At 41.2% G+C, this 72089-nt stretch overlaps 1 protein-coding gene across 1 annotated transcript; it reads right to left on the reverse strand.

The window, feature by feature from the left end:
• Positions 1 to 11619: 11619 nt before the first annotated feature.
• CXADR (CXADR Ig-like cell adhesion molecule) lies at positions 11620 to 36260 on the reverse strand. The gene is made up of 9 exons (XM_060098790.1): positions 36241 to 36260; positions 36042 to 36114; positions 34598 to 34703; positions 29186 to 29424; positions 23328 to 23532; positions 16427 to 16582; positions 15351 to 15473; positions 14396 to 14534; positions 11620 to 11884 (listed from the first exon to the last, which is right to left on the reverse strand). The coding sequence occupies exons 1-9, from the start codon at positions 36258 to 36260 to the stop codon at positions 11620 to 11622; spliced, it is 1326 nt and encodes a 441-aa protein (XP_059954773.1).
• Between the last annotated feature and the right edge of the window lie 35829 nt (positions 36261 to 72089).

The following is a 72089-nucleotide window of genomic DNA, read 5'->3' on the forward strand; positions in this document are numbered from 1 at the left end:
CACGCTTTCACTGAATACTTGATTTTAGTCAGCTATAGTACCAGATGCTAAACAGGCCAGGCATACAGTCATGATCCAAACCTCATCTGCCCTCTCAGGACCATTCAGGGTTCCTTTTCTGTGTGTGTTAGCCTCTTCTCTCTCCCATGCTTCACCCGAAATTTCCTACTTTCACCTCTTCCCTCAGTCCTCTTACTACCTAGCTACCTTCCCGCCATGCTCCTAGAGTATGACTTCACCTCTACTTCCTGGAGGAAAGTGAGATCATCTAATTATATCCCGTCCACACAACCACAAACCTATTAAATCTGCCCTCAACCTCACTGATTTTTCCCCCCAACCTCACTGACTTTCCCCCTCAACCTCTGGGGAAGATGTTCTCCTTGCCCTCTTCAAGTTAATCCCGCCCACATTACATTTTGGCTCCTTCCTCTTTCCAGGCCCCTTCTCCACAGCCTCAAGTCTCTCCCATCCTCACAAACAAGCTAACCTTTGCCCTACTCTAGTTGCTGTTTCCTCTGGCTTCCTCCTTCCCTTCATGGCCAAGAATATTGAAAGAATAGTCTAGTATAGTTTTCAAATTGCGTCTTGTGAATCAGACGTCTCAAGAGCTGGTGGGGATCTTATGGGGAGACAAACAATAGCCATTTCATCTTTTATATAATTTGGACTCTGTAGGATTTAATCTCAGTGAGGCATGTTTTGCATGCTAACTGTGTTTCTAGATCTCCCTTAGCTCTCATCCATGCTTCAATCCATGGAACTAAGGATTGGCACAACTGTTCCACCAGAACTGGTCTGTCATCATGAGTGACTTCATTCCCAGAATGGTTTCTTTCTCAGTCTTTTGTGGCCCAGGGGGCTGAATCCAGTCCTCTTCTCATTCTAAACACTCTTTCCTGAATAATCGCACCCTCTTTTGTAGATTTAACATATTAATACACATGCCTTTGGCTTAAAAAGGCCAGAACTTCACTTTTTCTCTTTACCAGTCTCCTCAAATTGTAGTTTAGAGATCACTGCATCCACAAAAAGTAGCTTGTGAAATGATCTGTGTGTAAGAAACAACTTCATAGTGCTTTCACTTAAATCCCACAACTTAATCTGCCCTAACAACCCACTGCTTTAATACCTGTGCTCTGAAATACCTCAAAAGAATGGGAGGGCCTCCCTGGTGGCGCAAGTGGTTGAGAGTCCGCCTGCCGATGCAGGGGATACGGGTTCGTGCCCCGGTCTGGGAGGATCCCATATGCCGCGGAGCGGCTGGGCCCGTGAGCCATGGCCGCTGAGCCTGCGCGTCCGGAGCCTGTGCGTCCGGAGCCTGTGCTCCGCAACGGGGGAGGCCACAACAGTGAGAGGCCCGTGTACCGCAAAAAAAAAAAAAAAAAAAAAAAAAAAATGATATATATAAATACTTCCAACAATAGCTAAGATACACATACAAGTATGATTCAACACCAAGTTGATAAAAGAAACTAACAGAGGACATTCAGTTTAAAAATAATATGTATACTTAAATATACTAGAAGAGAAACAAAAGAGAAAGATTTTTGGTACTGATGTCATTTGGGTGAAATATTTTACATTCTTCATGCCAAGTACTAGATCACTATGACTCTATAAACCCCAAAGGTAGGGTAACCACAGATCTTACTGTCCAGTCTGAGACACTCTAGAGCAAAAGGTCTATTGCTGTTGTAATTACAGTGAGATAACAGGCATAAGACAGAACTGTCTTGGGAAAACTGGGATATAGTGCCCTAATCCTATAAGATATGAGGCAAATGTTGCTATTATAACACAATAACAATGATGATGATGACAGCAACCAGTGCTTACAGAGCACTGACATGTGCCAGCCTAAGTGCTTGACATGTATTAATTTATCATTCCCAGAACCATTCCATGAGATAGATGCTATTATCCTCATTTTACTGTTATGGAGAAGGAGTATAGCAGTTAATATTTGAAACATTAAAAAAAAACATTCATTTCACAAATATTATATAAACAACTTGAAATACAGAACTTTAAAAACTCTGTTTCCCTGGAAAAATAGTTTCATCTTGTCAGCAAGATTCTTAAGAAGACAATCCATAATCATTTCATCAACTACTTTTTCACTTGACAAGCAGATGTGAGGTTAATAGTGTATTATGGTCACTGCATATTTGAAATAAAAATAGTACACTCCTGAGGGTAAGGATGGGGGAGACTGAGAACCATGAAATAACTATATTGGCATAGTTACTCAGGTGCTGCTATTTTAATTGTACCAACTAAGCAAAAAAAAAACTCTTTGGTAATGTATTCCATACCAACTTTTTCCATTTTATTTATTAGTCCTGCTTCAGTTTCCAATCATCTTTTCTGTTATGGATTGAATTGTGTGTCCCCAAATTCCTATGCTGCAGTTCTAATCTCCAGTACCTGAGAATGTAACCTTATTTGGAAATAGGGTTGTTGAAGATACAATTATTTAAAATGAGGTCATTAGGGTGGGTCCTCGTCCAATATGACTGGTGTCCTTATAAAAGGGGAAAATTAGGACACAGAGACAGACACACACAGAGGGAAGGTGACATGAAGTGACATAGAGAGAAGACAGCCATCTACAAACCAAGGAGAGAGAACTTCCTTCACAATGCTCAGAAGGAACCAACCCCCTCCACCAAAAAAACTACTAGAACTAATAAATAAATTCACTAAAGTTGCAGGATACAAGATTAATATCAGAAATCTGTTGTTTTTCTATACACTAACAATGAACTATCACAAAGAGAATTCAAGAAAACAATTCCATTTACAACTGCATCAAAAAGAATAAGATACCTGGAAATAAACCGAGGAGATGAAAGACCTATACTCTGAAAACTGTAAGACAATGATGAAGGAAATTGAAAACAATACAATTAAATGAAAAGAAATTCCATGTTCATGGATCGGAAAAATTAATATTATTAAAATGTCCATACTACCCAAGGCAATCTACCAGTTCAATGCAATACTTATCAAAATACCCATGATATGTTTTTACAGAACTAGAATAATCTGAAATTTTATATGGAACCACAAAAGATCCCCAATAGCCAAAGCAACCTTGAGGGAAAAGAACAAAGCTGCAGGAATCATGCTCACTGATTTCAGACTATACTACAAAGCTACAGTAATCAAAACAGTATGGCACTGGCATAAAAACAGATACATAGATCAATGAACAGGATAGAAAGCCCAGAAATAAACCCACACACCTATGGTCAGTTATTCTGTGACAAAGGAGGAAAGAATACACAATGGAGAAAAGACAGTCTCTTCCATAAGTGGTTCTGGAAAAACTGGACAGCTACATGTGAAAGAAGGAAATTAGAACATTTTCTCACACCATATACAAAACTAAACTAAAAATGGATTAGAGACCTAAATATAAGACCAGAAACCATTAAATTCCTAAACAAAAACATAGGCAGAACACTCTTTGACACAAATTGTAGCAGTATTTTGTTGGATCTATCTCCTAAAGCAAAGAAAGCAAAAATAAAAATAAACAAATGGGACCTAATTAAACTTAAAAGCTTTTGCACAGCAAAGAAAACCACTGACAAAACGAAAAGACATCCTACTAAATGGGAGAAACACTTGCAAACAGTAAGACGAATAGGGGTTAATATCCAAAATATATAAATAGTTCATACAACTCGATATCAAAAAGACAAACAACCTGATTAAAAAATAGGCAGAAAACCTGAATAGGCACTTTTCCAAAGACATATGAATGGCCAAAAGTGCACATGAAAAAATGGTCATCACCAATCATCAGAAATGCAAATCAAAACCACAGTATCTCTTCACACCTGTCAGAAAGGCTATCATTGAAAAGCCTGCAAATTAATGTTGGGGAGGATGTGGAGAAGAGGGAACCCTCTTGCACTGTTGGTGGGAGTGTAAATTGATGCAGCTACTATGGAGAACAGTATGGAGGTTCTTCAAAAAACTAAAAATAGGATTAACATATGATCCAGCAATTCCACTCCTGGGTATACAGCCAGAAAAAATGAAAACATTAATTTGAAAAGATAAATGTACCCCAATGTTCATAGCAGCACTATTACAATAGCCAAGACATGGAAGCAACCCAAGTGCCCATCAACAGATGATTGGATTAAGATGTGATATACATACATACATATATATATATATATATATATAGCATCTATATAACACACACACACACACACACATAATGGAATACTGCTCATCCATAAAAAAGAATGAAATTCTGCCATTTGCAGCAAAGTGAATGGACCTAGAGAATATTATGCTTGGTGAGGTAAGTCAGAGAAAGACAAACACTGTATGATATCATTTATATGTGGAATCAAAAAATAATACAAATGAATGTATATGCAAAACAAAAACAGACTCACAAATACAGAAAGCAAACTTGTGGTTACCAGTGGAGAGAGAGACAGCAGGAAGATAGGGGTATGGGATTGAGACATACCAACTACTATGTACAAAATAAGCTACGAGTATATATTGCACAGCACAGGGAAATATAGCCATTATTTTATAACAACTTTAAATGGAGTATAATCTATAAAAATATTGAATCACTATGTTGTACACCTGAAACTAATATTGTAAATCAACTGACTATACTTCAATTAAAAAAAAAAAAAAAAGGAACCAACCCTACCATCACCTTGATCTCAGACCTTCAGCCTCCAGAACTGTGAGACAGTAAATTTGTTTTTTAAACCACCCAATTTGTGGTACTTTGTTATGGTAGCCCTAGCAAACTAATACAATTATACACAGAATTAATTATAAATGACTAGTCTCTTCAGGAGACTAATCATTTTAAAAGACTTGAAAACAACTGACATTATGTCATTTTTTAAAAATTAAAATCTTCCAAGATATGGTGTTTTATCTATCTAAGTAGGTCTCCCTAAAAATTCTGAAATATTACTATATTCAAATTAGGCAATGATATCTAAGCATGTAAGTTTTTTGGCCTCACTAAAGGTATACTCAAATATTTCTGAAAGTTTGTGAGATCCAAGAAAAAACATTCCACCTACTAGTGACTTAGCATGGACACCAGTCATCTACACAGGGTTTCCTAAACAATTCAGAGGTTCCCAAGTTTAAATGATTATTGAAATAACCTGGGAGAGAAACAGCCACTGATCTTACCCCAAACCCACTCAGAATCTCTGAGGAGGATTTTAGAAGCTTATTTCTCCAATGCTTCTCCACTTCTCTAGGTTTGCATAATAATTAGGTTTCTTTCTGTGTTGGGTCCTATTGAGTCAGGTCACCCAGTCTTTATTTGTGCAAGTTAACTTTTTAAGCCCTGTGCAGAATTTTCCCTTACCACCCGTACACATTCACCCTTTTTCTATTGATACTGCATTCTTGGAAGAAACCAGGCCTGTTGTCTTGCAGAACACATGACGCACACGTGATAAATGCACACTTGCTCCTGATGCCCATAACTTCCCTTCTAAAAATTCATTCAGCATTTACTGAGCAATATGCAAGTCAGAGTTAGGAACTGGGGATAAAGGTGAATGAACCAGCTTCAAACTCATCAAGGAGGTCTATTAAGAATGTTAAATAATTAGAATGCAAAAAGGGTTTTGTGCCATAAAGACCCATACTGGCAATGTAGAGGGCCCAGATGCACCCCTAATTTAACTTGAGTGAGGGGCAGGGGTGAAAATAGGAAAAATGATTCCAAGGAGACAGTTTGGACTGACACTTGCAGGGCACTGGGCAGGTAAACAAGGATGGGTTCCTCTCTGGCTGAGGAAATTGCATGTTCACAAAGGTATGAGACCACAGCCCCTTAGTTATGGAGTATGGCTATCACAAAGGTGCACCTAGAGGTGTGTAAAAAATAAACCACAGAGAAATAGAATGGTCATCAGAGACCTTCTGTGTCAGTTTAAGATGATCTGGTTTTTAATATGATCAGATTTACATTTTAAAACAACTAATCCACTAGGACTGTGGACAATGAATGACTTGGGGAAAGACAAGATCACGACGGCTTCTAGCACTTTGTTGAGGGCTGACATCAGGTTTTCCCTCTGTAATTTCCTGTATCTCCTCCCACCTCTCTCGTTCTCCATTAGAGTTAGAATTTCCTAGCTCAGCAGTGAAACGAGAAGCATACCGATCAAGCCCTTGATTAACTAGACTGAAATTTATTTCTCAGTTCTTCATTAACTTCAGAAATTCTACTTTTTCTGCAGTTACCTTAGGACAATATTTTCCCCTATAAATAGTTATAAAATTTAGAAACATCATTTAAGTAACAAAACAACAAATCCCATTTGATTTATACTGAAGAAATATCACCAAGAAATACTGAGTTGAATTCCTAGCACTGGTTTTCTGATCTTTTCAGCTGCCTTTACTGCATTTAGAAACTACATTTGTTTATGACATAGACTTAAAACCATTTTTTATCAATATTTAACAACAGGTTGTTTTATATTCAATTTTGACTCAATTTCAACATTTTTGCCATTTGGTACTTAATTAACCAGAAATATGATCTGGCCTTTAGAACTTCATGATTAAAATATGATCTAAATTAAAGGCATTAAATTATACTTAGTAGTTTGTTAGCATATTTTACTGTAATCTTGATTCTCTGAAAATCTGTGTACCACTATCAGCATCCCAGCAAACAGGGACAAGTGCAAAGAATTTTCATTATATCAATTCTATCTCTTTAAAATCCTCCAACATCCCCTGTGATGTAGGTATTTTCATCCCCATTTTAAGCACCAGGAAACCGAAGCTAAGTAAAGCATCTAGTAATAAGTGGTATTCAGATATGTCTGACTCCAAAGCCTATGCTCTTCTTTTAACCTCCGAGTAGAAAACTTCACATTAGTATAAACCACTGGTTCTCAACTAGGGGCAGTTTTGCCCCGCACCCCAGTGGCTATTTGGCAACACTGGAGACATTTTTGGTTGTCACATCTGGGAGAAGGAGGGCAAGAGCTACTGGCACCTAGTAGGTAAAGGACAGCAATGCTACTAAACATCCCGCAATGCACAGGATGTCTCCCACAACCAAGAATCATCCATCCCAAAATGTTAAAAGTGCCAAGGTTGAGAAACTGTAGTATAAACAAAATATTTCTCAAAATACCTTCTTACAAAAGCACTGCTAACCCCATCCTGTTTTTTTTCTGAAATCAACATTTAGAGTCAATGAAAATAGCTTTAAAATATAACTAGATGTGTGTGTATTTAATACATTTATGTACGCACATTTTTAATTCATCTGAAAAACTCTTGAATTTACACTGTAAATTGTGACATGATAACAGAACTTTGGAGGTTTCAACCCCAAATACATTATGTTATTTAGTGTCATATAGATGCACAGGGCTGGAGAAATTTCTATAAATATGTTTGATATGTTTTCATTGATGTTACTGTTCTGATATTTATTTTGTTTAATAAAAGGTGCAAAGGAGAGGGGTAAAGGAAACCCTGGCTCAGAAAAGCAGGGAGTAAGAGTATAATGAAGCTTTATAAAGTAGACCTTTTTTTATAAAAGGTACAATGAAACCACACCATGAGGCAGAAAACTGCTTTCTTGATTTTATTTTTTTTTAAAGGTACACAAGGTCACAAAACCAGAGCAAGTTTTTGGCTTTTCTTTAAACCAAATTTTGTTCTTACAAATTTCAAAATCTGCACCATTGGATATTTAAGCCAGAAACTTGAAATACAAAAAATCATTTTTGAAACTGACACTATCAGTTCTCTACTTGCATATGTGAAGTGTCAAAATATTACTTCTCAGTAGTATAAGAGTATTTGTCACAGAAATTCACAGTTAGGGATGAAAATCAGTCAATCAGTGAATTGTGGTTCTCTTAACACTTGTGTCATTAAGTTAGTAGAAAACAGAGTTCTTTGGAGCTTTTAGTGTTCAGGGTCAAAACCAAATCCAACTGATGATATTCACACCACACTCTGAAATTACAAAATAGTGTATTTTGTAAAACTGGATTTTAATGAACAGTGAGAAGCCAAATGCAGCAAATATTTGCTGGTGTTACCATCCATAAGATAAACAGAACCACAATTCACCAATTTATTTATTATTCTTTCCTGCTTCTATTAGGTAGAATTTGTGCTCAGTTATAGACCATTTTAGTGTCAAATGAGTAAAAAAAATCTAACTACAGAACACGTTGCCTTTATTGCAAGAATATCCAAAGGCATTTGAAATATTAAAACTTGCCCAGAGCATTTATACTACTAAACACAGGAATATTATAAAGATATATATATACATATATATAATATATAATGTCACAAGCCACTAAAAAGTTAGTTACGCTAACATTTTCTACAAACTACTCCTTATATGACACATCAAAGCAGTAACCACAAAAAATAAGGACTTTTTCTGTTCACACTGCAATAAGGCATCTGAAAGCCCTAAACACTGTGGAGATGAAACAAGATTAGAAAAAAAACTTTAAACATTCATATAACTTCAGATTTACATGCTGCACGCACACAGAAAGACAGAATAGTTAAGAAGCCATACATTACAGAATTTGACATCCAACTTCATGCAATGACTTTTTTTCATATTTAATCAAAATGTTTATTTGCCCCTTCACTTGCTCCAAATTTCCAGAACTCAATCCTAAAAATTATCTTTTTAATAAAAACCAGGTATTAATTCATACCAATAATCTAATTGTGTTTCTTGAATTAACCTCCCCCTAAGACACAGTCTGTGTTTCCATTGTAACAACTTCCTGGCAGATAGCCCAAATTTAAAGAAAGTTATTTGGCCCATTTATCAATAAGGTTTTTGTTTTTGGCCTTCTAACAGGGAAGTATTAGTAACGTTGACATAAGAAAAAGAAACCTGTAATCTACATATTCAAAGCACAGAATTACATCCTCTATGATATTTCTTTTGAAATTATCCTGCATAACTCAGAAAGATGGTGTCAAGTCTCTTAGGTATGAAGTAGAATGGAAGAGTTTTGCTTTGAAGGTTCAGTGCCGTCCTTGACTGATGTTTGGCTTCTAGTGGAAATGCCTGAATAACAATTTTTTGTTGACTTGCTTGATGATTACCAATAGTAATTCTAGAACAAATACTTGATCTCTAGTTCACCAGAAACTACCACTGAGAATTATTTAGGAAGTTATCAGTACTATTTGGCTTTTGGATTCACTGAAATTTACAATGAGTAGCTGGAGACATAAACCTAAAACTGAGTTCTGTCCTCTAAACTCAACCACACCCAGTAGGTCTCTTCAGGTCACAACAGTAGTTTTTCTTCCAAGCTTGTTTCTCAGGCTGTAGCTGGTAATGGCCCTGAACTGGAAGGAAGCATTTCTGGAAGAGATTCATATTTACTTATAACCAAATCCTAGACTAACTATGAAGTCTAAGGAAAGGAAAGCCTTACATATGTCCACCTTTTGTAGTAATTTCTACTTAGCTTGATAGCATAATTTTCATTATATGAAAACTGGGACTAGAGAGGACCAAAATTTTTATTAGTAATGTCTGTACTCTGCTATTTATTTTTACAATATCTTATAATTTTTATTCATATGAAACAGACCAGAGGCCTGGTATTCAAAAATAGTTATTATAAAATCAGAAACACAGTCAAAAGAGTATAGGGGATGTTGAAATTTTAAAAACGTTATGAGTAACACAATCAGTTAACTTGCATCCAAAAAGATCAGAAAAGAGGCAAGACTGAAAGTATGAGGATAGAAAGGTATCACAGTGATGCATTTTTAGGAACAGTACCTTCACCTCTAAGCACCTTTCAGGTGATAGCTAGTTCATAGGCACCAGAAATTCATAATAAAAACTAAATTACCCAAAAGGCACAGATGAAAACGTTAACACAAGAGTAAAAGCAATATTATGTAATGTTAAAAACCTATTTTTAAAATGCTTCCAAATATGTAAAACTATACACGAATCCATTACACATTCAGCTTCAATTTACCATTAAAAAGTGTATACAATACTCTGCCTAATCATAAATTCATGCCAACATTAATTTATAATGTAGCATTTACCACCACAGCACCCAAAGAGATGAACAGAAACCAACTCCCTACTAAAATCTAGGGAAAAGGTTTCAGAGCTAGTGAAATAATTTACTGCAGATCATATTACTATAAAGAAACTGGTGGCTCATTCTACTCAATCCACACTCCCTCACAATCTTAAGGAAAGTACAATAAATTCACTTTCATCTACTAAAACAGTACTTAACACATTTGGCAGGTAGGAGTATTCCTTTTCCTTTCATTTCTCTCTTATTTTTTTCTTTTTTTTTTTTTTAAAGATTAAGTCACTTCCACAAAGCTCAGACAAACTTTTCAAAGCTCAGCTTGATTTTCTGCAACTACACAAGACATGCTGGCCATACAATAGCAACTGTACATCCTCCCAAGTTTGAAACACAGAATTGATAGAGGACACTTACTAGTTTAAAGTATATTTCATCATTCTAAGTCTATGAAGAAAATATCCTCCAGGAACTGCATTCAAGATGGTAAGTTAAGATTACCTTTCTAGAACATATAATGTACAACACCATCACAAAAACAAAAACAAAACACTGAACCAGGAAAAAAAATTTAAATTTAGAACCAATAATTATGGAATTACAATCTGTAATTGTCAAATAATAAATGAGTTATAATTTTTTCTTTTTAGAAAAATATCACCTAAAGTGGAGGACCAGCATTTACTTGGGAATTGCAAAACACTACACTTCCTTGGTAGCAGGTCACTGTTCTGAAGACCACCACAGGCCTCAGGGCACTGGAACATTAACCAACAAAAGTCAAACTCACAACTGCACCACTAGTGTCATCGCTATATGTAGCTGACAACAAATTTTCTAAATGAATCAGATAAATGCTCTTTTATTTTAGCATACGAAGGAGCTTACTATGTCCCTGCTGCCCACAGCAATCTAGCAATTAAATACTTAAGTCATTTCATATACAAGGTTTATGAATTAACTCAGAACTAGTGACTTCTAGCAGTGTTTTCTAGTTATTAGAGACTCGTCAAACACATTTAAAGTTTTCAAAGAAGCAAAAACAAGAACAAACATAAATCTACGTAAGTATTTTTGCCATGAATCTTTCTTTACCAATTTTGGCAGGGGGTGGGGGTCATAAATTAATTGAAAAAAGCAATATAAAAATAACAAATAATAAAGTACCACTTTCAGATGATTCAAGTATCAACTTGGTATGCATGTAAGTTCACCAATTTATTTCTTCACCTATGATTTCATATTCAAAGTGCCACAGCTGACTTAAGTATTGATAGTCAGAAATGTATAAAGTCAAGCTCTTAAAGGAAATACTATTTAGATGGTGAATTTGTCCTTAGAACTTTAATGCCTTTACTATTTCAATATAACCAAATAAAACTTTTTGTGAAGTATTATTCTTACAGTTTTTGGTTAATTTTTATATATATATATATATTGTTTTGAGGCTGGTAGCAAAAATTAAAACAGGTGCTCACATCTCAAGAGGAGAGCACAGATGAAGGGTACAGAGGCTCTATACTATGGACCCGTCCTTGCTCTGTGCTGGAATCATCACGGGCACTGCTCCCATCCTACTGAGATTAGGGGCAGCTACCTTAGCAGTTGGGAGTGTTGCACTCTGAGGATCGCGCTCGAAGTCTTCGCTTGGCACTTGGTTATACTGAGTCTTAGAATACCCTTCCATGTTGGAAGGGGACATGGATCCCAGGGATGAGTGATTGCTGCCAAGGTAGCTTCTGGCAGTGGACGTACGGCTCTTCGGAGGAGGCACGTCTTCCCTAGAAATAAAGATCCCAATACACGTTCAAAGAACAAATTTCTAAAAACCTACAATACGTACGCTATGAATCATGGGTAGGGAAGAGCCTCTAGTTAAGCATTAAGTACATAAAATCGTGTGTGACACACAAAACACAAGCACAATAAGGCATAATGTCATGAACTGTGTATCTGTCCCAAATTTATCATTTACAGTTTCTATCTTCACACACAATGAAATATTTTTACAAAAATGTGAGATTCTATAATGCTGTCTTACAAAGAACAAACTTCAAATATTTTCATATTCTAGTATCACTGATCAAGATAACCTGGTTACAGTCACGTAACACTCTATAGTCAATAAAGCACTAACACCTGCAGATATTTCTACCAAAAAAAAAAAAGACAAAAATATCCTTTTTATTATCAAAGTTACTCATCTAAGACTTTAGCTGAAAACTTAGCAGATTGAAGTTTGCAAAAACTGAGAATTAGGCATAAGAATTTTCACACTAAGCACTGACATAGAATATATATCTGAGTTACTTCTGTGCATTTAAAAAATAAAAGTGCCCAGACCCACCAAATGTCAATTTTCTGGGTGTTACTTTGGTCATATGTTATTATTTTTACAAGTTCTATAATCCAATGTGCACTTCTAGTTAAGATCTACTAGTTTAGAATATTTTAAAAATAAAATAAAATCACATTACCCATAGTTCTATTAACTACCTATGTCACTTGATACAATCAGATCTTTAAAAAAAAAAAAAAAAAAAAAAAAACCCAGGGCTTCCCTGGTGGCGCAGTGCTTGAGAGTCCACCTGCCGATGCAGGGGACACACGGGTTTGTGTCCCGGTCCGGGAGGATGCCACATGCCGCGGAGCGGCTGGGCCCGTTATCCACGGCCGCTGAGCCTGCGCGTCCGGAGCCTGTGCTCCGCAACGGGAGAAGCCACAACAGTGAGAAGCCCGTGTACCGCAAAAAAAAAAAAAAAAAAAAAAAAAAATGGAGATGTTAAGGTTTGGGGTTTTGATCCTCCCGGACTGGGGCACAAACCCGTGTCCCCTGCATCGGCAGGTGGACTCTCAACCACTGCGCCACCAGGGAAACCCAACATCTCCATTTTTTGAAAACTTTATGCCTGTACTTTTTTTTCTTTCACATCTTTATTGGAGTATAATTGCTTTACAATATTATGTTAGTTTCTGCTGTACAACAAAGGGAATCAGTTATACGTATACATATATCCCCATATTCCCTCCCTCTTGAGCCTCCCTTCCACCCTCCCTGTCCCACCCCTCTAGGTCGTCACAAAGCTTTCAGCTGATCTCCCTGTGCCATGCAGCTGCTTCCTACTAGCTACCTTGTATTTGGTAGTGTATATATGCCCATGCTACTCTCTCACTTCCTCTCAGCTTACCCTTCCCCCTCCGTGCCCTCAAGTCCATTCTCTACGTCTGCGTCTTTATTCCTGTCCTGCCCCTAGGTTCATCAGAACCGTTTTTTTTGTTGTTGTTGTACCACATATATGTGTTAGCATACAGTATTTGTTTTTCTCTTCCTGACTTACTTCACTCTGTTTGACAGACTCTAGGTCCATCCACCTCACTACAAATAATTCAATTTCATTTCTTTTTATGGCTAATATTCCTTTGTACACATGTGCCACATCTTCTTTATCCATTCATCTGTTGATGGACACTTAGGTTGCTTCCATGTCCTGGCTATTGTAAAGAGAGCTGCAATGAATATTTTGGTACATGACTCTCTTTGAATTATGGTTTTCTCAGGGTATATGCCCAGTAGTGGGACTGCTGGGTGGTATGGTAGTTCTATTTTTAGTTTTTTAAGGAACCTCCATACTGTTCTCCATAGTGGCTGTATCAATTTACATTCCCACCAGCAGTGCAAGAGGGTTCCCTTTTCTCCACACTCTCTTTTTGATGATGGCCATTCTGACCGGTGTGAGGTGATACCTCATTGTGGTTTTGATTTGCATTTCTCTAATAATTAGTGACGTTGAGCATCTTTTCATGTGTTTGTTGACAATCTGTATGTCTTCTTTGGAGAAATGTCTATTTAGGTCTCCCGCCTATTTCTGGATTGGGTTGTTTTTTTGATATTGAGCTGCATGAGCTGTTTGTATATTTTGGAGATTAATCTTTTGTCAGTTGCTTCATTTGCAAATATTTTCTCCCATACTGAGCGTTGTCTTTTCATCTTGTTTATGGTTTCCTTTGCTGTTTCATGCCTATACTTTATTGGGAGAAGGTAGACATCTTGAGAAAAGCATTTTGCAATGCTTCTTAACGTAGAGCCCAAAACGGGGGAGGAGGGCACAATGTAGGTTGGTTGGCTCCACACACTTGAAATAAGTAAAAGCTTTCAAATGTGTTGAAGGGAAGAGCGATAGCTTTCATCCAATTCTCATAGGGGCAAATGCTTCAGATGGTTAAGAGAATTAATGCTTTAGTGACATAATAAATTGAGTATATATCAGTCAACTCCTGTGTCACTTAATTACCTGATATCATGATGAACTTCCTTTTCGTATTTTTCTTCTCTGCGCTTTTTACGACAGCAAAAGACGATAAGACCAATGAGCACTAGTGCAAGCAAAATTCCTATAACAGCTCCTGCAATTGTCCCAGCTCTATTTGAAGCTTGAATAAAGTGTTAATAAGAAAATAATTAATATTTTAAAAAAGCAAAACAAACAAACAAAAAAACTTCCATCTAGTCATTTTGAAGGTAAGGATACACAATGACATTGATTTCATCGCATATATTAACGTTAAGAGACAAATTAGTTAGCTTTTTCTGGTCTAGGGGAAAATCCACTAAAAGAACTTTCTTCTGAACTGTGTAAGCTATTTCAAGGATAAAAAGAATAAAACCACTATAAAAGATTTTAATATTCACAGCTATCTTGGTTGGCATATAAGAATGTTCTAAAAAGCCTGTCCTCACTGACATTGGCTAAATACGGTACAAGAGTCAATTTGACAACTCTTGCCTCTTTAATGTCACTACAGTAATGAAGAAGGCCTGGGCTTCCCTGGTGGTGTAGTGGTTGAGAGTCTGCCTGCCAATGCAGGGGACACGGGTTCGTGCCCCGGTCTGGGAAGATCCCACGAGCCGCGGAGCGGCTAGGCCCGTGAGCCATGGCCGCTGAGCCTGCGCGTCCAGAGCCTGTGCTCCGCAATGGGAGAGACCACTACAGTTAGAGGCCCGCGTACCGCAAAAAAAATAAATAAATAATAATAATAATAATAACAATAATAATAATAATGAAGAAGTTTTTATTAATAAAATGTAGTACTTTTTTTCTTTCCATGACTTAGAAAAGCTAGCAACCAAGCCACAGAGTGCTTTGCTCCAAGTTAGCATCCCCTTGCCCTTAATACCCACACTCACTGATGGAACCAAAGGAGGCTGTATAAAGATAACACTATCACAGCAGAAAGAAGATAACTTACGAGGAACAACATCCAGGCGTAGCAGGCATTGATCAGAGCCCACTCTGTTTTTGACTGTACAACTGTATGTCCCAGAGTATTCGGTAGTGGCATTTTTTACAGATATAACAGGTGAAGTCATTTCTATGAGAAGAAAGGGGGTAAGGGAGCAAAACCCATTCTTATAGTAACATACTGCTGAGTTTTTAGTAAAGGCAAACTCTACTTGGTTGACAATCCAGGTAAAAGTGAGACAAACTGAAGCTACATACAGAAAAAACTTGGCAAGACACGTGCATGTCTCCGGGATGCAAACGACTGTGCCTCTAGTTCATTTATGTCAAAGCCAAGGTAATCATGACCCCTTCAGTCAGGCACAGGGAGTCTCTGCTGAAGCAGAGCCACGTTGACTATAAAAAACATTGTGCCACAAAGGCTCTTAGGTGCAGCAGGAAGATTTACAAAATATATTTCATCCCTCCAGACAGAAGAAACATAAAAGAAAGTTAGAGGGGGTCGTATTGTTCAGCCTCTTAGTTTGAAAAACAGAGGTGGAGAGAGATCCTGCTTAAGAGCGGGGTGGGGTGGGAGGGAGGAGAGTGGAGCATGGTAACCAGTTTGAATAACAGGTTAATTATAACATACAGATGAGTAATCAGATTTAAACAATTTGAATCTTTTTGGTTAGTCATAGCTGTTGTTTTTTTGTTTTAACAGACATGCCATGGTTAAATAACCATATCTTCAACATGAATCCAGGCAAAACACTCAACATCCAACTCTTGCTGTAACTTAACCACTAATTTATGATAATGAGCAGTTTCCATCAATATTACCAACAATTAATAAACATACAACAAAGAAACCAATTATAATATCCTAAATGGTGATCATTATAAAAATATCTCTTCACTTACACTACATGACACCAAGCTGTCATTATAAAAACACTGACTAATTCCCACAGAATCCTGATTGCTCTGTCTAGAAAAGGGAAGGTATATGGGGATTAAAAAATATACATTTACATGCACAAACCCTACTAGACTTAAGTCCAAATCAATGGCACACGATTCAAAGTGCATCATCAGCAGTACCTGGTAACCATGAGGTGGGCAGTTTCTGTGAGTTGGACAATTTTTGCCATTCATATCGTAATGGGAGTGAACCTTCTTTTGGTTCACATTTTAGTTTAAAGTCACTTCCAATTTCTTCTGATCCATCAATGTAACATCTTGTACCTGAAGGCTTAACTGAGAAAAGAAAATAAGTTATAACTTTATACAAGAGAACGGAATGTATGTTTCTAATGACTACTTAAACACACAGCATGTCGCACAACCACTAACTCGACAGCAGGGGGTCCTGGGTCCAGAGTGGACAAGACTGAAAGGCTACAATAGGTTGCCAACGCCAGTTTACTCAGCCTGATCCAGCACAAAACAGGCAAGAATGAGCTCAGGCAAGCAGCCACTGCACAAGGCCAGGCAGCATCTCAGGTGCGGCTCTGTGCCCCTCCATCCCATGGGGCACATGTGAAAAAAGCAAGGATGATGCGGGCTGGGCTACTTCAGACCCAAGGAAGCTTCTTCCCCCCCCCACCCCCCATTCCTAACCTATTCTACTTGGAGCTTGACATGTAGCCCTCTGGGAGTATGTGCACCGTCACATTCCTCTCTGTGTGCTGTTAACCCAACAATCAGGGGGTTGACGATACATTATGCTGATAAGAGGGACAATTCGCTTAGTACAGGAAGGACCAGTTATTTTCCACATTTACAGCAATCCAAAACCACCCAGAGAGCAGTGTTATAAAAAGGCAGATCTGAGGTTATATTCCAGGTCTAACTCCATTATGTGAAACCCACCTCAACACTAGGTTAACACCCTGGCAGTTCAGACTCTCTTGCTGATCTGCATTAAGGCAGAATACACATACAATAAAATTAACACATTTTAATCATGTGAGCTGATCACTTTCAACACTAGCACCACTCCAATCCTCTCCCGAGCAATTTCCCTCAAGCTGACTGCAGTTGATCTCACTGCACAATCCGGGTCCCAGACAGCCACTGATCCAAGATTTCTATTGCTATAGATTAGTTCTGCTGCTTCATGAGTCCTATAAATGGAAAAATACAGTATGCGCTTTTGTTTCTTTTATTCATCGTAAGGCTTTTTAAGACTGATCCAATTGATCTATGCTGTTGTATATAGATCAGTGGTCCATTCTTTCTTACTACCGAGTTGTATCCCATTGTTTGTTCATTCAGGTATTGATGCACACTGTTTCCTGTCTTGGGGCTACTGTTAAAGCCTAATTAGCTAAACTGGCCAGGAGCAGGTGTGAGGTCTGTGGAAATCAGACTGCTGTGAGGAGCTGGGACAAGGGAGAGAGGGATTCTGAAGGTTCTGAGAAGAGTCTTCTAGAGGCAGAGATCAGTTCTGAATCGGATGCCATTTCTGAGGCAGGGTTAGGAGAAGCAGGGACTAAACTGGAGACGAGGGTCATTTAGCAACCTGAGTGCCCCCAGTAAAGGATGAGCAGTGCAAAGTGGGTCTGGGGGCAGCAATGAGGGGACAGCAGTGGGCTATAGTTTCTCAGCGTCCCACGACCTTGGGAGAGCAACATTCCCCATAAACCCTGTACCTGCCTCTATTTGCATCTCTCCTCCCAATCTGATACATGGCAGGACTGCTTTTCTTCTGTTTTTCTGATTTTCATTCTTTCAAGTCCTGGGTGGGCTTTTATTCTTTCACTACTAAGAATAAATGTGAATGGGATTTACAGTTTGGTACTACGTGAACAGTTTGAACAACACTGCTTGCAAATACTGGTATATGTTTTCCCTTTTCATACCAGGTAAGTAAATGTTTAACTTTATAAGAAAGTGTCAAACTGTTTTCCAGATCTGGCTGACAGGGTCTGTCATACGCAGTGGGGCATCTTCACCTAAGGTGGTCAATCATGATCTCACTTCACACATGTCCTGGTAATTCTTAAATGTAATTGGATTCCTCCCCTTTGTTACTACTTCTACTTTTTAGTAAGGATCAACAGGTGCATTTAACTGCGTTGTTGACTTTCCTAAGCAAATCTTTTTCTTTTTCAGATTGGTCAGTTGCCCTGGACATTACATCAACTGGACTTTTGAATCAGTTTTGCGCATCATTTCATCCTCTGAGTCTTCAACAAAATGAGCTTTGTTCTCCATTTCTTCAAACTACCAATAAATAAATCCTTTATTACACAAACTAGCAGTAAGGGAGATACTGAAGCAATGCTTTGGACATCAAACTTCTATTGGTAATACAGCATTCTAACCCTAACCCTTCTCCTTTTCTACTGAAAAATGTCCCCTGCCCAAACATATCCAATAACAGGCAGTTGTTTAAAGTGGCTGCTCAGGAAATCAGGGTCCCACTGAGTTTGAGATTTCAACATACTCTATGCACAGCAGAATGAGATTTTTACCAGCACTGGTTCTGAGCGGTGCTTAGGACCAGCTGCCTGCTTTCCGCTGGGTGGAGAAAGTGCAAGTCTTTTACATGCCAGCCCCACCATTAAAAAGCCGGGAAGACGAACTCCTAATCCACGGCACTTCGATGAATTGAAAGATGAAACCACAAAAGAAACAAAAATAAAGTCTTACCCGCTAAGGTTTCTTTGGTCTGGGGCTCCAGGATATCTAGCTATTGTCCTCAGAACATGTGCCACCATGATCATTAGCAGAGCTAATAAAGAGTCCTTCTCAGTTAAGGGTACGTGGCCGTCAACTTGTATTCGGTCAGTGACCCACCAATTTAGCAATGCTGTGCTCCATCTGTGTATTATATCATCATCCCTCCATGCTAGTGTTTCACTGCCTCAGTCTATAGGAAACACTCTAAATCTCTATTTGGGACAGAATATGCTTTGATCATCACGTCACCCATACAGGAATATTTTTGCTTAGCTCAAAATACCTTGACTCCTGGCAAAATCCATGCATAGATGCTAAAAATCAATGGGCGAAAGTTTGAGGAGAAACAAGATATTTGCATAGTCTTAAAGTGGCTCCCCCGCTGGGATTTTTTTTTTAAACATCTTTATTGGAGTATAATTGCTTTACAATGTTGTGTTAGTTTCTGATGTATAACAAAGTGAATCAGCTATATGTATACATATATCTCCATATCCCCTCCCTCTTGCGTCTCCCTCCTACCCTCCCTATCTCACCCCTCTAGGTGGACACAAAGCACCGAGCTGATCTCCCTGTGCTAGGCAGCTGCTTCCCACTAGCTATCTATTTTACATTTGGGAGTGTATATATGTCCATGTTACTCTCTCACTTCGTCCTAGCTTACCCTTCCCCCTCCCCGTGTCCTCAAGTCCATTCTCTATGTCTGCGTCTTTATTCCTATCCTATCCCTAGGTTCATCAGAATCATTTCTTTTTTTTTTTAGATTCCATATATATGTGTTAGCATACGGTATTTGTTTTTCTCTTTCTGACTTACTTCACTCTGTATGACAGACTCTAGGTCCATCCACCTCACTACAAATAACTCAGTTTCATTTCTTTTTATGGTTGAGTAATGTTCCATTGTATATATGTGCCACATCTTCTTTATCCATTCATCTGTTGATGGACACTTAGGTTGCTTCCATGTCCTGGCTACTGTAAATAGTGCTGCAATGAACTCTGTGGTACATGACTCTTTTTGAGTTATGGTTTTCTCAGGGTATATATATGCCCAGTAGTGGGATTGCTGGGTCGTATGGTGGTTCTATTTTTAGTTTTTTAAGGAACCTCCATACTGTTCTCCATAGTGGTTGTATCAATTTACATTCCCACCAACATGGGATTATTTTTTAATCCCAGAGGAAAAGTAGTAATTTTATAGCAGAGAAACCTATCAGATTAAACTGAAACCAAGTGATCATGGTTAACAATAAGACAGGACATCACGTGCCCCCGACATTAACTGGAGACTACAGATGTCAATGCAGCAGCGATCTTAGATTTGACCCCAGCACAAAAAGGCATTAACAGGAAGCTGTGAAATTCAAATTAGGCCTGTAGTTTAGTTAATATTATTGTCCCAACATTAATCTCTTGCTTTTGGTAGTTGTACTATGATTTTATAAAATGTTAACATTAGGAAAAATTAGGTTATGGGTATACTCTCAGGAACTTTCTGGTATTTTTTCAACTTTTCTGTAAAACTAAAATTATTTCAGAATAAAAAGTTGAAAAAAAAATCCCAGTGTTGACTGAGTCCCCACACATGCTGTTGCCACGTGTTCTTGTCATGTGGGTGCAGTCTGAGCGCACCATATACACACATGAAGGAAAGTTAACTGTGCATGTTCTCCTCTGCAAAACAACCCAGTCTATTTATACCAACAGGTCTCAATAATAGGCTTTTTCAGAGTTCTCAGGGAAGGTGCTGGTAATGTGTGGCCACCATATTAACCCTCTGTCGATTCCCTTTGTTATCGTCACCCCTGTCCAGTTTCTTTCCTGAGTTGCATCCAGTTATACGTCTGGTGTATCTGAAAGAGCAGGGTGGGCCCCAGCAATGGAGCGAGGGATAGCAACATACCACCCCTCACACCGAGGCAGCTAATGGTCCACACAGCGCCCACGGCTCACCGAACGAGCTTTCATTACTCCGTGAACACCATGGTGGCATCTTCAGGTTTCCCACAAACGAATCAAAGTATCAGGCAGAGCCTCTGACAGTGAACCAAGCAAGAGCTCCACTGGACTGCCATTTCAGTCTGGTCCCTAGAGGGCACTTTATTTAATCTTTCCTCCAGATTGTCTAAGCAGAATTTTCAGAAAAAAAGCGAGCAAATTAGGCTTCTGTCCAGCTCTCACTTTCAAGAGAAACTTTTAATGTTTTCTCCCACAGTGGTCATGACTCACCTGGAAACACGGAAGAGATAAAGAAATTCTCCTCTGGCTCTGAGACAGCCTCGCCAGGTCAGAGGATTAGTCATCCCCACTTCCCTTCAGCAACCACTGCCCCCATTCTCCCCTACCCCTCATTTTAATCCCTCTCTCCCTCCCTGATTTGACTTCAGGGTTTGCTTGGCCACGGTGATGCCCCACGGAGCTAACAAAAGGAGTTCCTGTGTCAATGCTCCCCACAGATCTAGGCTGAGGAATAAGATGCCAGGGGTGTGAGGTTTAAAAGGCCATCCCTCCCGCCCGACAGCCATGGCTCCTGCCTCAGTGTGCCCGGCCAGAGCCTGTTCCTAAGGGATCTCTCTTTCCCTCTCACACACACTCACACACACACACTCACACACACACAGTGCCTGTCCACACCTCTTCTGAGAACATGTGCCAATCGCATTCCTCCCAGTGTACCTGTCCCCATCAGACAGGGATTTCACAATAAATAATTCTGATAAACATGTATAGTCTGCTTGGTACAGCATGAACTAGTTAAATTTTCATATATATCCTAACTCAACGCTTCCTGGAGAGCGGTGCTTAAAGAAGATACACTCAGGGTTATAATTCCAGGTATGCCTGGGCTAAGAGTTCAGACAAATTATTCAACTTTATCTGCTTTCATATTTATAAAAAAGAAAGGCAACTCCATGTTCGCTAAATGTAAACACAAAAGGCTAGAATTTCCAATGTTTCCGTATTCCTTTTTCTGGATCCTTGTTCAGGTTCACTTGCTTTCATACCACAGACATATTCTGAATGAGTTCCATTTAGCATGGAGTGCCCTTTACCAGGTCCCCCTCGTGTGCCCCCCTCAGTGATGTTGCCAGAAGACTGCCTTACCAACCAAGACAACCCCTGGAGTTGCCATTGGGGTGAAAAGAAATCCGCATTCTTATTCCTAATCTCTACCTGCTCTGATATTCATTCTTTAGAAAAGAATGCTACTCAGGATGAGTCTGGAATCCAACGCACTTAACCCCTCTGCTCAGTTTCTAAAACAAAAGGAACGAAAGGTAGAAGTTGATGTGGGGGGAGTTGTCCAGATTAGTTATCTCCAGGGGTATGGCAGGTGATTCCAGCAACCAGTATTTCCTACATAAAGTGGGTGCCCAAGTGTCCCCCAAACCTGACACCTTAGGTCACAGGGGAATTTACTGTCACTGAATAGTGCTAGATAGTTGAGATTTTCTACATGGCAGCCATTGTACTTTTGGATAAAGCCTACCACGATAAGATTTTAGAAGTATATTTATGAACAGTACCTTTCAGAGTTTCTCAGTTTGCAGTGGTAAAGAGTGCTTGTGCATGACCACAGAATCTAGAGGAGGATAACAAACTCTGCCGGCTTTGACTGTTTATAAAGCAGTTTATACATATCTCCTTCTTAACTGTCCTGGAGAGCTGCATCTTAGTGGCCACCTGTCTAATCTCCTCACTTTAAGGATGAAAAACATTGATGCTCATGGAGGTTAAAGGACTATCTAAGGTCTAAAGGCCTTATACCAATTCAATATTCCAGCTACCATGTTCCATCTCCTCTGTTCTAAATACTCCAATTATTCATCATAGAAACCTCATTTATTCTTTGGGAAATGCAGTTCGAAAAAGCTTAAGGCACACATCACAATTTTGAGCTGAATAAGACTGCAAAGAGATTTAATGATAATTATTTTTATGTTTCGAAAATGTAGACTGAGGCCCAGGAAATGAAGAGGTTCTATTTAATTCTCAGGGCAAACCTGAGAACTATGGGAAAAGCCTGGATCCCCTAACTCCTGCTTCAGGGTTCTTCTCCCATATCACAAAACTCCTTCGTTTACTTTCAAATGCTTTCATGAACTTCACAAAGAAGTTGGTCGCTTATTTTTCCTACCCACCCCCCCCAAAAAAGGTAGCTTTATGTTTTATGCTATTAGAGGACATTAGAATTATGTCAAGTATTAAAATTATTATTCTAAAAACCTAAGCTTTGTCTCACTTAAATGCTGCTACTATAGTACTGTAACCACTCACCCTGTTAATAAGTAACATTATTACAAATAACTTACCAAGAACTGTCAGCTGAATCTTCTTATTTCCAACACCGGGAGCTTTTTTCACTTTGCACTGGTATGTGCCAATATCTGACAACTGTAAATTTGTTACATTTATTGATGCATCACCAGATTTGAGATCAGTACTTGTAAAATGTACTCGTCCCTTGAGATCTTGATAGTAGTCGTCATAAATTTTGTCTCCGGAATATAAAATAATCTAAAAGAAAGTCAAGATAAGACAAGGAAAAAACAAACAAGCAAGTAAACCCTCTGTCTCATTAAAGGAGCTCTGGATACACCATGGTAATGTAGGAGCCACAAAAAGAATAAGAACACGGTATCATGAGGAATCTACAATTATTCAAATCACGGGTTAAGAAAACGGAAAGAAACCACAATATGATCCCAAAGTATGGTCACACACTGTCAGTGTAGATGGGGAAACCAAGACCGCCACATGATTAAGTAATGTAGCCCTCTATCAGAGAGCCATTCGGTGAGACTCCACAAGAGCATGGATTTGTGAATTCTGAAACACTCTATTTTCAGCTGCCTCAGAGGATGCAGTATGCCAATCAACTGTATAAAATCAGGTACAAACCACCACTACTGCCCAAAAAGGGCTTATGATAATTTACCCATGGAACTTACAGACAAAAAAAGACAACATTTTTTGTCTTAATATACTAAGTTGGAGGCACTCGAAGGTTCCACACCCTAATAGATAAAATAATAAAATAAACCTGTTAAGATGTGTGTGCCCAGCCAGGTTACACAGGACCTTCCAATTAATCTGTGATGAAGAGCAAAGACCTTTCCTAATTTCACTAAGTTTTCTGAACCACTGTTATAGGCTTTGATGGAAATAACTAAAGGCTAGATTTAGAGGGAAAATAAATTCTGCTAAACTTGACTTGGAAGAGAACTTATAATAGTCATCTCTAACTATCACTCAAATTAATTGAACACACTTTATAATTTTTCATTTGCTAATAAAATCCTTCATTCTGGCCATCTGAGACCCAAGAGCCAAAGAGCAGTGGTACCAAAGTCAAATAATAATCAGAAAAGACAACTACAGTCTACATCCTGCAAATAATTTTTTATCTGAGATGTTTATTATGAAAAATAAGATCGGAATCAGGGCCACCTGTAGGAATTTCTTCAGGGCACAGACTTGGGTTCTTCTATTATCACCTCCCCTACCATGCTGACCCCACCCCCAATTCACTAAAGATCTTTTGCTTGTATAAAGTGTCTGCATTGCAGACGCACCCAATACCGGTTTGCTAAGTAAATAAAAGACACAGTCGAAGGGTCCACAGCTGACTTACTGCGTAAAACAAGCCATCACTTTGTTTGTTCCATCTTCTCTCCACACCCACTTGACAACAGCAACACTGAAAACTCCTCAAATGAGACAGTGTCTCTTCCTCTATATTAAACCGTGGGCCCTCCTGAGCCACAAAGTTCAGTCCCTCATTCTGCTACACACACACTTCAGGAGTCTTTCAAGGAGGGCCTGACAAATAAAATGTGTCTCCACTGTCAGTCATTTTTGTAAACTAACTTAATGTTTTCCCATGAAAACAGTCTTATAAACAGTAGTTAAGAAACCGGGAAGTAACATTTACCAGGCGATTTTGATTCCTCTTTACAACCCAGCAGCGATGGAGACACTATCCACATTTAACCTTTAACCTGAGGAAAGCAGGGGCTGTCACAGACCTACTCTCCCAAAGTCACACAGCTGAGATGCAAACCAGATCCATGTGGCCTGACACTGTATACTGACTGACTTTATAAACATTTCTTTATGACTTACAGGCTTACGAAATGCTAATGCATACAGTATTTCAGAGGATTCTTACCACAACCCTGAGGCAGGTGTACTTGTTCCTATTTTACACATGAGGAGACAGAGGAGATAGTACACGTTAGTGCAGAGGATAATCAAGTGCGGGCTGGGGGGGTGGCAGGCAGGGCAAGGTCAGAGAGACTGGGGTTCAGACCCCCTGTTGCCAGCTGCGTGACCCTGGGCGTGTTCCTTCAAATCCCTGGGCCTCATTTTCCTCCTCCTCACATGTATAATCATCCTCATTCCGGGATGCTGTTTTAAGGCTTAAATAAGTATATATAATTAAAGTACATAAAACACTGCCCAGCACACAGTAAGTGCACAGTACATGGTAACTGTTTGCTGACTAAAGAGATCATACAAGGAATGGGGATGGAAATTTCTCCAGCCCAGTCCCCCACCGCACTGCCTGCTAGCTTAAAAATATTAAAATAAGGATTTAGCAAGCATTATGGTGTAGCTGAAATTCTATGTAAGCATCCTCCTCTGCATCAATCTCTCCCTAGCCCTTCTTTCTTTTGGTCTTCCTTTACTGTGTTTTAGGTTAGAGGCTAGGCTTTGCCACATTTGCCAAAATTGCCCAGAAATGGACACTTCAACCCAGTTCCTAGTTTCACACTTGTCTCACAAGTCCTGTAGACAGCAAGCCTGGGCCCCCCACTCAGCATAGAAGTCCCTGTCTCCTTACATGAATAGAAACGCAAGGCTATAGGGCACGCTGGACTTCTTGGTCTCGAGACGTACCTGGTCACAGGGCTTCACCCATGAGTCTTAAGCCAGAAGCATTTATGACCTGTGCTCTCCATTCACGCATCTTAACCACGGAACCAGAGTCCTGGACTCTAAAGGGGGATGGGCACTGCACTGGCAAGGGAGTCCGGGGTGTGTAGGACCTCAGGTAGAAGCCTGCGTTCAGGGTGCTGGCACTGCCATGGAAAGAGAGGGGAGATGGGGCTTCCCTGGTGGCGCAGTGGTTGAGAGTCTGCCTGCCGATGCAGGGGACACGGGTTCGTGCCCCGGTCCGGGAAGATCCCACATGATCCCACATGCCGTGGAGCGGCTGGGCCCGTGAGCCATGGCCGCTGAGCCTGAGCGTCAGGAGCCTGTGCTCCGCAACGGGAGAGGCAACAACAGTGAGAGGCCCGCGTACCGCAAAAAAAAAAAAAAAAAGAGGGGGGGCAGGGATGAAGAGCAAGATGAGAGGAGGGGGACAGGGTATCTGGGCTGAGTATACAGGATGAGTCAGGCTCAATTTATTTTGCTTAGGGGGAGAGAAGGAAGTTCTAGTACCAGAATCAGGGCAGAGATATACCCTTGGAGGGGGTGGCCCTAGACATTTACAACTTGGGAAAGCACCTTAATTTTTTTCTTCACAAATACATCATGGACAGACTGCTTGTATTTGCCAAAAATAGTTAATTACCTAACTGCACTGATTCAGCCATTAAACGGCTGGATAACCCCTTCTTTAACATGGACCATAAGTAAACATTTCCCTTCCAAATATATTATATATAATATTCCTCCAAATATGTGAACTTCTTTTTCTCTCCCTGGTTTAATATAATTTATCAACACTGATTTTTTAAAATTAAATATATCAGGCGAAGCTAATATGAAGCACTCTAAATTAGTGGAATATTCTGGTACCATTAAAAGGCAAAGCGTGATATATGTATCTGGAGATGAGGCTGAAATCGTGCCGCAGAGGGTTAACAGAAACTGGTGACTAACAGGAATTACTGAGCTTGTCTTAGAGAACAGCACATAAGAAGAGCACAGCTTGTTCAAAACCCCTCCACTTGTACCCTACCTTCTCTGACCCAGCTTGCCTTAATTATTTTTTAACTCCTTAAACCACCTTTATAGACAATGCTGATGTATGGGTCACATAGTGATGGGGGGGCTTAAGTTGTTTTCCAGGAACTGGGAGTTGGCTTCTGTGCAGTTCAAGCCGGCTAAGGTTGGCTGGGACCACCGACCCTAAAACTGAGTCTGGGCAGGTGTCCACTGAATGGCCTTTTGACGTCAGAGGGCTGAAAACTCCACCCTCAATCATGCTAAGTGCCTCCATTTCTGAACATGAATCTCAAGAAAAAGCATGTAACTAAGATAAATCTGCACAGAACACAGATGACCTCACCTTTTCCTAACTCCAAACACCTTTCCCCATGCGTAAGACCACCCTGCTTCTTCTTTTTTTTTTTGTGTGTGTGTGTGTGGTACGCGGGCCTCTCACCGTTGTGGCCTCTCCCATTGCGGAGCACAGGCTCCAGATGCGCAGGCTCAGCGCCATGGCTCACGGGCCCAGCCGCTCCGCAGCATGTGGGATCTTCCCGGACGGGGGCACGAACCCGTGTCCCCTGCAACGGCAGGCGGACCCTCAACCACGGCGCCACCAGGGAAGCCCCCACCCTGCTACTTTATCTCATAAATATGTCAAGTCCCTTGCCTTCAGGGAGGCAGATCTGAGATTTGTTCTGTCTCCTCACTTGGCTGCCCTGTGAATAACTCTTTCTCAGCTGCAAACTTCGGCATCTCAGCTCTTGTCTTTCAGCATTTGTCTTGCTGCAAGTCAGGCAAAGAAACCTGGTTAAATACCAAGGTTATTGGGCAATTTTTCTCCTTTGTGCTACTTTTGGCTTTTCAAGTTTTCTACATTACGCTCTTATTAATTTGTAATTAGAAAAAATTCTATAATAATACAGTCATCCCGGGGCTTCCCTGGTGGCGCAGTGGTTAAGAATCCGCCTGCCAATGCAGGGGACGCGGGTTCGAGCCCTGGTCCGGGAAGATCGCACATGCCGCGGAGCAACTAACCCCGTGCACCACAACTGCTGAGCCTGAGCTCTAGAGCCCGCGAACCACCACTACTGAAGCCCGCGTGCCTGGAGCCTGCACTCCACAACAAGAGAAGCCACCGCAATGAGAAGCCCGCACGCCACAACGAAGAGTAGCCCCCGCTCTCTGCAACTAGAGAAAGCCCGTGCACAGCAACAAAGACCCAATGCAGCCAAAAATAAATAAATTTAAATGAATAAATTTTAAAAAAAAGAAACTAGATCTTAATTATTAAAAAAAATTAAAATAAAAAAATAATAATACAGACATCCCTCCATACCCCCGGTGGGGGTGGGGATGGGGGTGGTCCAGGACCTCCTCCCTTTCCCCCTCCCCTCCTCAGATGCCAACATCCGCAGATGCTCAGGCCTCTCATACAAGATAGCGTACTTATGAGATGACTTAAAGTATATGCACCCTCCCATATACTTTAACTCATCTCTACATTACCTACAATACCTAATACAATGTAAATGGTATGTAAATTGTTGCTGGCATGTGGGAAATTCAAGTTTTGCTTTCTGGAACTTTCTGGAATTTTTGTTCCCAAATATTTTCAATCCATGAATGGTTGAATCCACAGATGGGGAACCCACAGATATGAAGGGCCAACTGCTGTTTTGTTTTTTAAGGAATTCAATGTATAGGATATTTAACTTGCAAAAATATGGAAAGCAGACTGTAATAATACATACCTTCATTACACTGTTAGACTTGACCCTTATACTGGTAATGGAATCCTTGTGTGAAATGTAAAAATTCAATTCTACCTAACCTTTCACAAAGCCTAGTTTACCAGGCATCCCCTAACACGTTATGCACATTCCTGCTGCACTGTCAGACCTGCTCCATATACGCCTCCCCTGCTCCCTGGCTCACATATACTTCCAAGTCCAGATTTTCAGAACGTTCACAAGTTCCTCTTCTTCCTTGCAGCCTTCTCTAAGAAGTCTGGTGACCTTTTCTTCCTCTTGAAATCGGAGGTCACTTATTATCCACTTCACTCCATTACATAAGTGTCCTCAATTTCCACAGCATGTGCCTTCCTCACCTACACCATAAGCTATGACTTTCTTCATAGCTCCCCACGTTCCCCCCCCCCCACATTATCAGCACAGTGACAGACACCGAAGACCAGTTCCCCGGCATCTGCCGAGTAAGCAACACATACCACTTGATCCACCTTCTGATTATCAGCTGGTGATAGCAGCCACTCGATGTCCAGAGGTCCCTGGTCTTCTGGACCGAGGGTAAATTTGCACGGCAAATAGGCAGTTTCCCCTTTGGCCTTTTCAATCATCTGTTCAGGAGTAGTGATACCCAAACTTCTGGCGAAATCTAGAATATGAAACATGCATATCGACTGAGCATCTGCTCTCAGGCTGGCAGCACGCTCAGCACACCTCAGCTCTTCAGAGGGAGCACAGGATGTGGGTGAAACAGGATTTTATTTGGGACCACAGGAATGAAATTCCAACTCAGCGGTCCCCAGTTTTTAAGTTTGTGCTTCTGTAGAAATAGAATGACAAATATTAATATCCATCTTATTCAACACAATTTCCTTTCAGAACACTGGAAAGTTCCCAACATTATATGGAATACCAGCATTCTCATATGAATCATAAGAACCTAGTAAAGGATTTCTATTATCCAAGCAGATGTTTAAAACTGAACCTGGCTAGAGTCTCTGAAAAGTCAATTATGTCATACTAATTCAAGGCCACATTAATTCACGCTTCCATGGTGCCAGGGACACACTTGGAACTCCCATCACTGGGGCACATGCTGATGAATTTTGACACGTTTTCTGCCAAGGCTTCTGTAATTCCAAATTTTTATTAAATTTGAGTCTGTAACTTTTATTGAATGCTTAAAAATATTTCTAAGCAATAAATTTTGATGACAATTCAAAAAGAGAAGAAACTGTCAATTTATATATTTTTAAATGTACCAAATAATTGACCTCAATATTATCTTTAAGACATTTCTTACTGTTTGTCCCTTCTTATTTCCCTTCTGAAAAACAGTCAGACATATTTATTATATCATGTTTTAAAAGACATCATAAAATTCCATAACCTATTCTCAAATTTGTATTCTATGAAACTTCCACTTAGATCACACTAATGCTGGATGGTAATATTTGAAAACTCTATAAAAGCAAAAATAGATGTCCCAAGCCCCAAACAAAAATTCCAACATAGTTTCTTCCAACTGAGTTTGTGAGAGACATGGCTAAAACCCACTGCAACCGGGCTTCCCTGGAGGCGCAGTGGTTGACAGTCCGCCTGCCGATGCAGGGGACGTGGGTTCGTGCCCCGGTCCGGGAAGATCCCACATGCCACAGAGCGACTGGGCCCGTGAGCCATGGCCGCTGAGCCTGAGCGTCGGGAGCCCGTGCTCCGCAACGGGAGAGGCCACAGCAGTGAGAGGCCCGCGTACCGCAAAAAAAAAGAAAAGAAAAAGATTACAGTTTGAGCAACCAACAACTTAATATAATGCAAATTTGGTCTGTAAACGAACTATCACACAAAACTTTTTTTTTTTTTTTTTTTTTTTTTTTTACTATTTACACTATAAAAGTTTGAACCACACTAGTCTGTCACTGTATGTTTTTCTTGTGATAACCTAACATTTTCTTATGGGTAAAGTCAAATGTGTAACGTATGCAGATCTGAAGTTTCAAATGAATACACTGGTTTCCATTCAGCAGCTCTACAACGTGGGCCTCTACATCACCCAACCCTGACTTTCAGGGCTGGATGATGACCTGGAAGAGACCCCAAGCACAAAGATTATGATACATGGGGCCTTCCTCTCTCCCCCACTTCCCATCCCCCTGCTCACACCATAAAAATAAACACAGAGCAAAATTAAAAGTAAATCCAAGTCCTAATTCTCCATAATGATGATTTTGTTGCTGGTTTTCAAATGACACATTCCAACAGAACAAACCAAAATGAAGAATTATATTATTATCCATCATATGAACCTTTCCATTAGCTCTTAGAAGAGGCTTAATACACGCAGACTATCAGTTGTAATGAAATGTTAGTAAGGTTGTAGCCAATAGATTGAGAAGGAAAGAAAAGTCAGTTTACATTCAAGACCATTTATATTCAGGTACCATCCTAGGCTTTTATCACATTTAAGTGAACTCATCAAACAGCAAATTAAAATTGGACACAGATTCTCTGCAGGCCCTCCCCTAAATCAGAGGTGGCCTTGTTTTGGCGAATAGAAAGAAAGTAGCCTGAGTACTGCTGAGCCAGTCCCAGGGCTAGGCTTCAAGAGGCGTTGCTGCTCCACACAGAGAGAACTGAGGTGTCAGACCAACAGCTATAAGTACCCAACCTGCAGCCACCCTAAAACACCACTCTAGTCCACACCAGCTGCCTGCAGCTCCAGGAGTGACCCTAGACAGGATCATGAACTAATACACGATTGTTCTTTTAAAGCCTCTAAAGTTTGGGTTAGTTTGCTAAACAGCAAAGATTGGTATGCCATCCAAAACCACTGATTCAGCCCAAATGGACCACTTACCATCCCCCCAGAAGTCCATACTACTCCAATCTCCATTTCATGTGCACATTTCTAGTTTAGATGGTATGATTTGATAGGTATCTGTGTAATCGCAACTATTTCTCCTGATTAATATTCAATCCTCTGAATAAATACTTTCTATCATTTCTAATAAACTCAATTCCATTCCTACCTCATTCACTCAGGCCCTCTGCTACCTCTCCAGCCTACAATGATTTTTCCTCTGTCTTCCTAGTAATGCTCACAGTACTTTACTTTCTGCTATCCGTTATCACCCATTTGGCGCTCAGCGAATACTATCTTCTTCTTTTTTTTCCTTTTATAAACTCAGGCTCCATGGTTTTTGTCCCATCTTCTAGATATCGATGAGCTTATCTTCCCATACTACCTTGCAATTTTCAGTGAATGTTTTAAATGCATGCCCTGATTCATCATTAGCTCCATCAGGGTCAGCAGAAATTGTGGATACCTTTATCCTCTGTTGTGTTCCTTGCACATTAGTAGAAAATAACTGGTGACTGGATTGTAAGTTTGATGAATTTTAGAAATGTTGAAAAATAGCATTAATCTGCCAGAAGGTCCTGCTACTTGAAGATCTCCTGTCTATAGCTCCTACAATTGTCTGCATTTGTCTGGGTATGAATACCATATGTATGATGTAAGATAAGAACAATCTAAGTACAGTCCAGGATGAGAATTCCATTTCAAACAAATCAAGACACAGTCCAAAAATACGGAGGCAAAAATATATATAAGTAAGAATGAAAATTTGCCATAAAAAAAACAATTAAAACTTCCTGGTTACTCTGTGCTTCTAGAGCTTTTATTTGATAAAAAATCAAATGAAAACTCTAGAGGCATCAATTAGGTATCTAAATAAGTGAAAGTTTAAATTATCCTAATTCATGCTCAGTACTTATACTACAGTCATTAGAATGAAATGTAACTTCGTTTTCATGATAGTATCATCCATTCTTTCTTCTTTGATACATAAAAATTACTTTTCTTTTAAAGAGTATCTTAGAAAACAGTTTCATGTGTATAAAAATGATCTGGATAGATATCAAACTGTTAGTTATTTTTCACAACTGGGATTTTAAGAAAGGTGAGCTTTATAATGAGATTTCCTTAATATGTATACTGCTAAAAGAAATTTTAAACAGACTCTTAAACGGTTTTCAGCATTTCTTTTTCCAAAAATGTTTAAAACATTCAACTGCTCTTCATTGTGTTGCACTAGAAATGAATTAAAATCTCAAGATGGTAGAAAACAGTTATTGGGTTTCCTAGCAACACTGAAGGGGCCTCTCTGCACGAGGGCATAGTTTTTCAAGCACTGATGTATGCATCAGTCACAAATTGTAGAAGACAAAAGGCAGACACTTGGTTTCAGGCAGTGTCTCTGGATATTCTTAACACTGCCCAATTCTATTTAGGAAGCAAATTGAGTGATAATTTAACTTGCAAACTACTTGTAAGTTCAAACATGGTCTCAAAACTAAGTCAAATAACAAATCTTCTTATAATTTTATTCAAACATATTCAGAATGTGATGAAATACGCAGCACATGATCAACCACAAGTACTTGGAGGGTCCTGTTAACAAGTGCTCAGCACAGGATTATGTAAATAAACAGACTGAATCATGTCCCTTTTTGGCAGTGACTAAAATAACATCTCCCAGTTTTCTGCTTGCTTTCTCTAATCTCCAAATTCCAAATCACTTGAGTCTGTGGAACCTCTCTTCTGCCCAGTCTGACTTCTATCTGAGCATCAAAATGACATGACTTCATCAGAGTATTTTTCAGCTTTGATGTTGTCATCTTCTGCCAAGGCCTTCGATCTGTTTCCACCGTCAGAAAGGAGCACAACTGGAGAGCGTGGCAGGAAGTACTCCTCCTGAAGGCAGGCAACGTTTGCAACTGATAACCTGCCTTACTTCTTTCATTTCTTTTCAAGTTTAAGCTACATGTTAACCTGGATGGTCTTCAGCTATCTTTTCCTTCTGTCAATCTTAAAATCATAGGAAGTTGGAACGTGCTCATGAAACTTTATAGCTGATTAAAAAAATAAATGAAGTAAATGTGTGAGAATTTTCGATAATGTTTTGACTGAGGAAAGTCTTAAAGAAAACTAGAGGGGCTTCCCTGGTGGCGCAGTGGTTGAGAGTTTACCTGCCAATGCAGGGGACATGGGTTTGGGCCCTGGTCTGGGAAGATCCCGCATGCCGCAGAGCAACTGGCCCCGTGAGCCACAATTACCGAGCCTGCGCATCTGGAGCCTGTGCTCCGCAACGAGAGAGGCCACGATAGTAAGAGGACCGCGCACCGCGATGAAGAGTGGCCCCCGCTTGCCACAACTAGAGAAAGCCCTCGCCCAGAAACGAAGACCCAACACAGCCATAAATAAATAAATAAAATATAAATAAAAGGCAAAATTGCTTTAAAAAAAAAAAGAAAACTAGAGAACACAGAAGCTATGAAGGAAAACACATAAATTTAACTATATTAAAAATCTTAGGTTAAAAAAATCACCATTTAGCTTTCAACAAAACTTGCTGAACGAAGGAAGGTTTTCTGCTGTTCTATCACTGAGGAAATGAGACAAAAGGAATGACCTGAAACGTGTTTTCCACATATTTATCTATACAAGCAAGACACTAAATGTGGAGTCTGACCAAAGATGGCATATGCACAGGGATTTCAAGCAGTGATGAGAGAGGTGTTTTCACCTGCGTGGAGAGAGGGGATCCCACATAAGCTGTCTAGAGATCTAAGCAATCAATGAAATGCTTCATTACAACAGAATCAAACGGCATTCAAGAAATTCTGGATGCCCGAGGTAAGCAGGTCACAATACGCTGGGGACAGCACAGGCAAAGCAAACTCACAGGCCCAAGTACCTTTGTCTAAGAGAATGGAAACAGAAGAAGCCAAGCTAGGCAAAAGTGTTGGAAATATTGCAGCACCCATGGAGGGCGAGTCCAACTTACTGGACCAACCCTACAGGAGGCCTGTGAAATGCAAATGAGCAAACCCACTTTGAGGAACTGAGGCTGAACTCACAAGACCTAATACGTGCAAGCATGCATCTGAAAACAACCCCAATGTCCGACAAAAGGCAGCATCCGAAAACAACCTAGACGCCTAATAACAGGCAGGAGAATTAGGGTAAGAAATCCAAGCTCTCCTAACTGAGACAAAGAACTAGAGCAAACACACTAGGCCAGAACGAGCCCGCTCCAGCCAAAGGACCTGACTAAAATATGGCTTTCAGGTAGTAAAATCGACTCCCATTTATATTAATGGACGTTCGACTAAACACTGCCACCACCAGGTTTAATTCCATTTACCTGACAGCAAAGACAGTTATCTAATCAAATTAGATCTTTCAAAAAGAATATGACCTTTAACATACACGTTTAATAATAAATATACAAGTATAATAATACTCTGGGGGGACTGTGCCAGTGACTGAATCCTGTCCCATCATAGTTCTTGAGGATGCCTTAATGAATCCCCCATGTGACTGGGTTAGGGCCGGCCATTAAGGAGGTGATTATGTTACATTCGGTCGAAGGGTGGAGCCCTAATTCGATAAGAACTGGTACCTCCTTAATGTAACTTTTTTTTTTTTTGCGGTACGGGGGCCTCTCACTGTTGTGGCCTCTCCCGTTGCGGAGCACAGGCTCCGGACGCGCAGGCTCGGCGGCCATGGCTCACGGGCCCAGACGCTCCGCGGCATGTGGGATCTTCCCGGACCGGGGCACGAACCCGTGTCCCCTGCATCGGCGGGCGGACTCTCAACCACTGCGCCACCAGGGAAGCCCTCCTTAATGTAACTTTGATGTTCTGATTTATAATACGTATATATTTGGTCTGTGTCCCAGTGCCTGGCACAGAGCTCCTAGGAGCGATCAAGGTGTCTTTTGTTATGATAACGGGGACTTTTAGAGAACTCCTAAGGAACCTAAGGACCGGCTGGTTGCCAAGGGAGGCGATCATGTGATGAGAGGATTAGAACTACCAGTCCCACCCCCAACCCTGGGGGGGAGGGGAGGGGGAGGGGCTGGAGATTAAGTTCATTCACCAGCAGCCAATGATTTGATCCATCATGCCTCTGTAATGAAGACTCTATAAAAACCGAAAAGGACAGTATTAGGATAGAACTGGGTTGTTAAACACATGGAGATGCTCAGAGAGCATAGAAGCGCGAAGCCTCTCCCCATACCTTGGCCCTAGGCATCTTCCATTTGGCTGTATATCCTTTTTATAATAAACTGATGATCTAGGAAGTAAAAATTTCTGAGTTCTGCGAGCCGCTCTAGTAAATCGAGCTAAGGAGAGGGTGGTGGGAACCCCAGATCTATAGAAGCATAGCTGACAACCTGAACGCGCAACTGGCATCTGAAGTGCGTGTGCGCATGAGGGGGGGTGGCAGGCTCGCAGGACCGAGCCCTTATGAACCTGTGGGTCTGACGCTACCTCCGGGTGGATGATGTCAGAATATCCAGCTGGTGTCAAAGAATTCCTTGGTGGACGTAGCGGGGAGGGCCCCCTATACACACACAGCAGAATTGGTGTCAAATTAAAATATCCCAAATGCAACCATTTTTCTCTATGTCCAGGCCACAACCATCTCTCCCACAGGCTGAGCCTGCTGTCTTCCCTGCACCCACTCTACCTCATTCTGACCACCTCCATGCTTCACCCGTGTGCTCTGAACAGCTGTTTCTGAAATTATACCACTGCCATGCCTGAACAACCCTGGCAGCCCCTCCCTGGTTCAGAACCTTTATCCTCCTCAAGGCCCTTGGTGAGCAGGCGCCTCCCCACCTCTGGCTGCTCAGCACCCGCACTCTCCCCGCGTGGCGCAGCACTGAGCACCCACACGCTTTGTAACACTGCCTTCCTTGCTCCATCCCACCTTTTGGACTCACTTCTATTACTTTGGTCTCGGGTCAGGCACTTCCCCAGAAAGCATTCTTTCTTTGTGCCCAAATACGGACTGAATCCAATGGACTCCTCAGTCAGCTGATGAGGCCTCCATCACAAGTACTTACCCTGTTTTACTGAGGTTGCTTCTTCACTGTGTGTCCTTCCTACCCTATACCCTCAGTGAATATTTCGCATTTGATTTACAAGCCAAAGCTTCTTGATTATCATTGATTGCCTAGCAAAATTTCTGGTGCTCAGCTTAAAAAAAAAAAAAAAAAAAAAAGGAAAAGGAAAACTCACAGGCACAAGTAGTACCTTTGTGTAAGAGAAGGGAAACTGAGGATCTACCAGAAATGAAAGATGTTTCATTTCAAAATAGTGAGGAAAAATTAACAAGATGTAATGTGGCTAAAAGTAGGTGAAAATACTTTAAGACTTTTCTTTAGTAAAGATGGAACCACAACAATGAAAGTATCCTGGTCTGCAGCCAATCACAGAAGGAAAGCAAAGAAATCAGAGAAAGCACCAAGGGGGAAAAGATGAGTTAAGCGCACACTTGCGGAGCACCTGTGTTTGTGCACGTTTCCCTCGTCTGAAAGACCCGCTTTCTCCCACTGAAAGCACCTGCAGCCATTCAAAGTACCTCTCACCTGTGGCCTCCTCCGAAGTTTTCCCAGGCCCCCACAGGCAGTGTTAATTGCTTCCTCCTCTCAGTTACACAACCCCCACCTCTACTGAAGGTAGCTGTTTACATGTCCCTACCCTTAACCACATACTTTCACTTGCTTAACAGGGTGCCGGGGTTTCACCTCTGGAGGGCATGTTCCAAGCCTTAATTCAACAAGACCCCAGACCTGCCTTGGACGAAACTGCTCAGTTCCAGTGGAGGGCGGGAGCTCAGAGCAGAGGGAAGGTGAAGGAGCCATTTGAAAGAGGAGTGGTGATGGGAGAGAGGACCATGAAACCTTTCGGGAAAAGTATGGGAAGGAGAGCCACGGGAAGACTGTGCATCCAGGGAAGTAAAGGAAAGGAACAGTGAAGTCACTGGAGATATATGGAGCTGAGAGGGAGCTGAACAAGCTTGGTCGTATGCTAACAGGAGCAAAGACAGATGCTTATTACTTTAATATTCACGTTACAAGAAATGTTAGCAAATGTAAAAAATTAATGTGTATGCAACTTTATGTTTAGTTATATATATATTTTAAAGCAGCCTACCTGATCAGTCACTCATTTTTAAAAATATTTTACCTATTTATTTATCTATTTATTTATTCGGCTGCACTAGGTCTTAGTTGCCGCATGCAAACTCTTAGTTGCAGCACATGGGATCTAGTTCCCTGACCACGGATCCGAACCCGGGTCCCATACATTGGGAGCATGGAGTCTTAGCCACTGGACCACCAGGGAAGTCCCTAAGTATAGTTATATTAACATGAAAGAAATATGACATTAAGAAAAACTTTTATTCATGAATATTCTAAAATCACAACTAGGGATGAAGAAAAGTTGCTTGTCTATCTATCTCTAGAACAACATGAAGCAAAAGGAGAAAAATGTTACACACCAATGTGTGGTTTCTCAGAATATGTGGAGTTGGACTCCCCTGGTGGCGCAGTGGTTAAGAATCCGCCTGCCAATTCAGGGGACATGGGTTCAATCCCTGGTCTGGGAAGATCCCACACGCCGCAGAGCAGCTAAGCCTGTGCGCCACAGCTACTGAGCCCACGCACCACAACTACTGAAGCCCAAGTGCCTAAAGCCCGTGCTCTGCAACAAGATAAGCCACCACAATGAAAAGCTCATGAACCGCACAATGAAGAGTAGCCCCAACACAGCCAAAAATTAAAAAAAAAAAAAGAAAGAAAGAAAATCTGGAGTCATTCCAAAGATATTAACAAAAAAGAAAAACTAGGAATAAAAATAAGAATAATTTAACTTCACATTCAGAAGTCTTGCATATTTCTTTGGTTTCTTGAAAAGGGGTATGTTATGATGACCTTCATGTCAATTGTTACAAAGAATGTATTTGATATTGACTTTTGTGAGAAATTTCAAAGTATGTCATAGAGATTACTATTTTAAATAGAGAAGATGTTCAATTGTGCTGCTTAATTCAGAATACAGAATTCAGGAACCTTACATAAAAATACAGTAACATTCAATAATAATTCATGAGAACGATGTTAAAAAATAAACTGGGAAAATCAGGAAGTGGTATGTTTAAGGGATTGATCATGACAAGTATAATTTTGTTGTGTATGTTTGATAACAAATACTACACATCAGATGTCTGGGTTAGCAAGTAAGTCATTGGGATACTTTAAACCCTTTTTAAATGTTGCAAAAATGCAACTGCCAAGCTATTTAGACCATTTCCTTGACCCTGACGCCAATCTGCCAATTTCCTTCTCACCAGGGAGTTGTTTTGGGATTAGCAATGTTTAAAATTCACCTAAATAGGGCTTCCCTGGTGGCGCAGTGGTTGAGAGTCCGCCTGCCGATGCAGGGGACACGGGTTCCTGCCCCAGTCTGGGAAGATCCCACATGCCGCAGAGCGGCTGGGCCCGTGAGCCATGGCTGCTGAGCCTGTGCGTCCGGAGCCTGTGCTCCACAACGGGAGACGCCACAACAGTGAGAGGCCTGCGTACCGCAAAAAAAAAAAAAAAAAAAAAAATTCACCTAAATAGTGTTTCTTTCTAGAAAGGAAAAAGAAAAACACTTTAAGTATGTTAACACTAGTTAACTACCCCAACTAGGCCTTTAAATATCGCTGGGGAAGAGAGGAAAACACCAGAAGGTAGATAGAAATTATGCTCTTTGCTGTCTAGGAGTTTTTGTTTAATTCCCATGTGTTACTCAATACAGGATGTCAATATGTACTTAGCTAAGAAAATAATACTTACAGTCAAATAACAATGAGAAATGACATTATGTATACTTACTTAATGCTGGTTTTTTCTATGTTTTTTTTTATATCAATTCTCAGCTCCCCACCCCCAATGAGAAATCAAAAAGCAAGTGCTCAGGAAATAAACTGAGACAGAAATGAGGAAACCATCATCTTAACCATAAATAGTAACTAACAGTGACTGAGTACCTATTATATGCCAGGCACGTTTCAAAATATTTTACACATATTAACTCTTTCAGCCTCATAACGACTCTGAGAGAGGTACTAATATCATCCCGATTTTACAATGAAGAAACAGAGACACTGAGAGGTATCTAAGCTACTATGGGAGCAAGATACAAATCTAGGCAGATTGGCTCCCAAGCCACACTGGTCCTGCAAGAAGTCCACCAGTCAACACCCCCGGACATAAGACATTTCCTTTTAAAAGTCACTACAAAGTAACACAGTGAGTAAGTTATTAGACCCCATTCCAATCACCTTGGTGGAAGAAGGGTTCAGGATTTACACTATTCCTCTCCTGTACTAGATTTCCAAGAAGACAGCATTTTAGGTAGCACGTGGTTCTGGAGTTTGGGTGGACCCTTTTTTTTTTTTTCTTTCGGTATGCGGGCCTCTCACTGCTGTGGCCTCTCCCGCTGCGGAGCACAGGCTCCGGACATGCAGGCTCAGCGGCCATGGCTCACGGGCCTAGCCGCTCCAAGGCATGTGGGATCTTCCCGGACCGGGCCACAAACCCGTGTCCCCTGCATCGGCAGGCGGACTCTCAACCACTGCGCCACCAGGGAAGCCCTGGACCCTTTTTTTAAACAGAGAAACAAATACCAGACCAGGATCTGTTGCCAAGTTTGTCACAAAAAAGCTCTATCACTTTGGACATGTTGTTTCTCTAGGGCTCAAACATAAATAAACGGTGTTAGTAAATTATCTGTTTCAGATCTAAATATGTCCTACATATGACCATCAATCAAGCAACCAACAAGAAGCCTTCCCTCAACATCCATCCCCTCCCCTCCTTGCACAACTCAAAGGCAGTAGCAACAGTTCTCTGAGTTCACCTCACAGCAAGTGCAGACATTTCTGACATATGAGCAGACTGAATTATGCAAGCAGTTCTGCCCACAAATAGATTCGGCTCTGAAGTCAGATCTGCATTCAAATTCAAACTGAGCTTACCAAATGCTTAGCCAGGGCAAGCCTTTTAAAGTATTAACATTGGGGCTTCCCTGGGGGCGCAGCGGTTGAGAGTCCGCCTGCCAATGCGGGAGACACGGGTTCGAGCCCTGGTCTGGGAAGATCCCACATGCCACGGAGCAACTAAGCCCGTGCGCCACAACTACTGAGCCTGCGCTCTTAGAGCCTGTGAGCCACAACTACTGAAGCCCGTGCTCCTAGAGCCCGTGCCCCACAATGAGAAGCCACGGCAATGAGAAGCCCGCGCACTGCAACGAAGAGTAGCCCCTGCTCACCACAACTAGAGAAAGCCCACATGAAGCAACGAAGACCCAATGCAGCCAAAAATTAATTAATTAATTAATTAATTTTAAAAATAAATAAAGTCTTAACTTCTTTTCTGTAAAATGGGAGTTAGTAGTAACAATGCTTACTTCTTTATAGGGATTAAGTAAAATAATGTATGTAAAGTTCTTAGAACAGTTCCAGCACAACTTGGTATCATCCTTTCAATAAGCAGTATCCAGGACCCTCTGGCCTTCTGAGATGGCCCACACTCTGTCTGTGGAGTGTGTTTCTCTCTAAATAAATCCACTTCTTACCTATCACTTTGTCTCTCACTGAATTCTTTCTGCAATGAGACATCAAGAACCTGAGGTTCGGGCTTCCCTGGTGGCGCAGTGGTTGAGAGTCTGCCTGCCGATGCAGGGGACACGGGTTCGTGCCCCGGTCCGGGAAGATCCCACATGCCGCGGAGCGGCTGGGCCCGTGAGCCATGGCCGCTGAGCCTGCGCTTCTGGAGCCTGTGCTCCACAACGGGAGAGGCCGCAGCAGTGAGAGGCCTGCGTACCACACACACACACACAAAAGAACCTGAGGTTCATTAAGTCCTGAGACCAGATACTGAAACCCCTACCAGGTAGAAGAAGTTAACTGTGTGCTGCATACAAGCAGACCAGTTGGAACCAGGTCGATGATGCTGACTCCCAATTACCTCACTACCAACGAATCAGAAGAATGTCCATGAGCTGACCATGCCCTCTTTGAACTGTTACTATAAAACTCCTCATTACATCCTCCAGGTGGGGATACAGTTTTGAGGGCATTAGTCCTCTGTGGCCCCCTTTGCCTGGCAAAGCAATAAAGCTATTCTTTTCTACTTCACCCAAAGATAAATGAAATAGACAGTGTCCAGTATGACAACTGACTGTCATCTTCCAAGCCTGTCATTCCTACTAGGAAATAAATTCGTGTAGTGTTGGGAAGGTGTCATTTAATCTTTTATCCCTGACACTAAGCAGAGCCTTCCATATAGGAAGAACTCAAAATCTGTTATGTAAATAAAGGACACTGACATGTATCTATTAGGTTTGGCAATCAGAACCTCATTGGTGACCTAGGCCAAATTTGATTTACTGAAGGCTCGGGGTTGGGGGAGGGTGCAATGGGATATTTCTAACTACAGAGGTGGAAATATGTGAGCAGAGACAGAAAATGACTGCTCTTTTGAGGAACATGGCTCCCAGGAGTAGGAGACAGCAGTGTGCTGTGTGGTCAAGGAAAGGCTGTTTTGAAATGAGAAATGTAGAGCATGTTTATGACTCAAAAGGAAAGAGCAAATAGAATGGGAGGTTAAAATACACAGAACACTCAGAGAGTGAAGGATCAAGACTCCAGGAGACAACGAGACCTAGAAAACAGGGGATAAGACAACTTTAAATAAGATTCGAGGGAAGGACATTTCCTCTGTAACAAAGGAGGCACAGAGTATTTACTTAGAATAAAAGAGGCAGAAAAAAATGTGGGTAGAGGGGTTTTTGGAGACTGGTTCAAGTCTGAACTCTGTGAAGAGGAATGGAGAAGAATCGAATGACTGCAGAATGGTACCATGAGTCCAACAGAGATGAGCTAATAGCTGATGAAGCTGAGCAAAGATATATGGTTTATCATCCCTTTTTTTTCTAGTTTTATATTTATTTGAAATTTTCCATAATAAAAATGTTTTAAAAAGAAAACTACAATGATGTGACACTACACACCTAGCAGAGCAGACAAAATGAAAAAAGGCTATGATGAGGATGTGGAGCAACTCTCATCTCTATTGATGGGAGTGTCAACTGGTACAATTAACTTGGGGGGTGTGTGTGTGTTTGTTTATTTTTTTGGCTGTGTTGGGTCTTCGTTGCTGCGTGTGGGCTTTCTCTAGTTGTGGCAACTGGGGGCTGCTCTTCGTTGCGGCGCATGGGCTTCTCGTTGCAGTGGCTTCTCTTGTTGCGGAGGACGCACTCTAGGCGCGTGGGCACAGTAGTCATGGCGCACGGGCTTAGTTGCTCTGTGGCATGTGGGATCTTTCCAGACCAGGGCTCAAACCCATGCCCCCTGCACTGGCAGGTGTATTCTTAACCACTGCGCCACCAGGGAAGTCCTACAATTAACTTTTGAAAATGTTTGGCAGCATCAACTAAAGCTACACAGATGTATAATCTATAAGACCCCAGAAAGCCAGTCATAGTTAGAGAACTGTATGTACGTGTGCACTAAAACAAATGCCTGAGGATGTCACAGCCGCATTTTTCACAACAGCAGAAAACTGGAGGGAAAAAATGTCCATCAACAGTAGAATGGGTAAATCAACCGTGGTATAGTCACACAATGCAATACCATATAGCAAAGCAAATGAATAAACTAGAGCTACACAATGGGAATAATTGTACAAGCATGATAGGAAGCTTAGGGAGAAAAGCTTATACTGTATAACATTTATATAAAGTGCCAACACTAATCTATGCTGTTAGAAATCAGAAGACAGTGAAGGAAGTGACTGCAGGGGGCATGAGGGGATTTCTGAGTTGCGGGTTATGTAATATACCTTGATCTGGGTGACAACTGTATAGATGGGTCTGCTTTGTAATAATGTTCTCACCTGTAAACTGGCAAATAATGCTTTAAACTGCATGCCATTCTACGTGTGAATGTCATACTTCAAATAGAAGGCCTATTTTAAAATGAATTTAAAAAGAACTGAAGGAGTTAAAGGTAAAAAGTTATTTTTATTTTGTCTTTGTTAAAAATATGATGTTCTGGGAATTCCCTGGTGGTCCAATGGTTAGGACTCAGCACTCCCACTCCAAGATCTGGGTTCAATCCCTGGTCAGGGAACTAAGACCCCGGAAGCTGTGCTGTGCAGCCAAAAAGTAAATAAATAAATAAATAAATAAATATATATATATATATATATATATGTATGTATGTGTGTATTTTATATATATATATATGTATATATATATATAAACGTTCTGATGTTTTTTAAATGCAATTGAAAAAAAAAAAAGTCTAGCCAAAGGGCTAGCCAAAAACTCTAGCCAATAGTCTCCCTAATGTATGAAGCTATGCATGTGCACTTTTTCTCCAGCTGTGCACCCAGTCCATGAGCAGGAGCAAAGAAACTGGCCTGTAGGATTGATCCACACCAGGAATGCGAGCTGAAATCTGACTATAGGATGCAGGATTAGTGAAGAAATTCTGGTTTTAAAGTAACTGGAAGACTAGAAGCAGGGTGGAAGGGGGCAAGGGCCTGGAGATCGCAATGACAGCAAGGTGTGATGAAAATTTGAAAAAGCTGGGAAATAGTGACAATAGAGTTCAAGATTTCTAAGGAAGAACTAAGTGTAAGGAGAGGACTGCCTAAGTGAAATGCACAGAAAATCACTGTGTTTGAGGGATCAAGAACTGTGGTGTAGAGATGTTGGAAAAGCAAACTGTAGGACAAAAATCCTAAAATACCAAGATAATGTACGATGGGAGTGGGGGGTATGAGGCAGGGCATTTCATGGTCAGTGTGGGAAAGTAACCAGAAGTTTGGCATAAACAGTGGGCTGAAGGGTTGGTACACAAGGTGAAGGGGGAAAATGATCTGGAGAAGGCAGTGGGTCCCCAAGAGAATAATCAGAAAACCATATGGTTTTACATCACATAACACATCTGCTCAAATCAGTACCCTGCTCTGCCTTATTTATTTACTTATTTATTTGTTTTATTTTACTCGAGAGTAAGTGTCAGTCTCCCTCCTCCAGATTGAAGCGTGCAAATAGTACTGGAACGGCATCTTCCTCATACCTCCTGAAGCACCTATTATAATGTCTCACCCACATGTACAGATTATTTATTTACCCCCCAAACTTCTTCCACGGGGATTGAGATTCTGTATGAGAAATTTAACATATAACTTATAAATCAGGACCAGGGAAAGTATAAATTATAATGTAAAACCAAACGGGGGAGTTAAGAATGTGAACATACAGATAGATTTTCTGTAAGTATTTGTTGAACTGGATTGTGACCCACCCATTCCCCCTGCCCCTCACAAACACACACACATACTCATCTCAGGAAAGCAATCAAATTTCATTTCTGATTAAAATTAAGTCTCGACCACAGGGCAGACAGCAGAAGCAAAAAGAACTACAATCCTGCAGCCTGTGGAACAAAAACCACAATCACAGAAAGAGAAAATGAAAAGACAGAAGACTATGTACCAGATGAAGGAACAAGATAAAACACCAGAAAAACAACTAAATGAAGTGGAGATAGCGAACCTTCCAGAAAAAGAATTCAGACTAATGATAATGAAGATGATCCAGGACCAGAGAAAAAGAATGGAGGCAAAGATCGAGAAGATGCAAGAAATGTTTAAAAAAGACCTAGAAGAATTAAAGAACAAACAAACAGAGATGAACACTACAATAACTGAAATGAAAAATATACTAGAAAGAATCAATAGCAGAATAACTGAGACAGAAGAATGGATAAGTGACTTGGAAGACAGAACAGTGGAAATCACTGCCATGGAACAGAATAAAGAAAAAAAGAATGAAAACAAATGAAGACAGCCTAAGAGACCTCTGGGACAAAATTAAATGCAACAACATTCTCATTATAGGGGTCCCAGAAGGAGAAGAGAGAGAGAAAAGTCCTGAGAAAATATTTGAAGAGATTATAGTCGAAAACTTCCCTAACATGTGAAAGGAAATAGCCACCCAAGTCCAGGAAGCGCAGAGAGTCCCAGGCAGAGTAAGCACAAGGAGAAACATGCCAGGACACACAGTAATCAAACTGACAAAAATTAAAGACAAAGAAAAATTATTTAAAGCAACAAGGGAAAAATGACAAATAACATAAAAGGGGACTCCCATAAGGTTAACAGCTGATTTCTCAGAAGAAACTCTACAGCAGAAGGAAGTGGCATGATATATTTAAAGTGATGAAAGGGAAGAACCTACAACCAAGGTGACTCACCCTGGCAAGGATCTCATTCAGATTCAAGGAGAAAATCAAAAGCTTTACAGACAAGCAAAAATGAAGAGAACTGAGGACCACAAAACCAGCTCTACAACAAATGCTAAAGGAACTTCTCCAAGTGGGAAATACAAGAGAAGAAAAGGATCTAGAAAAACAAACCCCAAACAATTAAGAAAATGGTAATAGGAACATACATATCGATAATTACCTTAAATGTGAATAGATTAAATGCTCCAACCAAAAGACACAGGCTTGCTGAATGGATACAAAAACAAGACCCATATATATGCTGTCTACAAGAGACCCACTTCAGACCTAGGGACACATACAGACTGAAAGTGAGGGGATGGAAAAAGATATTCCATGCAAATGGAAATCAAAGGAAACCTGGAGTAGCAATTCTCATATCAGACAATATAGACTTTAAAATAAAGCGTATTACAAGAGACAAAGAAGGATACTACATAATGATCAAGGGATCAATCCAAGAAGAAGATATAACAATTATAAATATATATGCACCCAACATAGGAGGACCTCAATACATAAGGCAACTGCTAACAGCTGTAAAAGAGGAAACTGACAGTAACACAACAACAGTGGGGGACTTTAACACCTCACTTACACCAATGGACAGATCATCGACAGAAAATTAATAAGGAAACACATGCTTTAAATGACACAATAGACCAGATAGATTTAATTGATATTTATAGGACATTCCGTCCGAAAAGAGCAGATTACACTTTCTTCTCAAGTGCACACAGAACATTCTCGAGGATAGATCACATCTTGGGTCACAAATCAAGCCTTGGTAAATTTAAGAAAACTGAAATATCAAGCATCTTTTCTGACTACAACACTATGAGATTAGAAATCATTTACAGGGAAAAAAACGTAAAAAACACAAACACATGAAGGCTAAACAATATGTTACTAAATAACCAAGAGATCACTGAAGAAATCAAAGAGGAAATCAAAAAATACCTAGAGACAAATGACAATGAAAACAGGATGATCCAAATCCTATGGGATGCAGCAAAAGCAGTTCCAAGAGGGAAGTTTATAGCAATACAATCCTCCCTCCAGAAACAAAACTCTCAAATAAATAATCTAACCTTACACCTAAAGCAGCTAGAGAAAGAAGAACAAACAAAACCCAAAGTTAGCAGAAGGAAAGAAATCATAACTATCAGAGCAGAAATAAATGAAAGAGAAACAAAGAAAACAATAGCAAAGATCAATAAAACTAAAAGCTGGTTCTTTGAAAATATAAACAAAATTGATAAACCTTTAGCCAGACTCATCAAGAAAAAGAGGGAAAGGACTCAAATCAATAAAATTAGAAATGAAAAAGGAGAAGTTACAATGGGCACTGCAGAAATACAAAGCATCCTAAGAGACTACTACAAGCAACTCTATGCCAATAAAATGGACAACTTGGAAGAAATAGACAGATTCTTAGAAAGGTATAACCTTCCAAGACTGAACCAGGAAGAAATAGAAAATATGAACAGACCAATCACAAGTAATGAAATTGAAACTGTGATTTAAAATCTTCCAACAAACAAAAGTCCAGGACCACATGGCTTCACAGGCGAATTCTAGCAAACATTTAGAGAGGAGCTAACACCCACCCTTCTCAAACTCTTCCAAAAATTGCAGAGGAAGGAACACTCCCGACCTCATTCTACAAGTCCACCATCACCCTGCTACCAAAACCAGAGATGCTACAAAAAAAGAAACTTACAGACCAATATCATTGATGAATACAGATGCAAAAATCCTCAACAAAATACTAGCAAACAGAATCCAACACACATTAAAAGGTTCATACACCATGATCAAGTGGGATTTATCCCAGGGATGCAAGGACTCTTCAAAATACACAAATCAATCAATGTGATACACCACAGTAACAAATTGAAGAAGAAAAACCATATGATATCTCAATAGATGCAGAAAAAGCTTCTGACAAAATTCAACACCCATTTATGATAAAAACTCTCCAGAAAGTGGGCATAGAGGGAACCTAATAAAGTCCATATATATGACAAACCCACAGCAAGCATCATTCTCAATGGTGAAAAACTGAAAGAATTTCCTCTAACATTAGGAACAAGACAAGAATGTTCACTCTCACCACTATTAGTCAACATAGTTTTGGAAGTCCTAGCCACGGCAATCAGAGAATAAAAAGAAATAAAAGGAATACAAATTGGAAAAGAAGAATTAAAACTGTCACTGTTTGCAGATGACATGATACTATAAGTAGAGAATCCTAAAGATGCCACCAGAAAACTACTAGAGCTAATCAATGCATTCCATAAAGTTTCAGGATACAAAATTAATGCACAGAAATCTCTTGCATTCCTATACACTAACAACGAAAGATCAGAAAGAGAAATTAAGGAAACAATCCCATTCACCACTGCAACAAAAAGAATAAAATACCTAGGAGTAAACCTACCTAAGGAGGTAAAAGACCGGGACTCAGAAAACTATAAGACACTGGTGAAAGAAATCAAAGATGACAGAAACAGATGGAGATATACCATGTTCTTGGATTGGAAGATGACTATACTACCCAAAGCAATCTACAGATTCAATGCAATCCCTATCAAATTACCAATGGCATTTTTTACAGAACTAGAACAAAAAAATCTTAAAATTTGTATGGAGACACAAAATACCCCAAATAGGCAAAGCAGTCTTGAGGGAAAAAAAAGGAGCTGGAGGAATCAGACTCCCTGACTTCAGACTATGCTACAAAGCTACAGTAATCAAGACAATATGGTACTGGCACAAAAAACAGAAACATAGATCAATGGAACAGGATAGAAAGCCCAGAGGTAAACCCACACACCTATGGTCAACTAATCTATGACAAAGCAGGGAAGGATATACAATGGAGAAAAGACAGTCTCTTCAACAAGTGGTGCTGGGAAAACTGGACAGCTACATGTAAAAGAATGAAATTAAAACACTCCCCTAACACCAGACACAAAAATAAACTCAAAATGCATTAAAGACCTAAATGTAAGGCCAGACACTATAAAACTCTTATAGAAAAACATAGGAAGAACACTCTTTGACATAAATCACAGCAAGATCTTTTTTGACTCACCTCCTAGAGTAATGGAAATAAAACCAAAAATAAACAAATGGGACCTTTGCACATGGCTTCCCTGATGGTGCAGTGGTTAAGAATCCGCCTGCCAATGCAGGGGACATGGGTTCGAGCCCTGGTCCAGAAAGATCCCACATGCTGCGGAGCAACTAAGCCTTTATGCCTCAACTACTGAGCCTGTGCTCTAGAGCCCGTGAGCCCCATCTACTGAGCCCGCGTGCCACAACTACTGAAGCCCACGCACTTAAGAGCCCGTGCTCTGCAACGAGAAGCCACCACAATGAGAAGCCCACGCAGGACAACGAAGGGTAGCCCCCACTCACCGCAACTAGAGAAAGCCTGCATGCAGAATGAAGACCCACCACAGCCAAAAATAAATAAATAAAATAAATAAACTTATTTAAAAAAAAATTTAAAAACAAACAACCCAGTCAAAAAATGGGCCAAAGAAGACATACAGATGGCCAAGAGGCACATGAAAACTTCTCAACATCACTAATTATTAGAGAAATGCAAATCAAAACTACAATGAGGTAGCACCTCACACTGGTGAGAATGGCCATCATCAAAAAATCTACAAACAACAAATGCTGGAGAGGGTGTGGAGAAAAGGGAACCCTCTCACACTGTAGGTGTGAATGTAAATTGATACAGCCACTATGGAGAACAGTATGGAGGTGCTTTAAAAAACTAAAAATAGAATTACCATATGACCCAGCAATCCCACTACTGGGCATATACCCAGAGAAAACCATAATTCAAAAAGACACATGCACCCCAACGTTCATTGCAGCACTATTTACAATAGCCAGGTCATGGAAGCAACCTAAATGCCCATCGACAGATGGAATGGATAAAGACATGGTAAATATATACAATGGAATATTACTCAGCCATAAAAAGGAAAGAAATTGGGTCATCTGTAGAGATGTGGATGGTCCTAGAGTCTGTCATACAGAGTGAAGTAAGTCAGAATGGAATTTCTATATTCCATTAATGTGGAATCTAGAAAAATGGTACAGATGAACCAGTTTGCAAGGCAGAAATAGAGACACAGATGTAGAGAACAAAGGTATGGACACAAAGGGGGGAAAGCGGGGCGGCGGGGGCGGTGGGGGGGAATGAATTGGGAGGTTGGGATTGACATACATACACTAATATGTATACAATAGATAACTAATTTAAAAAAAAGAAAACCCTTCCATAAATAAATAAATAAAATTAATTCTTAGTGAATTGAGGGGAAAGGAGTAAGCCACATTTCTGTTCAACTCCAGTCTGAAGTTAAGAGGTCTGAAGAAAGAACAAAGCACACATAATGGAATCCAACTCTTGGAGGGTATCAAAAATGTAATTTTCTTATACAACCTATCTGTTCAAATTAGCATGCAAACATTTTAGCCTTTCTAAATAAAAGTTTTGTTTTTTTAAACCTTAAAAAGAAAATTAAGTCTCAGCCTGTTTTCAATCTATGTAGTGTATTATTTTCCCCATGTTCTCTAATACAGAGATGCTAATTTCAGAAGTCTCTGGCAAAACAAATGCAAATAGGGTATTTTGCATTATGGGTAAAGCAGATCCGTTGCCAAAGTGAATATTTTCATCACCTTCGTAAAATAACATGTATCGCTTCATTTTAAGAAATTTGCCTTTGCCTCCTCGTTCAAAAACAACCACAAGTTTTCTTTTCTTCCTTTAATTAACATGAAACAGGAAAAGTGAGTACCTGGCCAGAAAAACAACAAAAAAAACAAAGAAACTCAGGTGAAGTGTCTTATAAAGATGAGATCACAGAAAAAAAAAAAAGCAAAGAGACATAACAGCAAAACAAGCAAATGTCACCTACTTGCGGAAAATACTTAAGTTAATAAAGAAAAGGTTAGTTACAATAATAATAATAATAAAAAACCCTGTTGTAAGCATGTCTAACTGTTGTAAGATTGCCTCAATTGGCATGATTTCCTTTCTAATATCCCAAAATAAATTCAAATTTCCTAGCAACCATCACCAGGGACCACTCTATCCTTACTTTCAATCTCTCCATAAATGCATTTATTCCCCACATAGGCAAGCTAAAAATATTATTTTTGTCCATATATTTGTTTTGTCTACCTTATACCTAAAATATAAATGCATATAACTACCAAAAAAGGACAGCTGATATAATTTTGTGTGCAACAAATGCTCTGATGATAACAAGAGACTTTATTTAACTTGTTGTCAACGGGAATACTGTGATACAAATAATTATTTTAGATAAAATCTCATGAGAGCAGTTCCAAAGGCATTTTCCATTTGACAAAGCTGTTTTGATGGCACACCACACCCATGCTATTTTAGTTAGTGGAATGTTCTGAAACTAAATATGGTGGAAGGTGACTGGGAACTAAAGCTCCAAGTTCTAGACCTGTACTGACCAAAAGGGTATCTGCTAGCCACACACAGCTACTGAGCACGTGAAATGTGGCCAGTGCAAACTGAGATGTGCTGTAGGTAAAATACCAGATTTTGAAGGCTTAGTATGGAAAAAAAAAATTAATCTTACTGATGTTCAATTTGACCACATATGGAATTAATATTTTATATATATTGGGTTAAACAAAATATATACAAATTGATTTCACCTTTTCCTTTTCACTTTTAAATGTGACTACCAGAACATTTTAAATGACATATGTTTCTACTAGGTCAGCATTGTCTTGGACCAATGCCATAATTTATTGAACTTAAGGCCTTGGCTTTACAACTTGATTCCTTATTTAAAAAAAAAAAAAAATGTGTCCTTCCTACCCATAGGCTGTCAGAAGAGTGGATTCAAATGAGATGCATGTGAAACTGTCTTTAAAAACACAGTAAGATCACTTTTCTAGCCCAGGGTTACCAGCTCATTCTAAAAGTATCAGATTTCACAGTGTACAACCAAGTAGGTTAAAGAGTCTTCTCAATTCTTACTGTAGAACTATCCAGGGCACAAAACACTTGGAAGTTTCTGTCTTGTCCATTAAAGAAAACCCCCATGGGAATAGTCTGGTATTCAAGAGTTCAAAGCACTCTTCACTGGGGAATCTGAGAGACTGAGGAGGGTCAACTAGAGTCACTCTAACAATTCAACAAAGATGTGGCTCAACACGTTTGATTTCACCGTATCTGCATATTCCTTGAGATTCCTTGAGAGCATTTTTATCTGTGCAGCCAAACCACACTTCCTTTGGAGAAACCTGTAAAACTCACACAGGGACTCCCCTGGTGGCGCAGTGGTTAAGAATCTGCCTGCCAATGCAGGGGACATGGGTTCGAGCCCTGGTCTGGGAAGATCCCACATGCCTCGGAGCAACTAAGCCCTTGTGCCACAACTACTGAGCCCACATGCCACAACTACTGAAGCCCGTGTGCCTAGAGCCCGTGCTCCGCAGCAAGAGAAGCCACCGCGATGAGAAGCCTGCGCACCGCAACAAAGAGTAGCCCCGGCTCGCTGCAACTCAAGAAAGCCCGCGTGCAGCAACAAAGACCCAAGGCAGCCATGAATAAATAAATAGATAGATAGATAGATAGATAGATAAAAGCTCACACAGAACATACAGTTACACGATAGGGAAGTGAAAAAGTAATCATGATTAGTCATGTTGCTTCTTCCTGAAATCTAAGGTTTTATTTCTTAGAAGTAAATGAAACAGCATTCCCATTCCAACCTGTAAAATATCTTTGAAAGAATGAAAGTGATTTAATAGTCTGTAAAGAAATTTGCATTGTCTCAGTACGTATAAACATTGGTTAATGTGACCATTCATCCTTTTCTCACCAACTATCAAAGGTCAAACTGGACCATGCCACTGATCTCACACCTACCTTAAAAATAGACTGTTACTATCTCCTTCCCTTATCCTACCTTCCCTTTGTCAACAGAGCAGGCAATGACCTTTTCTTCTACCAGCACCCTGCCAATTAAAATAAACCGCAAATACTACTGAGTCAAGCTAAGGCCTTTAAGGTTTAAACTTTAATTGGCTAACTCATTATTAGAAACCAGAAAGGGTGAGTCAATGAGGGGAGGGAAAGCCTACAGAAAAGACCAGTGGGAAAGCACAAAAGAGGTAAATGTTCCTTTAAGTCACCATTTTGCCACTGAATACAGAAACATTTTCAACTTCCTTCCCATTTTCTTTTACGTGGAGACAGTAATGGATTCAACAAAGTGAACAAATTACAAAGAATATCAATAAATGAGCCCCAAGAGATCACCAAACCATAAACTACCAGCTTCCTGTACAGACCACTTCACTGTGCCAAGGTGAAGTTCCCCCATCCCCCCTCACACTCTACCATTTGTAATTTCAGCCCCACCGAAAAAATTAAGTAGAAAATAAAGGAGCCAGGGCTAAAAGGTTACTGCTCTTTACTTCCACTTAGCATCATATTCTTAATAGAAACCAATCTAATTCCAAAACCAATCTAACAATTATTCTAGAACATTAGATTTGTTTTCTTTAAAAAATGCAAGGGAGGCACTTCCCTGATGGTCCAGTGGCTAAGGCTCTGAGTTCCCAATGCAGGGGGCCTGGGTTCCATCCCTAGCCTGGGAACTAGATCCGGCATGTGCGCCGCAACTAAAGATCCCACATGCCGCAACTTAGACCGGCGCAGCCGAAATACATAAGTAAATAAAAATAAAAATGCTACGTAGATGACAGTAAGATAAAGCCATAAGCTCATTTCAGTTAGATAATTTTTAATTATTTTCCAGGTTACCTTAATAATTACTTTAAAAATTTTTTAAATTATTTTAACGTTCACATCCATTACTTGCTGCCCACCAAATGAAGCAAATCAAAAGCTCCCAGTCTCAATTCTTGCCTTTACTTAGTTACACCTGATAATGATTTCAGTATGATAGAGGAAAGGTAGAAACGAAGGGAGAGGGGAGAACAGGTGGAAAGCTGGGGACTACAATGAGACTGGAGGGGTAACATACACTCACTCCAATACTGAACGCACGGCAGGGCTGACCCCCCCAAAGCTGGCCTGTGCAGGATGCCGAGCCCAGCCCTGCTCACCTCTTCAACGATAGACCTATTCTTGATCTTCAAATACTCTTTCCCTTCCAGGTCTTTTCTCAAGCCAACAAACAGAAATTCATGCCTAGTACATCTTTCCCCATTTATTTCCTCACTCAATGAAAAACCAGTTATGAAGCTACTTCAACCATCTTAAGAGATGGTGGTATACACTGAGGTATGCTGTATCCCTCCAGGAGTGGCTGGAGGAATACAAGTGACTTCGAAACTGGGTGTAAGCTGGGAAGAGGATATGAAAAGTCAAGTAAGGTACCCAGATTTTTGCCTGGGCATTTTGGTGGCTGAAAATGCCATTTAATGTGAGAGAGAACAGTAGTTTGGAGACAGGTTCAACTGGTGGTACCTGTGGGAAGTCTAAGCAGAGCTGTCAAGTGAGCAGTTTGACATTATGGGCAAAGCTTTGGGAGAGTGAGACAGGAAACAGACTGGAGGCTGTAAGGACATAAATGGTAACTGAAGCCAGAAACTGACATTTAAGTAGAGGGAGGAAAGTGGGCCCACAAAGGAGAATGAGGAACAGCTCATGGAGGAAAGAGATTAGTCAATAGAGCCATTCTCGCTAAGAGGTCTAAGAGATTGAAGGTGTGACATGTCCACTGGATGCAGCCACAGCGGCCAGTGCAGTTTCACAGTAGAGGGGGGGTGAAAATCAGATTGCAAAGGGTGGAAGAATTAATGGATATGAAGGAAAATCCACTCCTTCGAGAAATCCGGTGGAGAAAAGGAGAGACAGGCGGTGCTGAAAGAGGGATATAAGGGTTGAAGCCATGTCAGGAGGGATATTTAAGCTTTTTTAAAGTTGATGGGATCCCTACATAAGGGGTGGGATGAGACAGTGACATCCCCTGGGAAGCCAAAGGGTTCAGAGTCCCGGAATGAGTGTAAAGAGGAATACACTGTTTTAAAGAAGAATGATCATGTGAACAAGGTTCTATGTCTGGGTGGTTGGAAGTTAAGAGTTCTAGATAAACAATGAAGACCTGCTGGAGCACAGGGAACTATATTCAGTACCCTGTAATAACCTATAATGGAAAAGAATCTGAAAAAGTGTGTGTGTGTGTATACACACACACACACACACACACACACACTGAATCACTTTGCTGTATACCTGAAACATTGTTAATCAACTAAACTTCAATAAACACACACACACACACAGAAGTTAGAGTTCTCATCTTCTGGCTTCTACCTTCTCCCATGGAGTCTGCTACTGTCCCCTGGAATGAAGGCCATACGTGCAACGTGCACTAAACCAACTGCAAGTGCAAAGTAATCTCTTATTCTCTACTTACCTGATGCCCTCTCCTCAATCTCTTAAAATCTAGCTTTACTCTCAGTACACGTACTGTCCTCCCTCTGGATTCGATCACTTCCCAGATGTTCTCAATAATCTCCTAATGTAAGACCCACTGGCCTCATTTCTTCATCAGTTTCTGGGACACCCTCATCCTCTAGTTCTCCTGCACTCTCCATAAATTCTTACTGTCCCTGGGTTCCTCACCTCCTGACTACTCCCCAGCATCACATTTCATCTTCTTTTCTAGTCCTACCTGCTTTTCCTGGTTAACCAGACACAGATGCCACCTATCAGCAGTGATTCTCAATTCTGTATCACCCATCTTTGCCTCTCTCCTGAGATCCAGTCCTTTGCTTAAGTCTTCCTACTGGGTATCTTTCACCTCCATTCCCCTCAGGCACCACAAATACAAAGTGTCCAGCAGATGGAGATCTGAAAGGGTATAATGTGCCTTGGGTTCAGTGCGTATAAGGCATCTAACTAACACTTCTCTTTTTGATGTGCGCCTGAGTCATTATGAGGGCGTGAGGACGTGTGAAGACGTGTCACTGTCATCTCCCTAAAACTTGCTTCTCCTTTCTTTATTCCCTATAGGTTAGTGACGTGATCATTCACTCAAGCCAGAAATCCTACTGGCTTCCTCCAACTTTTTCTTGCCACTCATTCAATCCACCAGATACAGGTTCCTCTGCATCTCCCTCAGAACAATTTTCATTTGAAACAGGAAGCCCAGCACCACTCTGCTGTATTTCAACAGGGACTGCTTGTGTCCAGGTCATCCCAGATGGATCAATGCGTTAGATCTATTGGTCCTACCTGCCTCCAAAACTGCTGCAGAGTTCTACACCATTCAAGAGAATAAATCTCAGTGTATAACCTCACTTCTTTAACACCTCCACAAGCTTCTCAGTGCCACTCCTGGGGGATCATCTCCTAAGCTCTTGGCACAGTCTCTGGGTCTCTGTATACTCAAAGTGCACTCAGCAGTGACATCATGTGGAACCTGTTAAAATGTAAACTCTCAAGCTCCACCCCACACGTCCTCATAATGACTCAGGTGCACATCAAAACGAGAAGTGTTAGTTAGATGCCTTATATGCACTGAACCCAAGGCACATTATACCCTTTCAGATCTCCATCTGCTGGGAACGTTCCACCAAACCTTTTGCACCTTGCAAACGCCTGTACTATTGTAGGGGCATCTAGCACAGCCATAGTATACAGTAGGCCATAGTATTTGAATGATGGGATCATTTAATCAGTTAATTAATGGTAATTAATGGTAATCAGTTAATTAATGGTAATTAATAGTACAGGCAAATGCCTGTACTATTGTAGGGGCATCTAGCACAGCCATAGTATACAGTAGGCCATAGATATTTGAATGACGGGATCATTTAATCAGTTAATTAATGGTAATTTCAGTTGAGGACCTGCAGAGTCTGAGGTACTCAAGTGCATTCAGGTGGGATGCTGAATGTTAGGCAGTTGGAAATAGTGGCCCAGAATTCAAAGGAGAGGTGAGTTGGCAACATTTTTAAGTCACTAGCAACGATTCTGAGTGTACAGTGATGGACAGATGAAGTCACCCAGGTTTAAGATGGAGGCTGAGAAGAGGGCTATGGGTTAAATCATGGGGGAGGCTGCCATTTAAGGGACCTATTGAGGAAGGTAGTGAAGGGCAGGTTAACAGAGTAGGAAAGAACCAAAGTAGCTGTCAAGGAGCTCTAAAGAAATAAATGGATTCGGCACGTGGTTATTGATACCTTTGGCAACTGAAGCAGGTGGGTGAGACAGAAGAATGAGGTCAGAGAAAAAGCAGAGGCTTAACTTCTAACAATGGAATGAAGAAAGGCTAATGGAATGGTCACTAGTGGAGGACCATCTTTTTTTTTTTTTTTTTTTTTTTTTTTTTTTTTTGCGGTACGCGGGCCTCTCACTGCTGCGGCCTCTCCCGTTGTGGAGCACAGGCTCCGGACGCACAGGCTCAGCGGCCATGGCTCATGGGCCCAGCACTCCGTGGCATGTGGGATCTTCCCGGACCAGGGCACGAACCCGTGTCCCCTGCATCGGCAGGCGGACTCTCAACCACTGCGCCACCAGGGAAGCCCAGGACCATCTTTATTGGATGAGAAGGGAAAGAGATAAAACTGATGAGAGCCATATCATATACATAGGCCTATGGGCAAAGAGGCTGAAAACATTCAGACGTGCAACATTTGCTGAACACTTGCGATCTGCCAGGTGCCACAAGCTAACGCCGGGACTGTGACAATGAACAGCAGCACAGGTAATGCCCCTGCCCTCTGACCTAGTGCAATGAGATATACTGGGTAATTTTATGGAAACCCCACAACAGATAGGGTAAGGAGCCAATGTTGGGTGGCTTGCCTTGGAGAAGGGCAACTTTTGCCCTGGTGGTGGTATAATGACAGGAATGTAATTAAGAGAGAGGCATATGGAGGGGATAAAGTTCACATCTAATAATCTTCATTTTTTTCAAGTAAAGGAAAAAACACCAGGTAGGGACTTCCCTGGTGGTGCAGTGGTTAACAATCCGCCTGCCAATGCAGGGGACACGGGTTCGAGCCCTGGTCCGGGAAGATCCCACATGCCGCGGAGCAACTAAGCACACATGACACAACTACTGAGCCTGCGCTCTAGAGTCCGCGTGCCACAACTACTGAAACCCGTGAGTCACAGGTACTGAAGCCCGCGTGCCTAGAGCCTGTGCTCCCCAACAAAAGAAGCCACCACAATGAGAAGCCCACGCACCGCAACGAAGAGTAGCCCCCGCTCGCCGCAACTAGAGGAAGTCCGAGCGCAGCAACAGAGACCCAATGCAGCCAAAAATAAATAAATAAATTTATTTATTTATTTTAAAAAAACACCAGTTAAAGCAAAACAATAAACATTTCCCACTATATCAACTGATATAGTGGGATTCCCATTCTTGACATCAGCAGCAACTGAAGCACAGAGAACAGGGTCCTGCCGCCACTGCATGGCTAACAAGTGGTTTGGAGACCAGAATCACTGGCCAGTACTTTACTTTCACTCATATTGACACTGTGAAAAGCAGCAGCACCCCAAACTTTAACACTGCCATCCCTAGGTGACAATGATGCTGCTGGGTCATGGGCCATTTAAGCTTACAACACCAGTCTAAGCCCTGGATCCTCGTGTTCGCAGAGGCCCTGAAAATATTCAACTAAGATCAAGAAATTAAAAGGCTAATAATAAAAGCCCTCAGTATTTGGCACACGGTCAAACCAAAAGCAGGTTCTTAATAAATGACAGATAACCAGTGATACAAATTTAAGATGTCGATTAGAGGTAATCAAAGAGGAAAGTGGCAGCATAGTGATAAGAGCAGGGATTCAGAAGGAAATTTGTGACCTTGGCGAGTAAAGTTATACAACCACTTCATGCCTCAGTTTCTCCACTTGTACAGTAGGGAACATTATAATACATATATATCATCTAGGGCTGCAAGGTACATTAAATGAGTGTATGTAAAGCCCTAGAACAGTGCCTGGCATTTAATAACTGAGTAATCAGGGACATTCCTGTTGGCGCAGTGGTTAAGAATCTGCCTGCCATGCAGAGGACACAGGCTCGAGCCTTGGTCCAGGAAGATCCCACATGCCGCGGAGCAACTAAGCCCGTGCGCCACAACTACTGAGCCTGCACTCTAGAGCCCGTGTGCCACAACAACTGAGCCCGCGTGCCTAGAGCCCGTGCTCCGCAACAAGAGAAGCCACCTCAACTATGAGCAGCTCCTGCTCGCCACAACTAGAGAAAGCCCGCGCGCAGTAACGAGGACCCAACGCAGCCAATAAATAAATAAATTTATTTAAAAAAAAATAACTGCGTAATCAAGGCTTTATTTTTACTACCACTGCTACTGCTCTATCACTACTGACCCTACTATTACTAGCGGTACGACTAGGTAGGTGATAAAAACGCATCAAAAAGTGTTCCATCAGCAACCAGAGTACAACACAAAACTCTACAACCCACATAGACAGCTCTAGAGGAAGATATACTAATAGCACTGAAATTTTTAATATGTAAGCCTCCACCTTGTTTTGCCAATTGTAGAATCCAATCATGTTACCACTCAAACTGAGTTCATGGCAATAAATTTCTAAGATGTCAAGAAGTATCTGAAGAAATAGCCAAAGCTATACGTCAATTACAGTTTTTGAGTTGTTTCCTAAGCTGGAAAATTGAAGTAAAATAGTTTAGTTGAAGCCAACAGTCCTTTAAAGAGATGTTCATTGTACCATAGTGTACAGTTTATGAGCAGAATGACTCTATATGTATCAAAATATCCTAGGATGAGATTGTGCCTACCAAAGTGAGGCATCCAGAAAAAAATGAAATCCAGACAATTATCCTGATATCCCTGGGCGGGGTGGGGGTGGGGATCCTCTATATGGTTTATGTTCTTCCACTTCTCTGCTCTAGATATAGGCTAAAACATTTTTTTCCACAGAGATCACAATGTTCTCAACTTCTACTTCAGTTTAGTCCTTGACCAAAACAAGGTGTAACGTATCATGTAAAATGGTTACGGACTCTTAGGTTTTCCGGAAGCTTTACTTTGGAAATTTCAGCCATGTCTAAATGATATGTATTAAAAAGGTGGAGTGTAATGCTATAGACTCATATCGAAGATTAGACTTGTTAATAGAATGTTGATCCCATGAGTAATGCTCACAGCTGGGGCATCCAACAATGGAATTAACATTTCAACAGGAAGCAGAGAGCCATCCCAACAGAAAGGGCCACTCGATCCAGCTTTAGAGCGCTTAAAAAAATTATCCTTCCGGAGGCTACACAAAGTGTGCCTCCTAGGGTCCCACCGATGGATTTTTTTGTTGTTGTGGTTGGTTTAATGAATCCTTTGGTTCTAAAATGCTTACTTTGACAAAACAATATCAGTTGGTTAAAGCACGGACATGGCAACCAATCAGTTTTTTAAAGATATCGAACGATTATGCCTTATACCCACGCAGCTTTAAATGCCCTTTTCCCCCCTCCCAAGAAAGGCGCAGTCGAACATGCATTACTTGGCGAATCCTTTCGAAATTCCCTGTACAAGTCATCTTATCAAAATGAATCAAAACATTATAAACTCAAAACCAAGGTTACTAATTTCTCCTTTGCACTTTGCCCCGCGACTGCAGAAATCAATACTGCATTTTTGCAGGAATCTACTTCTGATTTTCCACAGTCCACTTCGTCGAGTTACCGTCTAGTTAACAGCTCGTGCCTGGGCTCGCCTCTTCCACGAGACCAAGAAGGCTCAGCCTACAGTTCGTTCAGCGCCTCTTTCCTAGAGGTAGCTTGGACGATCCGAGGCACTGAAAAGCTCAGTGTCCATTTAATCATGGCGTTTGTAATTCGGTCTCCTGGCTTGGACTGCTCGACACCTGAAAACTCGCCGCCCAAGGCTTCTGAAACCGGGTAACCCCGATGGAAACGACACCGAGGCTAACAAGGGAAAGGGCAAGAGCAAATAAAGCAAAGCCCGCACCCGCGGCAAAGAATAGCCTGGGAGAGACGCCAGGCGCAGCCGGCACGCCGCGCCCACCCACCCGCGCCCGGGGAGCCCTCTCCACCGCCGCCCCACATCCCGGGGCTCCGTCCCCCACTCCAACGCCCCCCCCGGTACCCCACGGCCCCGCAGGGCTGCCCTCCCAGCGGCCCCACCCACCTTCGGGGCTCGCGCGCCCGGTCCGGCAAAATCACCCCGGTGCAATTCCGCGCGCACCGCCACCACTGCCGCAGCGCCCCCAAATCGCGCCCGCCCCCTCCCCCAAGCCCCATTGTTCCCGGGTGGCCGCAGGCAGCGAGCGCCCCAGGGTTGGCCAGGCAATAAAGACCCGAGGGACCGATCTGTCCCCCACTCACCCGCGACTCCGCACAGGAGCACGAAGCGCAGCAGAAGCGCCATGGTGGCGGCCCAACTGTGGGCGACGACTGCAGGTAGGCGGCTCTCCTCACCCGGGGTCTCAGTCACCCGGCTCCCCGCGCGTTCCCGACCCGCTGGCTGCGGCGGCACCTCGCAGCCCGGTCCCACCCCGCCCTCGCTCGGCAGGTGAAACACGTCACTTCCGGTAGTAGCGAAGCCCCGCGGCGCGCGCCGTCCCTGCCAGGCGCGTGGGGTTGCTATGGCAACCGGGAGCCCCCCAGCGGGCTGCCCTGGGACCCACGCGAGTAAGGAACTCCTGCCAGCGGAGCTGGGGCGTTGACGTGCGCCGGCACCCACTCGCCCCAAGCCTGAACCCGGATCCCCCCCTCAATGCCTTCAGTTAAATTGGGTTTGTGCACGTGGGTCGGGCCAGCCCCTCTCCCCAGACGACTGAAACTGCTATCGCACCCTGGCTTAAAGGCAAGGCACGGGACAAAACCCGCCCACCTGCCCCCGGACCCTGAAAGGCAACTAAAGCAGTCTGCCCCGCCTGCACTTACCCCATCCTCCCCTCAGGGTAGTAGGGGTGGGAGCCTCCAGCCACGCCTCCTGTCTCTGGATGTTTGCTGCTGGGGCGGGCTCTTCCACCTAAGGCCCTAGAGGAAGCCAAGTGGGCAGCCCTGGCATTTGCTCCCATCTCGTAGAGTCCTTTCAGGCTGATGAAGAAGAATGCTAGAGAAGGCTTTTCCCCATCTCCAGTAATGACTAAGCTAATTTGGGAAATACCCGGATTGGGTTTCCTCCCTTGTGTTTAAACGTTATTCCAGCTCTGAAACTGGCCAACAAGGAACAGTGAGGTTGAAAAGCGGGGCTAAGTAGGGACGGTTAAAGGCTTGGGGCGGAGGGGGCGCGGGCGGTAGCTGGGAGACCAGGGGATTAGAGATCTTGAGTCTCGCAGAATCTCCCGGTCAGCCCTGCAATGTCGCCTCTGCCTCCCGGTGCCCTCCGTTACTTGTTCTTCGTTGGTCTTTCCAGATAGCGTTTATTTATATCTGCTGAGAGACTTTGGTGTTGACGGCAGCTCCTGATGAGGAGTCAGTGAGGAGAGAAGCAGTATTGTGCAGTGGGTAAATTCTTGGGCTCCGGAATGGGGTAGTAACTGGTCAAGTAACTTAGAAACAGCACCTACTCCAAGGGTAGCTATGAAAATTAGAGACAATGCGCAAAAGTATGCTTGGCACCGTGCCTGGCACATAGTAAATGGTCAGTAAAGTGGAAGCTAATAGAAAATAATATAGGAAAACTCTTGTTATTTATTGAACCAGCAAAGAAATTAAACCAGTTATCGGGAAGACCAAAATTGCCCAACTGCAATTTAGGCAGGTGATTTGCAACCCTGGCCTGCACATTAAAATTATCTGGAGAACTTTTGTAAAATACAAATACCTGAACCCCTACTCCAGCGATCCTGATTTAACTTGTCTCCAGTGGGATCCTGGCTGATCTAAGGAGAGTCCAGAGTAACTGCTAGGGACTTCCTATTAGTTGAGGAAACAGGAATTATACTGGATATGATTGAAGGTATAAAATATTTGGAACTTGAAATTTTACGTACCACGTTATATGTTATGAGATTAGAAGAGATTAAGTATTAAAATTCATATCTATTTCAGACTGTTTATGAGGACTCTTCTAGTATTAATCACTTCCAAGCGGCACACATTTTGTTATCAGGTTGCTACCTTGAGTGCCTCCTTCAGTAGAAAGCAAACCCACCCTCAGGGGTCATCTCAGGGGTCATCTAGAGGAAATCTTTAGCAATTACCCAAAAGGATTTTCATCTTAATCCTTTTCCTTCTGGTACTTTGTTTTACACTCCTTACATTTTGCCTCCTTCTGTGGTAGGCATTTTCATACCTATCAATCACTTCTCTTACTCTGAATATTCTGAAGGCCAAAAGGCACATTATTCATCTTTTTTACTCTGGGGAGCACAGCCCATAGTAGGTTCTCTAGCATTTGTTGAGCTGAATATATTTAATTCATATATTAATAAAGTGTATGTAAATATCTGTACAATAACTCACAAATCATTGTATCTTAATATAGCTTTTTAGCAAGTAAAGGTAAATTTCACGAAATTAATGTTTTCTACTTCTTTAGGTTACTGAACACAGGTTTTTCTAATGTATCATCTCTAAGATTTAAGTAACTTTGAAAGGAGCAGTTTATCTTATTGAGTGAACCGTTTTTCTTTTAGAAATTACATTAAAACTGGGGAAAAAAGTTATTTGAATTGAACTCATCTTTAGACTTTGGCTTATGAATACATTCTTTCATATAAACAGTAGCTGAAATTATGCAGTAGTCTGAAACTTCTTAATGACACCTTAAATAGTCTTTGTTGTTGTTGTCAGCTTGGAAATTATGTCTCCTGGAATCTGTAATGAGATAATCTCATTAATTCTGGAATGTACAGATTATGGATTGTTTGGTATCCTCAAACCAAGGTAACAAATAGCACGCAACCATTAAATAAATTGCCCTTTCTTAGGAACCAAGCACTCCAAGACAAGTGTTTGTTGGAAAGGAAAGATTGCTTTATTCAGGAGGCCAGCAACCTGGGGAGAAGATGGACCTCCAGGTGGAGTTATTCAAGAACCAACTCCAAAGACTCTGCTGGACCATGAAAAGTTTTAAAGGGAAAAAGGGGGTGTTAATTGCAGTTAATCATTTGGGGAGGATTTTAGAGTCTTTGTCATCTTCCACTGTATGCAGACTTTCTTCTGATTGGTTAGTGGTGAGGTGACAGTTTGGTGCTCCAGGAGTCTTGTGCTCAGCCTGGAGTTACCTTCCTCCACCTGGGTCGGGGGCCTTAGTTCCTGCAGAAGAACTCAAAGATATTGTTATGTATATTCCTTGAGCAGGACCCTGCTTTATTGCTGTGCTATTGTTTCTTGATTGCTCTTCCTTTGTTTCTGCATTCCCTCACTTTTCTGATTAGCAACTGTTTGAACCTGCCCTTTGGACTTCAGGGAAAGTCAAAGAGGCTGATTGAAACCTATTTCCTACAAACAAGAAATGGGGACACAGAAAGGATTTGTACCCTGGAGGGCCCCATGGGGTCCTGCTCGGTTTTGAAACTATTTGAAGCTTCATTTGGACCATTGCTGGCCTAGAATTCAACTTTCTTTTTTTTTTTTTTTTTTTTTTTTGCGGCACGCGGGCCTCTCACTGCTGTGGCCTCTCCCGTTGCGGAGCACAGGCTCCGGACGCTCAGGCTCAGCGGCCATGGCTCACGGGCCCAGCCGCTCCGCGGCATGGGGGATCTTCCCAGACCGGGGCACGAACCCGCGTCCCCTGCATCGGCAGGCGGACTCTCAACCACTGTGCCACCAGGGAAGCCCCAGAATTCAACTTTCTTGAGTGCATTCAGTCAGTAAACTTTCAACCATCTGCTTTTCAGTTTCCAAAAATTTGGTACTTCATCTTCTGTCTTCTTTGTCCTTATACCTGGAGGCCTTTTAAAGTCTATTTACTGTGATTTTAGTGAGGTTTTCTTTGGGAGAGTAGAGGCAGATGCATGTGTATAACTCTCCATCTTTATTCAAAAATCTGCCCTTGATTGGGGTGAAATGTTCCCATGAATATTGAAAATTTTTAAGTCTGAAGAGAATTGACATCTTTACTCTTCCCCTGAATAACACAAGGATCTTAGACTGGTTTAACCCCTATCAAATCCCTCTCCTAATTTATTGTAATCCATTGTTTTTGTTCTGTCTACCTTATAATTATACATTGTCTTTTTTTTTTTATAGCCAGTGTCTAATTAGATTTATCTTGTGGAAAGGGAATGTTGCCCGCCACTCCAATAAACAAAGAATGTTGCCTGCCATTCCAGTTCTACAAGGATCAAGCCATCAACCACTGCAACTGCCCTCCCCCACCCAGTTTTGCACCCTGAGGAGAATTCAGGATGGAGAAAAACAGGAAGCATTCTGTGCTTTGGATACCAGCCCTAGATAGTTAAGATGCTTGTCTAAGGAATGATTTCAGGGAGCCCAGACTCTTGCATCTTCCCACGTAGAGAAAAGCACTAAAATCACTGACTTGAGATATCTGTTTTTTTGTGATTAGCAGTAATATTTTGATGTTTGACGACATGTGTGTGTGGTGTTTTTTTTTTTTCAGCAAAAAATTCCTATGTATATCCTGGCTCCTCCCTTACCTCTTTAAAGCAGTTCCCCATAACTATCTGAGAGACTGCTCCCCAGGCTATATCCTCATAAGGTCCCCAAATAAAACTTCATTCACAACTTTTTTTTTTTTTTTTTTTTTTTTTTTTTTTGTGGTATGCGGGCCTCTCACTGTTGTGGCCTCTCCAGTTGCGGAGCACAGGCTCCGGACGTGCAGGTTCAGCGGCCATGGCTCATGGGCCCAGCAGCTCCGCGGCATGTGGGATCTTCCCCGACCGGGGCACAAACCCGTGTCCCCTGCATCGGCAGGTGGACTCTCAACCACTGCGCCACCAGGGAAGCCCTTCATTCACAACTTTTAGATTGTGTGTTTTTCTTTTTTTTTTTTTAATTAATTAATTTATTTATTTATTTTTGGCTGTGTTGGGTCTTCATTTCTGTGCGAGAGCTTTCTCTAGTTGCGGCAAGCTGGGGCCAGTCTTCATCGCGGTGCGCGGGCCTCTCACTATCGCGGCCTCTCTTGTTGCTGAGCACAGGCTCCAGATGTGCAGGCTCAGTAGTTGTGGCTCACGGGCCTAGTTGTGGCTCTGTGGCATGTGGGATCTTCCCAGACCAGGGCTCGAACCCGTGTCCCCTGCATTGGCAAGCAGATTCTCAACCACTGCTCCACCAGGGAAGCCCTGTGTGTTTTTCTTTCATCAACAGTCTACACATTCTTCACCATTTCTTCTTGTATCTCAAAACACTTCTTTTCCTTCCTCCAGAAGTATGTCCTTAACAAATTCCTTCACTGAGGATCTCTTTAAGGTAAACTTTGTTTCTGTTTGTCTAAAAATATGTCTTTATTTTGCCTCATTCTTAAAAGGTAGACTTCTTGATATAGAATTTGGGGCTTACTAGTCTGTTCTGTCAATGCTTTCAAAATACTATTCCACTGTATTCTGTCTTCCTTTGCTGCTCTAATGAAGTCAATCTAATGATCCTTGTAGTTAATGTGGCTGTTTTTAAGAGCTCTTTGATTTGTTATTCAATTTCATTACAATTGTGTCTAGTTTGGAGTTGCTGTTTATTTATCCAGCCAACGATTTCCTGAACCTGAGAGAATTACTGTCATCCCCCAATTCTGGAAAAATCTCAGTATTCAAAATCTTGTTGAATATTGCTTTTCCCACTTTCTTTTATCATACTCTGAGATACCCATTAGATGTATTTTACACCTCTTCATTCTAACCTTCATATCTCATTCTCATATTTTTCATGTGTTTGATATTCTGAACTGAATCCCAGGTTTTATCTTCCAGTTAATAACTCTGCATTTCAGTTGTGTTGAATCTTCTGTTCAGTTCTCCAAATGGATTTTAATTTCAACTACACTTTTCATTTATAGATATTTAATCTTTCTTCATATTTGTTTGTTCCCTACTCATACTTCCAAATATCTCTTATATTTCTTTAAGCATATTAAACACATTTAATATAGATTAGGTGTACAATAATTACATTATTTGAAATCTGTGTGTCCCATTTTATTTCTTTGTTGTTTATGCAGATTCTTGCTCATGTTAGGCTTCTTTTTTCATGTTTTATGATTATTTTTTATCATAGTCTTGGTATTTGTGGAACTTTATCTGTGTGAATCATTTGAGGGATTTAAGTGCTTTCCTTGAGAGAGGATTTGTATTAGCTTCTTCCAGGATCTTAGGGGCACTACCAATCCAGGGAAACTTAAAAACTGATTTTTGGCATTACGTTTATCAGATAACACAGTTAATGTAAGTTTGGATCAGAAACCAGCATGAGGAAGGGCTTGTAGTTATAAATTCTCAATGAGGCTCATCACTCTGATCACTTCAATAGCCCTTTTAGATAAAATAACAATCCCATGCTCTGTAGATTAGCTGTATAGAGAAATCAAACCACATCTTCCTTTGTTGATCACCCTCCAGATTTTTTCACTTAGCTGGCTCCATTCAGTTTGTTGAATCATTTGAAAAACATTATATTTAGTTGCTTTTGTGAGATGCTCTGGTGTCTGGGTAGAAAAATAAATCCTTGTTAAGGATTTCCTCAGCAACTTTTCTTCACAATATCTAAGTTAGGGCATTTCTAAGGCCACGTTTTAACTTTCACAGGCCCTGGGTGTTTTTGCTTTTGTGAACCTCTTCTACCAATAAAAAAAAATATTTAAAATTGTCTTTTATGGCTGTGTTGATATAAAGACAAATTTAATTCAGGCTAGATCATATCATTATTTCTTCTAATTTAGAAGAGCTAAAGGAGGACTTCCCTGGTGGCGCAGTGCTTAAGAATCCACCTGCCAATGAAGGGGACACGGGTTTGATCCCTGGTCCGGGAAGATCCCACATGCCGTGGAGCAACTAAGCCCCTGTGCCACAACTACTGAGCCCGTATGCTGCAACTACTGAAGCCCATGCACCTAGGACCCGTGCTCTGCAACAAGAGAAGCCACTGCAATAAGAAGCCCGCACACCACTATGAAGAGTAGCCCCCGCTTGCCACAACTAGAGAGAGCTCGTGCACAGCAACGAAGACCCAACACAGCCAAAAATAAATGAGTAAAATAAATAAATTTAAAATAAATAAATAAAAGAACTAAAAACATTTTCACAGGCCCTGGATAAGTTGGCACTGGGCATTGCTTCTCTCTCCCTCCCTCTCTCCACCCCTAGTATAAGTTGTTATGAAGATACCAATAATATTAAAGGTTTTCTTTGAAAGGAAATAAAAGGAGTCAGCTTTCAAAGTTCCTTCTCATCTGTGTCTCTATTTCACTTCTTTTGCCAAAAGTCCCTAACCTTATGGTTTCTTCATCTGCAGTTCCTTTTGTCTACTTTTCCTCTTAGGCCAAAACAATACATAATGTATTAAATTGCTCTATACTAAAGATAAGAAAGAGGTAAGATATTTACCTAGGGGAGAAAGTTTATTGCTCGTTTGGTTTTTTTTTTTAAGCTCTTCCTCCATCTCCATGTTCTATAGTTTATATTTTGGCTTTGAGGTGTTTTTGTTTGCTTGTTTGAGTGAAAACCAAGCAAACAAACCATCACTAGGACTGGCAGAATAAACCAGGAGCTTATTCCTCTTTGGCAAATTTACCCTAACTTTGGTGGTGACCTTTAGAAAAGAATGTAAACTTTGTGAACTCTATCATAATTCTCAGGAAGAAAGAATTATAGTGGCTGGTGTTCTGAGAATAGATGACTTCATATTTGCAGAGTGCTCTGGGCATTTTAGATCAAAGATGCTGAGACTACCCAGCATTAAGCCCATTTAATTTATACCTAGATTATAAATTTAAGTATTACAGAAGTAGATGGAGCCTCATATACTTTATATTTTGCTGGTTTCTTTTTGGCTGGAGACAACTTTCTGTCTGATAGGTAATAACAATGCTTTATATTAATAAGCTGTATAACATCTTTCATCCAAGGAGTTCAAAGAACTCAGCAGTTATGATTCATTGTTCCTTAAAATATCTCTACAACACTTGAGACAACACACTGTGAAGTAAACTGGTTATAGGCAAAGAAACTTGAGTCATGGAGCCATTAAAGTGATAACAAAGCATTCCAGGAGTCAGAGATGGAATTCAGAATAAGTTCCCCTCTCTTTGATTAGACCATAATGACACAGAGTAGCACACATTCCCTCCCTATAAAGTTAGCTCTTCAAGGGCTTCCACTGTGTTTATGACAGAGATGATACGTCTTAACTATGAATGGGATTAGCTCTTACCTACCTTCCCAAGCTCATCTCATACTCCGTATGCCCCTGTGGCTACAGCCACTTTGCAGAAACTGTTCTCTCTGCCTGGAATACTTGACCTTCTCAAGTGGGTATCTCCTAGTCACCCTTTCTGTTTCAGATCAAGTGTCCCTCCCTAGGAAACCTCTGGATTAAATCAAATTTCAGCTTTAGAGTTTCTCAAAGTACCAGGCACCTTCCCTTCAGAGCACTTGCAGTTTTATTCTTGAATATGTTATGTGATTGGTTAGTGCCTATTCCACTCTCTCTTCTATAGGCTCCAGGAGGGCAGGGAACATACCTGGTTTTCCTTACTGTTGTTGCCCCAGCATCAAGTTTAGTGCTTGGTGCTAAATATGGGCTCAAAACATACTTGTTGACTGAACTAATTTAGATTTTAGGGAAAGTGTTCTCTCAGAGTTTGAACAGGAAGAAAATGGTTGGCATTCTAAGTCCTTATTCTAACATATCGGAATAGGAAAATATATAGACTGTTATAACAACTTAATTCAAACTAAAACCATTAAAATTCCAGTAAGATGACAAGAGACATATCAGGAAAATGGTGAAAGGGGGAGAACACATAAAAACTGTGATTAAGAGGAGCTACCACAACTTAACACAAAATTTATCTCTAGTCTTTGGAAATCTGAGATTAGACAAGAAAGTTAGGAGATTATTTCTGTAGCTGGAGTCCCCACTTGAACCCAAGAAGAGGACTTCCCTCTGTATTTCCCTTTGTCTCTGTGACCTCCAGTCATAAACTCACATTTATTTGATTGGTCAGGAGGGACTCACGATAGAGCAAGCCTGAGAGACTAGATGCATTTGAGCTGTCTGTTCCCTGGCCTTACTGAAGGGCTCACATCTGAGCATGCAGAGTTGCTGCCAGCAAAAGCCGTAGATGTACTGACCACTTGAGTGTAACACAGAGTGGGCAATAACCTCTCTTCGTGGTGATCATTTTGTAATGTATGGAAATATCAAATCACTACACTGTGCACCTGGAACTAACATAGTGTTGTAGGTCAATTATACTTCAATTAAAAAAATTATATACCTAAAAAAAAAAAAAGAATCTTGTGAAGTCAGGTGTGTGTGTTGTTTTTGTTATTGCTTTTGTTGTTGTTATCGCTTTTTGTTTTAAACAGGGCTTGTCATAATCCTGTGTTTTGGGAAGAGGCAGTACCAAGGATGGATCTGAAGAGAGGAGAAAGAAACAAAGGAAGGAGATCATTGAAACCACTGTCGTCGTCACAGTAAAAGCTGGTGGGGTCTGAGCTCAAGTTACGGTGGTGAGCGAGGCTTGGGAGACATTTCAGAGAAAGGACTAGCAGGATGTGAGCCTGTGAGGAACAGGAAACAAGCACAGCCATCTCAGGTTTCCAGGTCTGAGCAATCAGTGGGTAAGGTGCTATTAACTAAACAGGGAATAGAGAACAAGCAGGTTCAGTGGAGTGTAAATGTTAGGTTTTTGGCACCTGGGAGACATCCAAGTAGAGGTGCCAGAAAGAAAGACGACCTGGCTGGTAATCCAGATTTTGGAACCTAGATTACACTCCTTTGAGGAATTAGTTTTTTTTTTTTTATAGTGGTTGTAAATCTCATAGCAGCCATGCTAATTTCTGAAAGCCCACAAACATTCACTGAGACTATTATGTTCCTGATAGAGCAGATGAAATGTCATTCATAAGAATGTTTCTATGGGGACCTGCATTTACAAGGCCCACACAGGACCCCAGTAAAGCAGCTTCTCTCACTCAGACATAGAACTGGGTGTGAGACTTCTTTGCCAAAACTTATTCTGTTCGCCAGGAACAATGGAGCATAAAATGTTTAAGGGCATATCACGTATATTATGGTGTGAAACCAGTATTGTTTGTAGTTTTAGGGAGAAGGGACTCTATTTGCATTTAAAGAAGGGAGAGGGAGAATTGGCAGATCATTCAGGTAGGAATAAGTGATCTAGCATGGGTAGATGCTGGTACGGATGCTGTGGAAGTTGGAGTGAAAGATCCTGGTTAAAGTTGGAGGAATAGCAGGGGTGGTGGATTAGCAAGAACAGAAAGCATAGGGACTTTCCTGGTGGTGCAGTGGCTAAGACTCTACACTCCCAAAGCAGGGGGCCTGGCTTCAATCCCTGCTCAGGGAACTAGATCCCATATGCATGACACAACTAAGAGTTGACATGCCACAACTAAGGAGCCCACGTGCCACAACTGAGCCCGCCTGCTGCAACTAAGACCCAGTGCAACCAAATAAATAAATATATTTTTAAATCTTAAAAAAAAAAAAAGAATAGAAGGCCTGGGACCACAGATCCCAGGCAGCTTTGGTGACCTTGTTGATGAGTTTGGGAAGATAATAGCTGTGATACTGTGACATGTATTTGGTCATTTGGATGACCAAAATATGTTTCTCATATAGATTTGGTCTTTGTCCACAGTACCTGGCTCACAGCTCCCAAAACTCTTGGAATTTTCCTAAGCAATAAGGGCAATGGGAGCATCTGTTTCATAGTCAGTTGGTCAGAAGTACAGGTAACAACGTGGATTTATGACTGGCAACTGAAGTCTGCTCTAGGAAATTAATTTGAACCCATGGTAGAAGTGGTTGGAACTTCCAATCTACAGCCAGTTCGTCAGAAGCACAGGTGATAATAAGAGCTTCCAACTGGCCTGTGAAGGTGTGTGTGTGTTTTTGTGTGTGGGGGGGCAGTCCTTGAAGGACTAAGCTCTCAACCTGTGGAATCTGATGCACTATCCAGGTAGATAGTGTCAGAATTGAGTTGAATTGTAGGACACCCAAATGGTATCAGAGAATT

This window comes from Mesoplodon densirostris, chromosome 5 (assembly GCF_025265405.1).
Source record: "Mesoplodon densirostris isolate mMesDen1 chromosome 5, mMesDen1 primary haplotype, whole genome shotgun sequence".
NCBI lineage: Eukaryota > Metazoa > Chordata > Mammalia > Artiodactyla > Ziphiidae > Mesoplodon > Mesoplodon densirostris.

What these genes read in the sequence shown, in the direction of transcription:
- CXADR (XM_060098790.1), bottom strand. Translation starts at nt 36,260, where the DNA reads ATGGAGGTGGTCAGAATGAG. An exon ending in GCCCACCTCATGGTTACCAG is followed by an intron (nt 15,474 to 16,426) that starts GTACTGCTGATG and finishes TTCTTCTCATAG; the next exon opens with AAATGACTTCACCTGTTATA. An exon ending in GAAGTTCATCATGATATCAG is followed by an intron (nt 11,885 to 14,395) that starts GTAATTAAGTGA and finishes CTTTATTTCTAG; the next exon opens with GGAAGACGTGCCTCCTCCGA.